Consider the following 72,089-nt stretch of genomic DNA (forward strand, 5'->3'; position numbering starts at 1 on the left):
TGGCTGACCCTGGCTGATGCCTTCGCCTTGGGCTTCAGGGTTCTCAGCCGGTAGTTGAAATGATATGGGCCCAGACAGGTGGCGTCCGGCCCTGCCCCGCTTCCCAGGAGCAGTGGGGCATGGGGTGTAGATGCTTGCCAAGGCAGCCCAGCTGGCTTCCAGACACCAGCTCTGCGGTGGGCTGGGCTTGCGCCACAGGACCCAGGTGCCCCTTGGGGAGGCTGGGCAAGGCCTGAGTCCCAGTCCCGAAAAGGCCCAGGGCTGACAGCTTGGCCAGCAGCCCCACACCATGGGCAGGCAGTGGAACCTGTAAGAGGCACGGCCTAGAGGCGGAAGTGATGTTATTGGGAAAGTGGCCTAGAGACCCCATGCATTTGAGTCGTGGCCTAGAAGGAGGAAGTAAGAGCATTGGGGTCTAGAGAAGAAAGTAAGGCCATAGGGGTGTGGCCTAGGGAAGGAAGGCTAATGGGGGCGTGGTCCACAGGGAGGAAGTGAGGTCATTGAAACTTGGCCGCGCAGGGGCTGTTAGGAGCCTGGCCCTGCTTTTCTTCTGTCTGTCTCCAGTGGGGGTGAAGCCATTTTGCCCCACCTGGTGATCTCCACCACGGTGTTCTACCCCTCCACAACCCAAAGCAACAGGGCCAAGTGGGCCAGAACAAAAAGAAACCTTTCATCCTGTAGGCCAATTGCCTCAGGTGTTATGTTACAGATGGGAGAATGAGGAGCACGTGGGATAGCATTGGATCAGGGTGTGTTTTGGGATACACACACACATACATACAACATGCAAGCACACGCAAACACATGTATGCACACACAAGCATGCACACATGAACATGAGCATATACACATCCATATACACATGTGCACAGACACAAACACACATACAGTTCATGCACACACACATGTACACACACACATGGAGGCTTGTTTCCTCCCGCCCCTCCCCCCATTTCCATGTCTCCCTTCAGCTCCTTGTCGGTTGCATTATCAGGAACTGTTTGATAAAGGAACTCTGTTGGATGATGACAAAAATTGATTTCCAATTCCCTGCAGAATAAGTTCATCATCACAGTGGCACGAGCAATTTAGCTTAGACTCCAGGCCTGCCTGGGATTATAGCTCACACTGACAGCTTCCCTGTCAAGCCCCAGGTGGATTTTGACAGGGAGGGGAAAGAGACATTCTCAGAGGGGTTTGTGTGGGGGTGTGGCCAAAAGGGCATGGCTGCTTCAGGGTCCCTCTGAGGCCACTGGTGGGAAGTAGTCTCCCAGGCTGCCTTCCATTGAGCTGTGGGAAGTTCAGTCCTGCTCAGCTTGATCACTCAAATGTGCAGCTGAGAGAGAAAGGATCAGTTTCTCCGGTTTAGGAAGCCCTCAGATGGTGTCCGTGGAGGGTGAAAGGAGGTATTCAGGAGTTTGGGAAGTGGCCTGCATGGCCTGGGCCACTGACTATGACAGGCCAGCTGATTGGTTGAGACCCCATCTCAAAGATAATTGGAGTGAAGAGAGCTTGGGTGTGGCATGAGGCCCTAAGTACAACCTCAGTATGGCCTGCAAAACATTTCAGACAAGCCCATTTAAATATATATATATATATATATATATATATATATATTTATATATATATATGTGTGTGTGTGTGTGTGTGTGTGTGTGTGATTCTGCTGGCCCTGGTGCCTCCTATGCAGGAGGCTGAGATCTGAGGATCGAAGTTCGAAGCCATCCTGGGCAGGTAAATCCATGAAGTTCTTATCTCCAAATAACCACCTAAAAGCCAGAAGTGGAGCTGTGGCTCAGGTGGTAGAACACTAACCTTGAGCAAAAAAAGTGAAGGGATAGCACCCAGGCTCTGAGTTCAAGCCCAAGGACCAGCCAAAAATAAAAAAGAAAAATGACTAATTCTCATTGTGCATCAAGTGACAGTTGCTTCAAAGCCACTTTTGTTGGGCCCACAAATGAACTAAAAGTGAGGGCAGAGTCTCATACCTCTAACTCATGTTGTATGTGTCTCTGCTCTAAACCATTTTTCCAGCCATTGCTTTGCAATCACTTTAGGGTTCAGGAAGGACCAGACAAATTGATAATTTCTTAATGACAAGGGATGAAGCCACCACTGAGGGCCGGCAGAGCTCCTCAGGACAGATCACCCCACAGGACACAGGATATGCTCATCCTGACCAGCTGAGACAGCCATCATGCCTCTCCAGAATCCACCAGAAACAAGGACCAGAATGATCACCACCTAGGCCACACAGGGACTGGTGGCCATTTTAACTTGGCATACCTTTGTCCTCAAGTCTCCTTATTTTTTATTTTTTGCCAGTCTTGGGGCTTGAACTCAGGGCCTGGGCACTGTCCCGGAGCTTCTTTTGCTAGTGTACTATAACTTGAGCCACAGCACTGCTTTTGTTTTTTTCTGTGTATGTGGTACTGAGGAATCAAGCCCAGGGCTTCATGCATGCTAGGCAAGCACCCTACCACTAAGCCACATTCCCAGCCAAGTCTCCTTATTTAACCGAAGGCAAATGTCTGTACCCCAAAGATAGCTGATGATGTGCCCAAGCTGTTTTCCACCCCATGGCCACCATGGAAGAATTGTCCTTTACATGTCCCTCACCGTGTCCCTTTATTTGGAGTGGAGCTCTTGGGGTTTGGATGGATCTGGGGTGTAAAACACTGGTTTCCAGAGGACAGCTAGCCCAAACCAATCAATGGGTGGGTGGGTGGATTGGTGGTGATAGGCTCCCATCTTAGTAGCCAAGGTAGTGTGGTTGTGCCACCTTATTTGCACTGATTAGATAGATGCATGATTGGAGATTACCACATAAATAGATACTATGATTGTAGCACCCAACATTCAACAGTTGGTACTCCGTGTAACAAACTCCCTGCCCATGATGCAGGGGGTGAACATCTGCTTGGATCCCTCCCATCCTGCCACATGTGCCGAGCTCTGGGGGCAGTGAGCACTGTCAGTGTCTGTCTATGTCTCAGGAGAGCCAAATTCCTAACTCCACCTCCCTAGTGGCTGGAATTGCAAAATTACAGGATATGTGTGTATATATATATATATATATATATATATATATATATATATATATATATATATATCTACATATATATGTATCTGCCATATACATATTTATGTATATATATATATATATATATATACACACACACACACACACACACACACACACACACACACACACACACACACACACACATATATGTGCGTATTTGAGCTTCAGTTTGTGGGAACAGCCAAGACCAGTTACTGGATGATGGAAGAGTTGTGCTGGGGGCAGGGCACCTATGGCACCTTCTTTGTCCTGTGGCCAGATATTCCCAGGGGCTGAGACCCCTACTGGGCTGTCACTTGGAGCCACTGCTGGTCTCCTTCCCATGGGGGATTCTGCAGGATGTTGTGCCCCTGTGTATGTGCGTAGGGATGGCAGTCATGCTGTGGTCTCCTGCCACTCATTTATGCTCCTCTGGAGCCTCCTTTCCCAGTGTGGAGGAGAGCCTGAGAGAACTCTTTGAAGTCAAAGGCACTTGGACTAATGGCATAATTGCTCTCTGAAACCATTTGCAAATTAATTATAGACTATTGTTAGGTTGATCTAGCTTTTTTTTTTTATCCCCACTAAGTAATGAAACATTGCTTGGGGTGATGGGGTGGGGAGCAATCATATACACACACACAGTTAGACAGAACAGAGGTCCACTCTTTGCCACCGTTTTCTTTTCTACCTGCTTTAATGCAATAGCAGAGATGAAACAGCACCCTCCCCCTCCCCCCCCAGCCCCAAGCCAGCGGGTGAGTGAATGGGCCCCTGGAGACCTCTGTGTTCTTAGCCCTGCTAAGGGACATTTTTGGTATTAAGATGCACTTTCAAGAAACAGCAGCTGGAGAATTTGCTGAGACTGGCAGTTCCTGTAAGGACAGGAGGTCCTTGAGGCCCCGCGGTTAGAGTAATGAAACCCAGGAATTTTCCAAGTGGCTCTCTTGAGACTCTCCCTCCCCCACCAGGGGGCTTCCTTCTTCCTCTGCTCCCCATCCTTCTATGCTCTGAAATCCTGTCCTTCATTTGCTCGCTGCTCACAGCAAGCTAATGGAGACACATAGTACAGTATTCACATTTAAAACAAGGTTATTAGTGCTCCATTAGGATAAATGAGGTCTGTGGAAAACCAGCCCATGCATTTCAGTGTCCGCTTAGTGTATCCATTGTGCCCGGATGGGGTCCTCGGAGCCACTGCCCGGGGAGAAGGGGTGAGCTCTGCCCAGAAGAAACTCCATGTGCAGGGGTTGGTGATGGGAACCAGGGTCACACAGGGGGGCTGAGACTGGGGTGAGGTTGGTGGTCAGAGCCCATGGCTGCAAACAGCTATCAAGGAAGATGGTAGCCTTTTGGGGAATCAGAAGTGCTCTGACTGACCCATGGCAGTGGGTCAGGAGTTAGGAGAGTGTGGCCATGGAGTGACAGTGGGTATAGAGTCTGGAGCACCGTGGCCATGGCAGTGGGTAGGGATCATCCTTCACAATGACCAGCAGGTCCCTGGCTCCTCACATCCGAAGAGCCAGGTGCAGCTGCTTATCACCTGACCCCTCTTGAGACCATGGATCACCACCTGACCTCTCCTAAGACCACGAACTGTCAGTCCACTTCTGAAGCCACCTCTGGCCAGTTCTGAACGCACTGGTGACCAGGCCCTGCTTTCCCTCTGCTCACCTCCTCTCCTCCCGCCCTGATTCTTTCTGTTGAACCTAAAGCAAACATCTCTCTCCAAAGATGGCCGAAGACATACAAAAGAGCTGTCATTATCTATTACCTGACACAGACATCCCTTTTCTGCCCTTCGCTACATGTCTTTATTTGGCTCAGAGGAACTAGTGGCCCTATGGAATGTGGGGCTCCTGGTGCTGTGGCTTGGGGCCCCTGGCTCTGGATTAACCACTGTGTGACCTTGGGAGATCCAGGGTCCAAAGAGTCCTTCATACTTTATCCTTTCTCCTCCCTGGGAGCTCACGGAGCCGCTTGCTGATGATGCTAGAATGGGCTCAGCCTGTCTCATTGCTTATGGTGACCCATCCTGAGGGAAGGGGGGGAGGCAGGGCTGTGCTTGATAGCACTCACCAGAAATCCTAGCACTTGCAAGGCTGAGGCAGGAAGATCAAGAGTTCTAGGACAGTCTGGGCTACTTATAATAGTCTGAAACATCCTTCTTATGTCAGGGAGTCCGCTGAGGCTGCCTCTGGTCTGAACTATACAGGATCCCTCAGTCACTGGAGCTTTCCTCCTCCTCCTGCTCCTCCTCACCTCCCTTCTCCTGCTCTTTGTCCTCTTCCTCTTCTTCCTCCTCCTTCTTCGTGCCAGTCCTGGTGCTTGAACACAAGGCCTGGGTGCTGCCCCTTAGTTATTTTTTTTTTCATTTGGTCAAGGATGATGCTCTACCACTTGAGGCACAGTTCTACTTTCAGCTTTTTGGTGGTTAATTAGAGATAAGTGTCTCATGGACTTTCCTGCCTGGGCTGGCTTCAAACCATGATCCTCATTTTAAAGCCTTCGAGTAGCTGGGATTACTGGTGTGATTTACAGGTGCCCTGGCTGTGTTTTGATATCTTAATGGAGTTGGTGGAAGGGTACTACCTACTTTTTGTTCTGATTTCTGAGTTTGACACTTTTAATACTTATTAAAAATGATACGATTTTCTTGTTTCTGCATCTCTCCTGCCTCAGGGGGTCTATTTGCATTTGTAAACTTCCAGAGTCCTTGGCAGGTTTCTTCCATTTGGAAATAAGGTGCCAGGACCGTTGTTGCCCTATGTAAGTTCCACATGTAGCCTCAGCTCTGAGTTATGACTCAACAGCTCCATAAGGAGTAGAAACAATTTATAATGATGAGATTTATCATGGAGATAAATGGCTACCACTTGTTAATGATGAGATTGATTGCTGTAAAATTTATCTGCTCAGTGTCTTTTGTTAGTAAGGCCAGGGAGATTGCACAACTCTTAATCCCTTCTCAAGAAATCAAGCTGTCCCCTATCCTCAGTGAGGAGCCCAGGGGAGATGTCCAGGAAGAACATACATCGATCAAGACTTTCCAAGGGTACCTTAAGTTATTATTATTATATTTTGGTGGTACTAGGATTTGAACAGGGCCTCGCCTGCTCAGCAGATTCTCTACTTGAGCCATGTCCCAGTTCTTACTGCTTAGGTTAAGGAGGGGGTGTTTACTTTTGAAATAGGGTCTCATGTTGCCAGGGCTGGTGTGAACTTCCTATTTGTATGATACTCCCACATGCATAGCTGCCACTACAACCTGCTTATTGATTGCAATTGTGTGTGTGTGTGTGTGTGTGTGTGTGTGTGTGTGTATCTGAGCTAGCTTTAAATTGTGAGCCTCCTGATCCCTGTCTTTCAAGTAGGAGCCAGATCCCACCCAGGTATGACATCCTGGATGGAAGAACCCATTGGTAGAGTCAGAGCCCTCACAATCCAATCACTTATCAAGGTCCCACCTCCTGACAGTTCATTCAGCTATGATGTCTGGTGGATGAGCCCATTGGTGGAGTGAGAACCTCTATGACCCAATCATCTCTCTCATCTCCAGATGGCAGCAAGCTTTCAACCCAGGAGCCTTTGGACCCTATTCATGCTTCCCAGATGAAGAAGATGACATAAAGGGATGGCAGAGATATCTGGTTGCAGTCCTAATGGAAAAGTTGATCAAATCAAGAGGACAGCAGAGATAGGGACTCAGAGCTCTAAACCCAAGGAGTGGAAGGATCTATCCTGGAACCATCCACTAACAGATTTTGGCTGAGTGAGAAGTTAAAGTCTGCAGTGCCTAGCTGCTTTTATTGGAGATAAAATCATGCATTTGGGGCTGTAACGGAAGTGGGGGGACCTATGGAAGATGAGGCATAGAAAACATTCCACCTGCACATTGCAAAGTTCGGGCCAATGGCTCCTCTTTCTCCTCTCACTGAGAGTCAGCCTTTGGATGGTCGGCTGGGGAAGGAATATCCAGTGTCACCAAAAAGCCAGAAAATCCCCAAACCAAATCTCTATCAGGCTGATTATTTTTCTTCCCATAACTAGTAGCAGGTATTTGGCTGTGTCCATTAAAAGCCATTTCATGTTCCCTTGACAAAGGAGATTTTTATTTAGTGCTGTAAGATCAATAATGAAGCATCTCATGTGAACTATTAAAATGGGAAATGTTTGCTGGGCTGACAATTGTGCTATCAATACATACCGAGTAATACATTGAGGACAGCCAAATGGACCAATAGCTCTTATGGAAAAGGCTTAGCAGGGCACCCTAGCTGGGACGCAGCTGCCGTGCTGGCCTTGGGGGCTGAATTTGGAAGAGTCCTCCATAGATCCCCAGCAGGCTTCTATCTCAAGTGGGGTGGGACATGGCTTTGGCTGCCTGAGCTGCTCACCCACATATTTTCCATGTGGTGGAGAGCTGTGTAGAATAAGCTCCTCTCCTTGCCTTCTCAGGGAGGCCTAGAGCAGTTTCACTCTGGACTGCAGTGTCCATCTTGGCCCATGCCCCTAGACAGGATGTCCTGCCTTCCTGCCCCTGTGGTCAGTGCCTGGGACTCCAGACCTGCAGACCCTCTGCCCCCTTACTTCCCACCAGTCTGTCATTGACTTGGCTCTGAATCTATAGGTTTTGTCTCCTAATTCTTAATAGAATGTTCCCAGGACTTTTCCTCCACTTCTGTCTACTGAACACTATTTTTTGTAAACCCTCTTCTCTATCCTCCTCATCACCACTTCCACATCCCCTCCCTCCTCTCCCAGGGATAGGGCTTGAGAAGTCCTAGCCCTGATTGTTTGGTCAACTTGAGTGGATGGAGATACTTGGGGGAGACTGGGGAGGCTCACTTCTGCCCATGTCAATGATGGATTTTAAAATGATCCAATCATATCAGGGTGATGATCGTGAATGGACTCATCAGATCATGATGTGATCAGTGTACATCTGATCATCAGTGGATTCATCGGATCATGATGTGATCAGTGGATCTGATTATTGATGGATTCAGGATTTGATTAGACCCTTGGGAGCTGGTGGAAATGATGGGGTCTGGGTGGAGGAAGTGGGTGGCTGGGAATGTCTCCTTGGAAGCTGTATCTTGCCTGGCCACTTCCTGTTAGTCCCATTGAAAGACAACCTATGAAGAAGCTGAGACAATAGCAAATCAAAACCTGGCAGGGCTTCTGGGATCATTTAACCCCTCATTCCAGAACTGGGATGGGAAGAGCAAGAAACACAGGTGCGAGCTCCTTCACGCCAAGGCGCCAGCATATGCCTTCCTGTCGCTGGAGGTATTTTTTAGACACAATCTCATTGGGAAGGCAGCCTGTGCAATCAGCCACAGAATCTGCCTCCCAACGTGAGTGCAGCCTCTTTTCCACTCTGAAAGCAGCTGACAAGCCAGAGGAAATGGTTTCCACTTGTCACCAAACTTAAGGTCAGGGAGGTGGTACCCTCAGCAAACACCCATTGTCTCTGCTCAGAAAGCTCTCCGTACATCTTCAGTAGGTGCTCCAAAGAGACACCATGCCACAGGCATGACCATGTCTGCATCCTACCTACCCACATCTGCAAACAGCTAGGTACAAAAAAAAATAAAAAACACCTGGAGAGAGACAAGCTGAACAACATGGATGGGAGGGCCAAGAGGAGATAGGAGGTGAGTCATTAAGAATGTGGACCAAACTCTGCAAGTTTTCAAAGGCATGTGGCTCAGGAAGAGTGGGTGAAGACCTGTGGCCTATTTAGATGTGCTTTAAATGTAGCTGTTCCTCCCATTCACTCCAAGCTTCAAATCTTTACCATGAGAAACACAACAGAAAACTACCCAGAATCATTAACATGCAATCAACTGGGAAGCAAAGATATGCTCTTTGCCTTTGCAAACAGGTGAAACATAAGCTGGCATATTCTTTTCCAATCTGAAGAATTTTTCCTTCACACACAAACTAGCCATGAAATATGTATGGGGACAATTCTGTACACACACAAAAATCCTCGATTGAATTTATGGGCAAATTCCAAGGAATAGTAGGTCAAATGATCAAATAAGGGAAATAATGTTAAAAACAAATATCCCCAAACACATACCACCTTTCCTAAAGTTTCACATACTCCTGTCATAGGGATGAGGATGAATGCAAATACTGCAATATTACAAGTGAAATGGATTAAAATCAGCTGTTGTCAGATTGGGGTGTTGTAAATGTGATCTATAAGGAATCGCTAAGAGGAAGTTATACAACATGGATTATTTCCAACTCCAGAAATAAGCAACTTGGGTTTTGATTTTTCCTTTCAGGGCAGACACAGTTCACCCTTTCACATTGTAAATCTCACTAGGGCTGAATAATGCTCTCACAATAACTGACAAAGAAAGAATCATTCATGTCAGACCAAAAGGCTTCCTTCTGTCTGCTCCATGCGGCTTTCTTCCAATAGGCCAACAGGAATGTAAAATCCTGTTCTCAACTATCCATCATGCTCACCCCATCTTTCAATTAATGACACTGCAATCAGGTCGATAGAATGCAATAAGACCTTTGCATTTCTATACCTAGTAATTTGCTGAGTAACTCCAGCCATAAAACGTGACTTGGGGGAAAAAAAACCCTCAAGGAAAATGAATTTTCTCTTGATGTAGCAAGCAATGATTCTGACCACATGCCCAGGTTCTTCCTTCAGGCCAGGCTCATCAGCATGCAATGATGGGATGCACCTGGGGAAGCAGGATACTGTCCATGTGGGAGAGCCCCCCCCGACGCCAACACATGTCTGGTCAACTGGGTCATTTCTCAGGATTGGGGAGCACACTTCCTGGAAATGCGCATTAGAGCATCTGGGAGGAAAGCCATTGTTCTCTTCCTCAGCCATTCCTGAACTAGCTCTTGGTGGTCTGTGGCATTCTGTCTGCACAGAGGAACTGGGGAGCGGTGCTCAGTTTAGCTACACTATCAAGTACTGCTGGAGCTAGGGGTTCTGCAGAGTAACAGACATGCCAGCCCCACCATGTGTGAATTGTCTGTGTTGAACTCCGCCACCGCGCGCACTGGGATGGTAAAGGATGAGTTCTCTGTGGTGGGCCTGATGCACAGGAGGGCTGGTATAAGATGTCCCCTGTCCTCCAGCACTTCTTCATTTTGGTGTTTCTGGAGCTTTCAAACAACAACTTTAATCCTGAGAAGTAAAATCTTTCTACTACATTGATTCGATAATACAGTTTGGCCCACCACTAGATAACAGAATGAATATTGGTTATATTGCCCAATGTACCAGTGTTTAAATATCAATTCAATCATACACTAAATTAGCACTTTCTTTTTGCTGGGTCTGGGGCTTGCAGTCAGGGCCTGGGCACCGTCCCTGAACTCTTTTAGGCTGGTGCTCTACCACTTGAGCCACAGCTCTACTTCTGGAATCTGGATAAGAGTCTCATAGACTTTCCTACCAGAGCTGGCTTCAACCTGTGATCCTTATATCTCAGCCTCCTGAGTAACTAGGATTATAAGTGTGAGCCACCAGCACCAAACATTAATTAGCACCTTTGAAATTCAGATTTGATTGAATGGTTCATTAATCAATTGATAGTTTGGCTAGGCTGGAGATTTAACCCATACTAAGCAAGCACTCTACCACTTGTTTGACATAAGGTCTTCCCTAAGCTTACCTAAGCTAGCCTCAAGCTCACCATTTCCTGCTTCTGCCTCCTAGATTGCTGAGATTACACACATGTACCACCACACTCTTGATGAACCTTGAGTATTTTACTAGTAAGGAAGGAATATGCTTACCTCAAAAGCTACTATGAAGGTTGAAAGAGAGAATGCATATAAAAGTATCATGTAATGGCTAGCCCTTTCCTCTTCCAATTCTTAGATTTCCACATATAAACCAGCAATTTAAAAAAAAGGTAACCAAACCATGCTGCTTAAATGAGATGCTGCATATAGAACACAATGATCAGTCCAGCACTATACAACCAAAGGGTAGCATCACTATTGCCATACACAGCCAGCAATGTTTCAAAGGCTGAGTGCACCAAGGCTCCAGGAGTAACCATGATGTCCTGCATTCAATCCTAAGTTCCACTTAGCTCTGATCACAGCATTTGTAGAAGACATAAAGGATGAAGACTATGGCCCATGACAAATCACATATCTCAGATCCACATAGGAAATAAATATCCATGGGCCCTGGGACAGACAGGCCATGGACAGTCACATCAACATGCCTTCCCATGAATCCCAACAACATTTAGACTGGACAAAACATGAGGACTTAAGTTCTGCCATGGAACTATAAGAAGAAATCGAGAATGTGCCATGTGCTGTGGAGGCCCCGGCCACTTGGGGTTTCCTCCACCAGGGGTGGGGAGCTAAGTGTCCACTTCATAAGCACGTGTCCCTCCATGACACAGCCACCAAGAGCAGGGCAGGTGGGATGTAGAGAAAAGGAATTTTTCTACAGTGAAAAAAGTTAAATCATACAATGAAAACGATTGCACAGCATCACGTGAGGAAAACAATGCTACTCTTGCCATCACGTTTATGGTAATTGGTGTTTGACATCTGTACCACCAGAAGTATTTTTAAAGGACTCTTTTTATTTTTTTGTCATAATGATCATTACCTAATGAAATGAGACAATGCATGAGAGAGCTTAAAATAATCACCACAAAATACCATGCTTTGTGAAGACATCAAGTTCATTACTTATGCGTGGTTGATAGAAAACACGGGGAAGCTTTTAGAAACTGAAAACCTATTAAGTCCGCCCGTGATGTGGAGAGGATGTCTGCCATGCTCTCGGGGAGAGAAGAGTAGCTCCCACTCACGGGCTGTGTGCACCTTGCCAGGTAATCTGTGCCATGCGAAGTTTGTGTCTCACAACCCCTCAGTCTTCACAGCACCCCTCTGCGGTAGGCGCCACTGTCACCATCACTGTTTTTGCAGATGAAGAGATGGACGCCCTGAGAGGTCAGGTGAGTTGTCCAGGATCACAAAGCCAGCATGCAACGGGGCCAATGTCAAGTCCAGACAATGGATGCCCAAACTGGGCATCCATGCCTGAGTGACTGGTCACCCTCATCTCCCTCTCAAGTTCCTTAGATCCTCATCAAACTGAACATCAGTACAGAGTGCTGATGAACTATGCCACATGGCCTGTGAATGGACTGTGGGAAGAAAAGAGAGTCTACAGAGCCAAACCACCAAAGGCAGCCATGTGAGTTCATTCATTCATTTGGGAATTATCACTCTCTCGGAGTGGTCATTTTCCTAGCATCATCCCCACCTGTTTATCATTTCACTACCATAACATGTGGCTGCATCCAACCCTCCCAAGGGCCACATGTTCCATCTAGTGCTCGGGTTTAAATTCTCTGTAGCAAACGGAAGCTTGAAGGAATTTTCAAGTTCATCTCCACGTGGGCTGAAAGACGGACCTACCCAGCTGTCTAATGATTGTGCAGGTTCTCTGCTGGCTTTGGGTATGCTAAGACAGAGTGTAGAATTGCTGGGTCTCAGGGTTGGCCACACCGTCAAAGGGGCTGAAATTGAATTTGAAAGGTTGTGGTTGGGGCATAAGATCCCACCTTGAGACAACCAGGAAAGCTAGGTGGGAGGTCAGGCTGACAAGAGCACCTACAAAATCAAGTGTGACGCGCCCAGAGATAGCTGGGGCTCACCTTCAATGAGCCGGTGAAATGAGAAGCAAAGCACTTGCAAGAGAGAAAGGTGGATTGCTTGGGGGCAGAGGGGCAATGCTGTGCGTGCAGGGACAAGTGGCCAGTTCACGGATGCTCAGCCAGGGTCGTGGTCAAAGCCCACAGATGCACCTGGGCATTTTGTTTGCAGAAATTCAACTGGGGTTTACATTTCCATAATACTATACAAGTTAGCTTATCATAAGTGCCCTTTTTCATGGGCACAAAGGTAGAATTTGGACTGAGCTACACTGAGGACACTTGTCTCCATTCGTCACCCCCTTGGCAGTGCAGACACCAGGTAGGAAGAGTGACAACTAAAGCCCCCCACTTACCAGAAATGGGGAAGGGTGGGTGTGGAAAGCAGGCCAATTGGACCAAACAACACGGTCAAGGCAAGAACATTTCCCCTTATCCAATGACAGAACAACACACCACCAACCACCACTTCCCACAAGGCATCCATGTGCCATGCAGCCTTCCACTGCAGCCCACACCGCACTTTGAATCAGGATATTGACTGGACTGGACTGGGGGGGAGGCCCCACAATGTGGAGTGGCTGGGAAGGTGGACCATATTGCAATCTGATCACATCTTTTTGGGGGGGAGGGAGGGGTCTGGTAGTGGGGCCTGAACTCTGGGCCTGGGCACTGTCCATCAGCTCTTCAGCTCAAGGCTATCGCCTATCACTTGAGCCACAGCGCCATTTCCAGCTTTTTTCTTTTTGCTTATGTGGTGCTGAGGAATCGAACCGAGGGCCTCATGCATGCAAGGCAAGCACTCTACTATTGAGCCACCTTCCCAGCCCCAGCTGATCTTGAACCTATCAAGGCCAATAACTGGTTCTGTGCTCTTCAATAGCTTTCAGTACCTATTGGAGCCTCTGTGCCCAGCCTGTAAAGTGGCATTGAAATGGACTTCACCCCCTGGCTCATTGTAACAACGCAAACAGAGAACACCTCTGGACTCTACACAGCCCTGAGGTGTGTGCAGAATTCACGTACATGTTAGCCTGTGTTAGAGACAACCTAGGGAGTGTAGGCAGCAGGACCAAGCCTGCGCCCCTGCACCAGTCCCATCCTCTCTCCTCTGGAAGATGGCCGTGTTCACGGGGTTGCCCTGCAGAAGGTTGTCATGATGATCAAAGGAAACAATATCCTTGGATACCCAGAGGTGTATGGCTCATTTTAGTGCCCAGAATGTGAAGCTAAACCCTTAGGTCAAAAGTCCACCAAAGAAAAAGAAAAACACAGAATAAGTAGGAGTTTCTTTCCCTTTGGTGTGCGCTATAGTGGGAGTTGGTGTGCTGAGTTCAGTTTCTCCTACTTAATGGTTTAGAAGTCTGTGCTGCCATGCCACAGAGCTGGGACCATGCTGGAGCCATCCGCCGGTAACCCCAGCCCAGGTGCCCCTCTGACGCAGGGGTGTGGCAGCTCCAGGTGCTCTGGGTGCACACAGCGGGCTCAGGACGCCTCCCTCCAGGCATTCTCAATTGTTTTACATTCCGGAAGAACTGCATGAACTCTTCCAACAACAATGATTTGTTCATTCTTAATACCAACAGACTAGGAGCAGAGGGCTCTGCCTGGGCAGACAGCATTCAGAGAAACCACTTCTCCCCCCAGGGTTCCCTGGCTTTTCCATGCAATGATACCACAGTCATTTGCTACTCAAGGACAAAGGCTCCTCACCCCTTTTTAGAAGAATCAAGGACTTAACCTTGCTGAGAAATGTCCTGACACTTGAGTGACACCACCAATTCTTTTGCTTTTAATTTGAAGGTTGTTTTTTTGTCAGTTGTGAGGCCTGAACTCTGGGCCTGGGTGCTGTCCCTCAGCTTTTCAGCTTCAGACTAGAGCTCTACCACTTGAGGCACAGCACCACTTCTGGTTTTCTGGAAAATAAGAGATAAGAGTCTCATGCACTTTCCTGCCTGGGCTGGCTTTGAACCACGATCCTCAGATCTCAGCCTCCTGAATAGCTAGGATTACGGGTGTGAGCCACAGCACCCAGCTTTAATTTGGCTTTTTCAGGTAAATCTCATAGTTTTATCCAAGTGATCTATGGACTGTGACCCTCTCATTACCTCCTCCTAAATAGCTGGGCTCCACCGGCGATACACCAGAACCTTTCCTAGAGCCCTTGTCCATTTAGGTTTCCAATAAAAGTTTTGTGAAAATAACTGAAGCCCATTTCTTTTAGATGTCTTCTTTAGTTCAAATTTCTTACTATTTGCATGAGCCTACCCTCAAATTAGCTATGCCAGCCAAGATCTTTGAAGTGCCACATATAAAGCTTTCAGGCTATAATCTAAAACATATGTTGCACAAAGGAATCTATTTCTTCATTGATGTCCTGAGTACAAGCAGACAGGCAAAGCAAATGCATGTTGATGTGCTTTTCCCTCATCTTGTTCCTGCCTGGGTCAGCATCTGACCTTCAGCACATATAGGCTCCCCACAGTCTGCACAGCAGCATTGCTTCCTGGTCCTGCCTGTGGCCCCTTTGCCATAGCAGAACTAACTTGTAGCTTAAAGTCCAAAACCTGCCCAGGAACTCATAGAGGAGTTACCAGTAGGAGTCAGGGTAGGGTAGACCATGTTTCCTGAGTATATAATGGCTGCTGCTAATATTCTTTCTTGAAGAGGATGCTATAATATTGCTGTGAGAATAGAGACTCTATATCTGAGGAATTAGGATGTAGTTAGAAAAAAAAGGGGAGGAAAAGGACTCATAGGATTTAATTGATAAAAAGTGAATGTAAATGTGGGAAGGTAGCTCAGTGGTAGAGTGCTTGCCTTGCATGCAAGAGGCCGTGGGTTCAATTCCTCAGTACTACATAAGCAGAAAAAGCCAGAAGTGGCTCAAGTGGTATAGCGTTAGTCTTGAGCTGAAGAGCTGAGGAACAGTGCCCAGGCCCAGAGTTCAGGCCCCACAACGAAAAAAAAAAAGTGAATATAGTTTCCCTTTACTGAACTTGTACACTAATGACCTAGGGTAAAACTTAACCGCTCTGCTTTGCTTTCTCTGTTTAGGAATTGGTGACTTTTGACTCACAATGAAACTGCAGAGCTTCAGTGAAATAATGGATGAGAAAGCGGAGTGCACATTCAGAGTGCAGCAGGAAAGCATGCATTCATTCAGAATTCGGGAAGTATACAGAACATAAGAACATTCACCCTTACTTGTGCATACTCAAGGAAATAATCCTCAGTTAAGATTTTTTTTTAAATAAAAAGACATTCTGTGAAAGTGTCAGGAAAATATTGAGGAAATATAGAGACAAGAGGCAGTGGGGGGTGGGGATTTAGCTTAGTGGAAGTGCACTTGCCTAACAGTAAGGTCCTCAGCTCTGAAAAAAAAAAGAAAGTTGTTTGATTGTCTCTGTCCCTGGTGTCAGCTTCCTATTTCCCCTCAGGTGTAAGTAGCTCTATGGGCTTTGTCTTGGTGCCCCAGCCTTGCTTTGCAGAATTTCCACACATAGTGTATGCAGCGTGAACATGTGTTTAGTCAACTTCATCTTAGAATTCCTCTATGCATCAGGACATAGGGTATTATTGTTAGCTATGTGCTTACACACAATGGTCAGCTTTCTTAATCCCAGGTGGGTCAGTGGATCAGAGACTGCTTATGAAAAATGCTCTTGACATATGCGGATTCTAAGATACATGTATTGCTCCTGCCAAAATGTTGTCCCTGCGCAGAAAATGAAAGGGACAGCATTCTGAAGGCACCTGCAAGGTTTCCTATTTGGTTTCTCCCTAGCTCTCAGTGGGCACTCCACAATCTGGTGACAAAAAGACTAGTGGTAATTCATGACAGAATCCCGAGCAAGCAGCCCACTTAAAGAGTCATGCAGCCCATGTTTTCCCTGGGTCTTTCAAGCACCCACTTCCCAGAGAAAAGCTTCTGTCCTCAGTCAAATGAGTGCCCTTTCTGCTTCAAGTATCATCCAAAGCCGCATTAATGAAACTGGTGGTGTTTGAAGACTATTCAATATAGATTTGCATGGCTATGACATGCCAAGCAATGTTCTAGAAAGACTGTGGTGGGAACTGAGTATGCACACCAAACACAGACACACACATGCATGCACATACATACAAATGTGTGTGCAGTAAATCCACAGAAGTGAATATGCAGTAATTGGTCATGAGAAGTGTTAAGGGAAAGGAAGTATAGAGGAATCAAAACAGCGGTTGAAAGAGGTGATATTGATGAAGATATATTGTATTCTTAAACTGCTGTGTTAGATAGCAATTCCTTTGTATAACTCCTTAAAGATAATAAATAAAAGAATACATTGCTTTTAAAAGTAAAAGCAAAGAGTTGCCTGGCACTGTTATCTCAACCCTATACTCCTGACAACTCATGAGGCTGAGATCTAAGGGTCCCGTTCAAAGTCCTTGACAGATAAAGTCAGTGAGACTCAAGGGACTGAGCATCATCCATAAACAGAAGAGCCAAACAAGAAAGAGGCCATAAGTTCAAGACTAAGGTCAAACACAAAAAAGGGAAGAAAAAGAAGGGAGGGAAGGGAAGAAAGGAAGGAGTGAGCACTTATAAAAGTCAAGTTTAGAGAAAAATAAAGAAGATGTTAAGTGTGTATTCATATGGTTCCTCTATGGTGGATATAGTAATTACCATAATTGCTATAAATAATCTTTACAGAAGATAGACCAACTAACTAATGTGACAAATAAGCAGAAGGCAGGCTAATGGTACTAGTTATATATATTGATCATTAGATATTATACCAAACAATTCACCTTTTATCCCCTGGACTATGGGGAGGAGCTAACACTCCACTGAGAACAATGAAACCATACAACAAAGCCATTAGCCTGGAGTTACCAGTCAGTGACAGAGCCCAATACCACTCAAGGTTTCTAAAAGTTGCCCTTGGCTACAAACTCAGGGTCACTATCAGACAGATCTATCCCTCTAAGAAAAGTAAGGAGGTTCTTATTTTCAACTGGACTTGTAAAGAGATTTGCAAAATTTAATCTTACCTCCTTGCTCCAGACTACAGGGATTTGGGGAGCAAGCACCCAGCATTCCATAGCTCTTAACCGTTCCTTGTACCTCTGTTTCTAAGACAAAAGAAGCTATTACAATTTATGAAGACAAGAAAGGCAAGACAAACCTGCGGAGTGATTCAAGTATGAGCTCAGGGGAAAAGACAACCAGGCTCCTTAGACCAAGGTTACTGACAAAGATTCGGGGAGAACCTAAACCAAGCCTGGATGGCAAACCCAGCAGCAAAAACCGCCGAGGTCTATGGGAAGGCCAAGTGAGTGGAAGGCAGGGGAGCAACAGGATGGCTCGGCTCACCCCTCGGCAGCAAAGAAGAGCAAAACAAAGCTCCCAAATTCCACCCTAGTCCCAGGCAATTTAATACATTTTAATTACTTATAACTTGCTGTATTCCAGAACTGCTCTGATAAACTAGGTGTAGGAGAGAATGGGAAAGTAGAAAGATATGTATACCAGCATACAATGGAGACAGGAATGGAGTTAATACAGAAATACACAATGAGTACCACGTAATGACCTCTGTATTCCAAGGGGAGGTGGGGCAGGGTAGGAATTTAGCTTGAGACTGGCTTCCAGCCAATCAAACCATGATACAGATCACAGAGTCCAGAAGAGAAAATAGCTTGCCGTCTTCATACATAAGGCATTGTTACACCACGCCTCCACTCCCCACAAAGCAATCCCTCCCAACTGTGACCACAGCGGAGAAGGATATCCATCCTTTACTCTGAAGGGAAGACTGGATGCAGTGGACAGAACACCAGTCCTTCTCTAGACGGATGACCCTGCTCGTTCCACTTAGAACTTTGCATTGGGATCTTTTCCCAGGCCAGGACTATGCAGGAGGCTTGTCTCTCAAAACTCGGGCAGTGAGCCGCAGTTAGAAGCCCCCAGTCAGCCAGATGACCACAGGGTGGACAGCTGCTGCTAAGCTGTGAGGTTCAGTGAATAACGGGTATCTCATGTATTTATGACTTCCGATGCCTTTAAGTTATAGTGTGTTTATTGTAACAGTAAATCCATTTGTGAGCTAACCGAATATGCCCATTCCCAAACTGCCTTCTCTTTATCTGGAAATAACTCACTCATCTTTTCTCTTCCTCCTCCTCTTCTGTTTCCTCTCCTTTCTACTTCTTCCTCTTCTCATACTCCTCTTCCTTTCCTCCTCTTCTCCCTCCTTTCCCATCTCTTCTTCCTCCTCCCCTCTTTCTCCTCTTCCTCCGTCTTCTGTTGCTGCTTCTGCTCCTCCTCCACCTTCTTCTTCTCCTTTTCTTCCTCCTCTTCCTCCTCCTCCTCCTTCTACTTCTCTTGCAATGTAGGAGATTGAATTCAGGGTCTCATGTTTGCTGGGTAAGACCTCTATCACTTGAGCCACACCCCCAATTCTGTTTGCTTTTAGTTTCTATTTTTAGATAAGATCTCTTCTTTTGCCCAGACTGACCGCAGATCCTAATCCTCCTACCTTCATCTGCCAAGTAGCTTGGATTACAGGTATGTGTAGTGATACATGATGAATAAGTGGTTTTTCTCATCCAGATCTTACCATTGAAGGGCTGAAAGCATGTGTCTTCTTTACCATAATGGCCATGGCATGCAGCTGGTACCAGCAGTAACAAGAACTTAGCAAATATTCATCAGACCATGACAAGACAAAAAGCAGATTCAAAACACAAAAGATAAGGCTGTGATGAGCACCTGCCACGTGGTGGTGGCCAGCTTACCCTGGGTGAGGCTCTGAGGTCAAACCCAAGGCCTGTCCACACAGCTCTCCCTCTGCTCCAAGGGTTCTGACATATTTAGCTGATTGACCTTCCTCCTGAACCTAAAGCATACCATCCACATCCTCAACTGGAACCAACAAGAGCTGGTCTTTTTATTTTTCAAGTAGGTAGCCTGGATCTAGACTTCTTTTCTACCTGAGTATTTTAGAAGAGTTCAATAGATCAGTACAACATTCATTTATCTTGGACTGTCATTTTGATCTATCTTTTATACAGGTTTATACAATTCAAAGGAATTGTAGTCCTCATTATTTCCTCATTGGTTAATAAATTATTAAGAAGTTAGTTTGATGGGGCTTTTTAAGAGGGGGGGGATCAACCTTTGTTGAAGTTGTTAAAAACAGATTTTCCTCTTAAACACTGAGATCAGTTTTTGTTCAGTTTGGTTTTATTTTTTTTAGAGTGAAACCTAAATATACAAACACACCATTGCCTCTTAATTTCTATTGTTTGAAGTCTTTGATTAAATACAATTCCCTGTATAGCTTATCTGAGTTCCCATGGGTATACCTAAGATTGCATTGACCATTCAAAGCCATTCAGCAAGTAAGATATGAAATGCCTGGGACACTTTGCAGCAAATAGTGAAAGTTCATTCAAAGTTTTGGTCCTCCACAGCCACAAAGAGATGTAGGGTGTACAAATAGAATGGCTGAGTCTACTCCCTGCAGGCTGCACCCAACATGGTGGCCTTCCCTCCCATCTTGATAGAGATCTTTCACCTCACAAGTGGTTCCAGAACTCAGGTAATGAATCTTTGAAACAAATCTGTTCGGAGACAATTGCTATTATCTTCTAGGAGTCAACAAACTAGCTGTCAGCCAGCCTTACATTTGGATACTACTGAAAAGACACAGTATGACAGTTCACCAGTTTGTGAGTTTGTGTGAAAAGAGGAAACTATCTTACAGCAAACAGTCCATGCCAGTTAAGAAGTCGCTGGCACTATCAGATAGAGGGAACAGAAGAGCCCAAATCATTGTCAATGATCAGTTTCCTCTGTGCAATTTCTCACCCTCATTTTGCTCATGAGCTATGAACAGGAAAACTCCTGCAAGTGAACCAGTCAGCAACCATCACAAAGCCTCAGGATGGAGGAGAAGAGAACTGATCTAATACATTCCTACAATAAATTCATACATTTGTTACTCCAAACTCCTGCCAAATACATCGTTTCATGAGGGCATAATCTGTAAAAGATTTCCACGGTTGAATGTTTCAACTCAGTACTTTTGCTGCTCTGACACTGAGACTTGTCCCATTGTCACATAAGATGGTGATGTACAGAGAACAATGTCTGGAGCTCAGGCCGCCTGGCCCTCCCCTGTTCACTACTCAGGGTTGAATCTTCTGTACCTCATTCTCTGAATCAGGAAATCAGGAGCCGAACCTCTCTTCTGAAATTGTGTTGAAGCACATATGTGCACGTACGCACACCCCTCCACACACAAACTGCACTACGCACACCCCCCACACACAAACTGCTCTAAAGAGTATGTGCAGTTTGCCCACTTAAGAAACAATTCATAAACACTCTTGAATCCCCCAAAAGAAGTAAAGTATCCCCCAAATGAGAGGTAGAAGGAAAGAAGTTTCTAGAAGCAAAGTAGGAGCCTATTCACAATCAAACTAAAGGGAAGGAACCAAGGATAGTCAGAAGGGAAACTCACAATTCATAGAAAATGAAGAGTGTAAGCCACAGAATCAGAGAAGGGAATGCAGCAAAGGGCAGGGGGGTTGGCTGAGTGGTTGAAACTTCTGTAATGAAAAGTTCTGGACAGGAGTGAAGCCTGCCATGGACTCAAGCCCCAGGCATCCCCCAGGAGGTTGGTGGAGAAACAGATTCCCTAGAGAAGACAATCTGGTCAGATATAACCTGTTGTTCTCTGAGAGAGAGAAGTTCCAGTGTGACCGCTGCTCACCACAGTGACCCAGGGCCCAGTGGCAGGATGCCTGCCCTGTGCCCTGACAAGTCCCACCTGGGAGAGTGTCTGCCCTGCCTCAGGGCCAGTTCAGGCCTGCCATTGTACACAACAGCCCTTGTTTCCTCCTCTAACAAGCAGCTCAATATCCAACCATCATGGGAACCCAGTCCGAGAGGCACAGGCACTATGGAGGGGAAGCTGCCGAGGCAAGCATTTGGAAAGGAGTTGAGATCACAGCAGGCAAAGTGCCATGAGGGTGTGTCTTCAAGGAGTCCTTAGCTGGGTAAGGGAAAGAGGCCAGTGCAGGTGGGCAGGGCACTTCCATAACCAATTTGATCATCTAATAAAGCTGCCTGTGGTGGATATATGGCTTCTGATTTGACATCTGCAACAGAATAAGGGGCTGCAAATTCAATGAATAGTCTCTGGCCAGAGAAATAAGGTCAAAAGCTTAAGTTTCTGTACTTCCAGTGGTTCCTGGTATCTCCAGTAAGTATACTAAATTAAAAGACATCCTAGGGTTTTCCCTCCTTCTCTTCCCTCCCAAAGGCATTTGTGGTCCCTATGGAGTTCGCAACCCCCTGTAAGGCAGTCGCCACTTCTCAAACTCCTTGCATCCGCTGCAATATTTAGGCATCATGCCAGGAATCCATGACTGGTGCCTATAATCCTTGGTACTCAGGGTACTCAGATCTGGAAAATCACCAGTTGAGGCCGTTCTGGGAATAGAAGTCTGTGGATTCAGCTTAGGTACACCTTTACAGACATAGGCATTTTCTCTGTCTTGCCACAGCCACCACGGTATGCCCCCCCCCCAAACAGAAGGTCCTGTCCACACAAATATGTTCATGGTGAAAATGGACACTCAACTGGTGCCCATCAGAGGCAGAGTTCAAGCTCATGGTCCGTGGCTAAGTATGAGAGCCTAGGAAAGAATCCACAGGTGCTCTTAGAGTGACTACATGGCGCAAAGTTCCTAACTCCATGGGGGAGGGGGGGTCTCAGAACTTCAACTCTGTAACACATGATCAAACCATGTCATTCTACACCCCAAATTGAAATTCTGCATTACCCTGAAATGCATTACTACACTGGGGGTTGGGGGGGAAGGGAGATAATCTGAGCCATCAACCAACGATAGGTAGAGTTGAATAAACAAGAGAAGGGGAAAACAATTTCAATGAGTTCCACACTGCAAGTGTCCAAAAGATAGGGACTATGGAACCTTCCTATCTCCACCATTCCCTACGAATATTTTCATCACTTCTTTCAGAGAATTCTGAAAGAATTGATGAGTGAGAAAGAACTTCTCACTCCTATCAGAGGACTGAAGAAGCACAGGTCCTGAGAAGTCAGGTGCCTTGGTCCTTCAAGTTCTATGAAATAGACGTCTAGATTTCTCCACATCTATTCCTGCATTGCCTGGTTTGGCTTTTGTTTGGAGCAAAATGCTAAGCAATAAAGCTTCCTTAAGCAGTCTTCTCTTCTGGGGGGGGGGCGGGGTGAATGTGTGGAGCCCCAGTTGCTAAGAATAGCTCAGAACACCTTGGAAGGAGCTCTGGATCTGAAAGGAAGCCCACTGTGGAGTGTGTCTCCTTCTCCCCAACCCATCTGTCATTATGAATTTCCAAAAGCGCATCAGAGATGGTTCGATGTGTGGAGGCATGTCTTTTCTCCTATTTCCTTTCAAACACTCAGCTACGCCAACTATTTTTCCTTCTCCAGTGAGGTGCATTTTGGTAACTGGATGATGGATAGACCTTACAGAATCCTCTAAGGAAGAAAGAGAGCAGCAAGAGCCAGGAGAACTTGCCGAAAACAGCAAAGAAATGTAGGCAGTTCCCAAATGAAGATTTCTTTAACCATATACAGAAAAGCACAACTTTCACTTCACATGACTTTCCCCAACTTTTGTTTTCTAAACTAGGTAGCAAAGATTAGAGTGCCAAAAATGACTGGAGGAAATTTTTGTGGGAATGCATGGGTATGGAAACACACTGCGCGGGAGGAGTGCAATCATCCTGAAAGTCTCCATTTCCAAGTCTTTGCAAACTCAAACTTAGGGGCTCTGTTGTCTAATACACAGATAAGCTTCCAAGAAGAGTTTTTGTATTTCAAAGAAAACTCTCCAACAATGATTGTTTCTTAAAAACAAAAATAGAAGTAATTATCTATGGGTTATAGAGTGTGGTTGTTTAAAATTATTTTTCTTATTTGTTCATAACAAATAAGAAAACATGACTTTTTTATTAGTATTTTGATGGGGTTGCACCCAGGGTAACAATTCCAGAAGTCAGGTTACAAGTACAATGCTTCCTGGGCGACGCCACCCCTTCCTTCTCGTTCCCCATGCCCCCCTCCAATCCCTTATTTGTGGAGCTGCTGCTCTGTCTGGAGACAATAGGAGGAACTAGTTGTGGCCAGAACAAGTCAAGCCTTGTGCCTTCGTGGAGTTTAATATAGTCTCTACTTGAGAAAATCATAAACTTACGTCATAAGGGCAACTTGTTACCTAGGTGCCAAAGCAAGCTAAGGTATCCCAGGCACATGGGACGGACCAACCAACCTGTCCACAGCTGTGCCTCAAGCTGATTTCCATCCTCACTGCTCAAAAACCTCACAAAATCCAAATGTGTCTATGATAGTCACTGCCTGAAAACAGATAGACTGAAGCTACATAGTCCAGTCCTCCACCCACTCATCAGGAGCTATGCCTGCCCCTAAGCACAGAGTCATTACCAGTCCTGATTCCTGACCAGTTCTGACCTTGCTTGGCCTCACACTGCCATTTGCTGATGACCAGGGTCCCTTCCATTTACAGCAGTCATGAGGATGTGTCTGCCGTGAGCCTCCAGCAGGACTCCAAGGAGTTGGGGGGGGGGGAGGGAGAATGAGTGCCATGGGCAGCTGACATTAATGATCCAAGTATGCATGAGAGGTGCTGATGGGTCAGCCTGGAAGCCGTATTTGAAAAATAAATAAAGCAAAAAGGGCCGGAGGCATTGCTCAGATGATATAACTTCTGTCTAGTAAGGGCATGGCCCTGACTTCAAAGCCTAGCATGCAAAGAAAAACAAAATGATGGCAGTCATGTCCTGACCCTTTCACTGTCTGTTACGCAGTGCTGGGCTGGGTGACCCCAATGGGCTGTGACTCACAGCCTGCCTCTGGGACTGGAAGCCTAGACTTCAATCTGGTGGCCTCATGCTCTTCCTTAGTGTTTTCTTCCAAAGCTGGCATTTTACCACTTGAACCACACTTCTACTTGAGCTGGCATTTTTGCTGCCAGATAGTAAAAAAGAAAAAAGAAAAAGAAAACCCAGAAGTACTTAGTCCTTAACAATGGTAAGGAAATAAAGATAACACTTTATTTAATCCATCATGCCATTTAAATGTAGTTTATCTACCCAGAAAACAAACACAAGTACTTCCCAGGTGAAAAAGGTGAACTATGTCCTTTGTCATGTAAATTTGTGTTCCCCCCCACCACTACCACTGTCAACATAAGAAAAGGAGTGGGCGCTGGAGAATCATTCCATCAAATCAGACCAGGTGAAGACTAAGTTGCTGCTCCAGGCCTAGGACTAGAGAGAGGTGAATGCGGAAGGAACTCCATTTCATATTGCACATTGGCGTGAATGCAGTCTCAGAGAGTGAGCTTGGATGCCCTGCTGTTGAAACTCCAATAAGAAGAGGACAATGCAACTCCATTAGTCACCACCCTGCCTCTGGACATTTCCATCCTTTCATTAAAAATGAAGCTGGCAAAAGCAGAACTCTACCCCATGAACAGTCACGATGTTATTTTCAAGCGCGTTCCTCCCTTGCTTTTCCTTCCGCGGGGCCCTGGACAGCCAGAATAGAGCTCCTCCCCATCAGGCTTCACAGTGGCCCTGTGGAGTGCACAGAGGTGTCCTGAGGAGCAGCGAGCAGGTGTGGGACCAGAACTCTTCTCCCAGCCTCCCTCTCCAGTCCCCTCTCCTTCCCATCTCCAACTGCATTCTAAATCCCAATGTCCTAAATTAGCCCTGGGGTACAGGTCACACCAAGAGCAGAGAGGGGGTACAGGTCACACCAAAAACAGAGAAGGGATACAAGTCACACTACCAAGAGCAGAGAGGGGATAGAGTCATACCAAGAGCAGAGAGGAGGTACAGGTTAAACACTGAGAATAGAGAGGGGTACAGGTCACACCACTGTGAGCAGAGAGCATCCTATGGGGAGGGGAGAAGATGGCACCCACCAAGGCTGATGAGCAGGAAACCAAACCACACTCCCGCAAACAACCACACACACACACCAAACAACCACACACACACACCCCAAACAATCATAAACATCCCAAACAACCACACACATCCCAAACAACTACACACATCCCAAACAACCACACACACCCCAAACAACCACACACATCCCAAACCACACACTTCCCAAACAACTACACACACCCCAAACAACCACACATACCCCAACCACACACACCCCAAACAACCACACACACCAAACTCAGCAGCATTGCTGTTTTGAGACACATCTGCCTGGATAGTCTTCCATCTCCATGGACCAAGAGTGAGGCTAAGGCTTTGGGCCTAGTCAGGGCTTGGACCTCGACTGTCAATAAATAAGCCATATATGCTGCTCATCCGATGATGTCAATTCGCCAACACAATCACTGGGTGCATCTAAGGTTTGGGCTCAGTAGGATCACAGAGGGACAATACATCCTCAGCTACATGCTGGTGGCTGGCACCTATCATCTCAGCTACTTAGCAGGCTGACATTAGAAGGATCAAGGTTCTAGGACAGACCGGGCAGAAAGGTCCACAAGACACTGTTTCTGGGGGAGAAAAACAGTGCGGTGACATGGGCCCGGGAGTCCCACATCACCGGTGAACCTAGAGGAGGTGGATTCAGACACAGTCATACAACATTGGCAGAAAGCAAAGGAACCTAGAGGCAAGGTTCAAGTGGCAAAGCATCTGTATAACAAGTGCAAGGCTCTGAGTTTAAACCCTAGGATCACCAAAATTTTGAACAGCAAAAATGAGCAAAATGTGCTCATTTTAGGGCTTGTCCTGAGTCAAACCCCAGCATACAGGCTTGCATAACCCTCATTGCAACCTTGTGTGTGTTTACTTGACGTCTGAGAAAGAGTGGCTCCGAACCCAGAAACACTTTGCGATTCTACAGATGGAACTCAATCCCAGCTCCCTAAAAAGAGCTGTGGGTGGAGTGTGTCCTTTCTCCTCTGGACCAGGGTTGACATGGTCTCAAGGCCTGGCCCGGCCACATCTGTGACATTCACGGGTCAGGGAGTGTGGCCCTGTGTGTGCTCTCTCTACCTCTGTGGTTCAGACAGTTAACATGTCCTAGAATTCCAGGTTTTGAGCCAGGTGGCCTGATGTCCCCACCTGGCACATCAAGACACTTACATTTCAGTCTCATCACTTGTGGCCTGAAAATAGCAACACAGTCCAATGTATGGAAAAGAAGAAGGAAGAAAAAGATGGGAACGTCTCCCCCAAAGTTTCAAAGGCTCCTCAAGTTGACAACAGAAGGCAATAGGAGACTCAGCATGAGAATGTGGCACCCAAAATAAAGGCCTTTATCAAAAACTTCCCAGTGGATGGGGAAACTGAGTCTCCAAGAGGCAGACGGTGACCCTAGGCTCTTCCTGCCCAGGGGTAGGTAGAGACGTGGGCTGGAGCTTGAAGTATCTGTGCACCTGTTTTAACCCAGTCAGCACGTGGGTCAGGACACTGGTCCTCTTATACAACATCCTCCACTGCCTCCCCCAGTCCAAAAGGTGGGATGTATGCAGGGTGCACAAAGAATCGGCACTGAGAACAGGCAAATCTCTGGGAGCCCACAACACAGATGCTTCAATGTATATTATGTACATCCTGGAAAATCACACATGCTCTTGAAAGTGCAAAGTCAGACTTCCTCTTCCCTCCCTCTCACTTTCCCTCCTCACAGGCTAAGCCTTATGCAGAGGTGATAAAAATCAGCCTCAGGATCCAAACCAATGTCCTCAGTCCTGCAAACCCTTCCAGGAGGCAGGGTGGCAGAGCCAGGCTGCCAGTAGAACACACACACAGACACACACAGACACACACAGACACACACACACACACACAGACACCCACCCACACACACACACACACACACACACACACACACACACACACACACACACACACACACACACACACACACACCGCTCATCCCAGAGATGGCTTATTGATGCAATTACATGGTTCAAAGCCAGTGGCACCTGACGGGGGAAGAAAAAGACAAAACCAGAAAGGGCGGGATGGCCTCAGCACTACTCCCTCGGGCCGGCTGTACAAGTGCCAAGTGCCTTTTCCTTGTGAACCACAGAGGCAGGTGCGGGCCGGCAAGCAGACAGGACCACAGCCCTGGCAACAGGAGGAAGTGGTAGTTGAGGTTTCCCGATAGATCTCCTGATCCTCTCTGGACCTCAGGACCTCTCCTAGGCTCCCCAGTGCTTTCCCTCTCTGGTCTCTGCTTGGCCTGCTCAAGAGGGACAGACAGACAGAAGTTAAAAGAGCAAGATTAGTTTCCTTTCACCCCTAACCCATCTCCTCATCCCTGTCCAGGGGCAGGGAGTACAAAGGTAGACACACAGGGAATCAAGAGCTCCAGGCTGCTGCCATTGGATCAGTGGGAAACTGGGCTGTTTGCATTTCCAAGTGCTGAATGGCCGGCCACTGTGATGTCCATGTTGATAATTCCTGATGCTTTGTATTCCAGCAAATGTTTAATCCCTCACTGATCAATAATCCTCACTCGGCTGTTCTTTTTTCCTTTTTTTAAAGAACCAAATCCCTTTTTACTCTTCAAATCCTTGAATAAAATTAGGCTGCTTTAGCCCTGGATGCGTTATTCCTCAAAGAAGCTGTGTGGTTTCATAACCTCGGTTGGGGTATTTTTAAAGGGACTGCCTAGACACACTTGTTCTTGGTGTCACCTAACTTGTCTCTGCAATTGCTGTGTGTTATAAGCTGGTCTCCTCAGACACTGCTTTCAACACAGATCTACTTTTTTTTTCACTCAAAAGAAGAAAATAATTCAAAGTGAAGTTATTTGCCCTAACTAAACCAGTGAGTCTAATCTTTGCATTCCTGGCTTACACTTAAGTCCTTCTGTACAACTTGATTTCTACCTTCCATCTATAATTTCTTTCCAAAACCATATTGAAAAGAAAACAGCTCCATTCCTAGGCCATCTTAAGAAGCTGTACTTCTTTCTTAGAGGCACGGCTGAATGTTTTGGAAAATGCACATGACACATGGAAAGAGACAACGGCTCTGTGCTCACAGGGGATGGGCTGGCAGGGGGGTCTCACAATCCACTCCAGGTCCACCAAAGTTCCACAAACAACGGCAACAGAAAGAAACTGCCTTTCATCTGTAGCAGCAAACAAAGCAGCAACTTTCACCAAAGCTAACCCAAGCCAGGAGTACATCCCACACACACCAACCACTTCCACAGTTAGCCCATAAGAGCCCAAGCAGCTCACCACAATATTTATTAGAAAAACACATAATTTGTGGTGGAGAAAGAAGAGTATCTCATACAAAAAAGAAAAAAAGGGGGGGGGGAAGCTCCTTCAAATGCAATTAACCAAAAGACATATTTCCCCTGTGTTTGTAAAGATCACTCTATGAGAAGCATAGTTTTTGTGTGAGAGGAGGGGGGGGTGGAGAGAAATGGGTTATCCCCACTAGTTAAGAAAGACAATTAAATTACTGGAGATTACCTTCATCATTAAGGAGAATGGGCTTTATTCATATTTACAGACCTAAGCAGACTTCAGTTTCCAGGTCACAAATGAATCTCTTCTCGTCTCAGATGCACATGTGGACACTGACATGGGCTGCTGTTGAGTTGATTGGATAATAATCTTATTCTCAAGCTCCTGCTGGAAAGAAGAGCTCCAGAGGAGGGCAGCAGGGGGAGGGGGAGATGGGTGAGGGAGGGAGGGAGGGAGGGAAGCGAGGAAGGAAGGAAGGAAGGGATAAAAAGAAGAATCCAATCATGTATTCTTCCTGGTTGGAAAAAAAAAGTAACCCCAGTATCCTGGAAGGATTTCAAACACAGGCGAACAGTGTGCAGGAGGGTGTGTTAACAGCATGCCTTACTGGTGTGGCCTGCCTGAGACACTCTTAATGAATATTACTTCCTTCCCATTGGCTGTTCCCGCTAGAAACCCAGACCCATCCCTCCTTTCAGAAGTCAGGAATTCAGCTCCAGCCAAAGTCCAGAAAACATGCTCACGCAGGGACAAGGCTCCACCACCGATCCATAACCTTTGAGGTTGTGTCCTACAGTCAACCTGACCAACAGTACATAGGAGTGAATTTTTTCTGCCTTGGGTTGTGTTCCCAGCTTTGTGTCTGTTCTAAACTGAAGGTCCATCAAAGAAAAGAAAAATAGACAGCTTTCTTTAGAGAGAACATGCTGTCCTAAATGCTGGGGAGAAAGAACTTTCTCAATCAGGCTTCCAAAACCAGATCTGAAACGTTGTCTATATCTTAAAATCCATCCAGGTGATTTTTTTTTTTAAAACTCTGTGCCAAAATAAAGTAAAATCCCCAATTAATATATGTCCTTTTGTGGACTGAAGCTTCATCTCCCTCTGAAATGTCACATACCAATGCACCCTTTGAATAGCTGTTCAGAATCACTTGGAGCAGCAATATCTAAGCAGTACACAAATATGCATTCAGGTGACAGGATGACTAAGTTTTCTTTTCCAAACAATGCTCTTCTCCCTAACTTCTCCTGTCTGCTTACTGACAGGAGACCTGATGTTCTCAACATTTTAAAGCAGATAAATTTTTGAGAATATGAGCAGATATAATTCTTGCTCATAAGAAAAAAAAGCAACAAAAAATTGAAGGTGGGACAGAAGAAATGGAGAAAAACATTTTATTTTAAAAAATAGTAATAATAAAATATTTTGTGGCCCATTCAGTATTTCCCATATATAATTTATTAAAATTAGATCAAATTACGAATATTAAGTGCTCATTTGAACTAAAGTGCTTCCTCTTTCATACATACACGCACACACAAACAATTTGTGTTGTATCAGTTTCAGAAGGCAACAGAAACTCTAAGGATACAAAGAAATATGGTGTCCCCAGCCTCTAATACAAAGCATGCTGGGCAGCCCTGAGCTCCTGGATTACTGAAAGGTGTTTCTGTGCACATAATTGCAAGGCTTCCACCTCTCCCTCCCTGCCTGTAACTCATTGCACAGCTGCAGGAAGCTGTGGCTCTAGTCCCCTTATCTAAGGTCCTTGGTCCTTGTTCCATAAAGTATTTTCCTTACCACTATTAAATAAATGAGATGTCCTTCCTGTAATTCTAGGTTTCTGTGTTTAGAATGGAGGTGATTTTGTTTTTAATGCTTTGCTGAAGAGGGAAGAATAAAACTGAGCTCTCGCTCCAAGAGTGTTTATTTATGCTATTATAAGAGCAAACTAACTTTTCAGCACTTAGATAAAAAAATCAGTTTGCAAAGGCTAAACAACTTTCCTGTCCCTACACCAAGAGTGGGGGTAAAATAAAAATATTCATTTGACCTAAGACGATCACATGAGAGTTGTAAGAGTCTTCCCCCCACTCTTGAGAAAAGAGGGTAAAACCTGGGCCATAACCAGTGCCTGAGTCTGCCATGACCTCATCTAGGGGCCTTCAGCCTATGTCTGTGTGGGGTGTGTGTGTGTGTGTGTGTGTGTGTGTGTGTGTGTGTGTGTGTGTGTGCTTCAGCCTGTCTGTGTGGTGTGTGTGTGTGTGTGTGTACACCAATGCAGACAAAGTCCCTATGTGCGGCCGATGGCCTAGTGTACTAGGGTGGCATGGTTCCTCAATAAGTGTAAATTACATCCACGTCTCCAGATTTGTTTCCATGAACTATACTAGAAAAATGCATCTTAACCAAAGAAAGATATATATTACCACAGATACAAGATCATATATAGTATGTGATATATCATTGTATGATTCAATTCATACAGAGCTGTAGGCATAAAAATAACTTAAGTGGATATTGTTCAAAGTGGTAGTCATTCTGGAAGGTAGCATCTTGGAGAGACCTTAACTTATGAGGCACTTTTTGGAGTGCTGGAAGCATTCCATTTCCTGATGGGAGTGGTACGTATAGGGGGACTCATGTGTATATTTGCCATTGGATTTTATACTTTCTAGTATGTGAGTCATTCCTCACCAAAAAGAAAAAAAGAATCTACCAAGTAAGTTCAGTGATCATTGATGACTTCTTTAAAATCCATTATTTTTGCCAACTTCAAAAAAAATCTGTGAGAAAAAAACGGATTCTTTGCTCTGTTCATTATGAGAACAAAATCAAATGTGAATAATTTAGTGACGGGTTGAGGTTTGACATCTCAAAGCGTTTGGGGCCTGAATTTTTCAGAAGCTCTTGGTTTCACGGTTCACGTTGGCACTCCAGGGCTTCACATCATCAGAATTCAGATATCTGCACTTGGCAATTTTATATGTGGACATCTACACGTCACATTCTAACAGCACATCAAAACTCATTACATCCAGAAGCAAGTTTGTTATCTCAAAATAGGCACCTTCTTAACCACCCGCCCCCACCAAATTCCTTCACCTTGTTCTATTTTTGTGTCAGAGAGTTTCTCCTTTTCTCATTACCCACTTGGAAATTTGTCTTTGAGTAACTCAGCTGTGCTTTCATACTGACTTTCCACATCTCTCACATCCTACTCTTGGCCACCACTCCTATGAGCGTATTAGCAATGAATGCCTAATTAGTATTATGGTTCCTGTCTCTGCCTCCACAGCACCACCGAGGAAATCTTCCCTCTGTGCTCCTGACAGTCCTCTGCTGCTGCAGCACAAAACCCATCCTCAATGTGACATTCAAGGTCTCCTCTAGCCTCCTCTCCCCACGCCTCCACCGCAACCCTACTGTCCCACTGCACCTCACCAGCACAGGAAGGGACCGGGCATATTCCTCCCCCACCACCCCTGCTCGTGCCTCGAATCCTTCCTTTCTATGACATCCAAATATTGCATACCTCATAAAGACAAAACATTCACTGTCTCCCTGAGATGATTTCTGTGAAATGGCTTTCCCCATTGAAGTGCCTGTGTGGTTCTATCAGTGGTCAGGCAGGTAATTCTCACCTATGCCAATGTCTCCCAGTGTTCGCTGCCCCTTTTATATTGTGGTTTTGTTATCAGTGGTGGCACACATCAGTTTATAAATACAATGCACCTTGATCATGCCACCCCTTCATCATTCTCTCCCAACTCTCCCAAAACCAGCCCTGTTCTCAATTCTTGGTTTCACAGGATACATGTTAAGTATTATGGTTGCCTTCCTCTCTTCATTCATCCACCCTCCCTCCCCTTGACCTACTCATACCTTTAAAGTGCCAGTTTCCTGGTATTCATTTCATTGGACTATGAGTTTGTTTTCCTGAGGAATTTTACCATCCGAATTCTCCCCTGCAAATACCATACTTCAGTTAATACATCTGTGTACACTTGCATACAAACTGTGTCTGTTTAATTGTACACTTACGAATTAGTTTCTCATTTCCATGTGTGTAAGGCCTTGTCTTCACAAAGTAAAATAATAAAATTTCCAAGTTGAAAATTATATTAAGTGAAGTAAGCCAAGCCCAAAGAAACATAGGTCCCATGGTTCCCCTTATTTGCAATATCTAGTATATGTCTGAGTCAAGCAGAAAAAGTCAGATGAGGTAATGTTAGGGAAATAAACCCTAAGATATGTATTCAAATGTTTTCTTTCATGCGATTGTTTCTAACGCATTTATAAGATTATTTCTTTGTTGCTTTCTATGTCCCTCCCCCATTTTATAACCCCTACTTTCACTGTATTTGATGTCGGTATAATTTGTGGAGGGGAAAGGGAAAAACAAGTCATTTAAACGAGGATACAGGTGGACCCATTGTGACAATGAGAAGTACAAGTTGTCATGTCGAAAACGAACTTTACAACTTCGGTGGGGAGGGGGAGGGGAGGATTGGGGGAAAGGGGGATGTGAAGGGATGGGAAGGGGAAACAAAGGAGGAGGCTACAATGCTTGATAATAAATGTACTCATTATCTTGCCCATGTAATTGTAACCCCTCTGTACAGTATTTTCACAATAAAAAAATATAAAAAAAATTTCCAAGTTGATGAACTCCAAAGCCAAGTGTTATTTTTTCTCTATGACTCAAGTGTCTCAATGAAGATCTGCTCAGAAGTCGAACTCACAAATTACTAAGTTAGAAACATCAGCAGGGAATCTGTGTTATGTTTGCATTGCATTTAAAATGTCCTTACTATGATATATATCAACAATAGAATGTTGATCTTTTATGTTTGCACAGGCTTTTATGCCCCACCTAAAGTATCTCCTGATTCCCCAACCTTTCAAGTGAAGACAACAGCTTTATTGGGGTGATTTTTTGGGGGGGGTCCAGTCATGGGGCCTGAACTCTGGGCCTGGGTGCTGTCCCTCAGCCCTTCAGCTCAAGGCTAGCACTCTATCACTTGAGCCACAGCGCCACTTCCGGCTTTTTTCTTTTTGCTTATGTGTTGCTGAGGAATCGAACCCAGGGCCTCAGGCATGCAAGGCAAGCGCTCTACCACTGAGCCACCTTCCCAGTCCTGGGGCCATTTAACAGAGCAAAGCCACATTCTGGAGACAGATAGTCCAATTTCCTTTGGAACAAAGAGACGAAGTTCTCCAACTCTGGCAGACCTGAAGTCAATGCCAGTTCACGTGATTACCTGATGCTGAATTACTTAACTTCTTGTGTAAAAAGATAGGGCTGCAGAGGTGCCCACCTCCTATGTGTTGTGAAGATGATTTGAGGAAATGCCAGGCATCAGGTGCTATGCAGAGAAGAAAGTCATCAGGGGCAGAACTCCCATGCTGCACCCAGAACCTCCCCCTACACCTCGCCCCCACTACACCCCCCACTGCTCCCACCGCACCCTTCCATCCCCACCGTGTGGGCCTCCCCACTCCCGGCTGGCCCGTCACTCCCTGACCTGGGCCGCCCTCCCGCTGGACCAGACACCCCTCCACCACTAATGGGATCCTGGCTGCACAAGGCCTCTGTCGGCTCTGCAGGCTGGGGAGACAGCGCCCTCAAGTGGCCACCTGCGGAGTAGCACCTGCTGCCCTGTCCAGGGGGGCGGCGGGCCCAGAGCCTGGCCAGGCAGCTCCCCCACCAGGCACAGGGCCCCACCCAGCCTCCCTGCTGTGCCAGGTGCCCTCCTCACCAGTCTCTCTGAGATGAGGGTGAAGTTGGTCCAGACTGCCTCCAACTGAGAGCCTCCAACCTCTGCCTCCAGTACCGCGGGGACCACGGAGTGGTGGGCGTTGGGTGCAGTCAGGGTGGGAGCCAAGGCCAGGCTGGGCCTGCCAACCCTCAGCCCGGCTGGCCCCGCTGATCCCCGTGACCCAGCGACCCTACGACCCCGGCCCCGTGCAGAGCAGCAGGTGACCCACAAGCTCTGTGCTCTGCTCCCTGAAGAGCCACGGAAGAGCAGCCGGGAGCATAAGGCAACATTCACACCCAGCACCTAGGACAATGGAATGACTCACACTAACACCACACACACAATCACACACACCACACACGGTCACACTCCACACACCACACACCACACACGCTCATTCAATCACACCACACACACCACACGCTCACAGTCAATTACACCACACACACGCTCACTCACACACCATACACCACTCACACCACACACCACACATGCTAACACTCAATCATACCACCCATTTTACTCACACCACATATGTTCACACTCACAATCACACTACACACGCTCACTCAAATCACACCACCCACACACCACACATGCTCATACACCACACAACACACACCATACATGCTCACTCACATACACCACACATGATCACACCACACCACACCTACAGCACTCACACCACACTCAGTCATACCAAACTCACACCACACAGTCATACCACACCACTCACGCTCACACTCACCACACACCAAAAGTACCACACACTACATGCTCACTCACTTAATCACACCACACACACCACACTCACACTCAATCACACACACCACACATGCTTGCTCACAATCACACCACTCACACCACATACACCACACTCACACCACATGCTCACACTCATACCACACCACACACACACCACACACGCTCAGTCACTCAATCACACCACACACACCACACACACACTCAATCACATCACACACACACCACTCACGCTCACACATACCACCCACCACCCACACTCACACTCGCACACTCACCACACACCACACACACACACACACAACCCCCTGGTCTGTCACCTTGAGCTGAAGAGCGCAGAGACAGCACCCAAGTCCAGAGTTCAAGCCCCACAACTGACCCCTCCAAAAAAATATCCTGAACTGAACATAGCATATATGTATATATGTGAAATAACATGGCAAAATTCCTTTGTGTAATACACACTTAAAAAAATGAATGATAGGAAAGTAATATAGGCTCTTCTGGGTGATCAGGTACTAGCAGGAGGGAAGAGGGCCAAGGAGAGGGCAAATTAAGTACTTTACACATGTATGAAAATAGAATAAAACTTATTTTCAACGATTTGTATGCATGTATGGAAATGTCTGAGAGCTAATATAGTAGAAGCCAGGCACTGGTGGCTCACGCCTGTAATCCTAGCTACTCAAGAGGCTGAGATCTGAGGATCGAGATTCAAAGCCAGCCTGGGCAAGGGAAGTCCCTGACACTCTATCACCAATTAACTACCAGAAAACTGGAAGTGGTGCTGTGGCTCAAGTGGTAGAGCTCTAGCGTTAAGCTGAAGAGCTCAGGGATGGTGCACAGACCCAGAGTTCAAGTCCCACAACTGACAAAAAATAAATAAAGAAAGAAAAAAAAAGACAGTATATATGGCTTTAAATCTAATATATTAAACTTTATTCTTAGGAGTAAATAACCAAGCATTTCTCAGTTTTCTGAGGTCTCATTAGCAGTATAATAATTTCAGTAGTTCATCTAGACATAAAAAGTCAAAGTTTATTCCATAAATAAGAACACAATTTAATCCAAAATTACTAAGAGTCTTAAATGCCATCTTATTTTCCTCTAGCTATGATGGTATTTTTTCCTCCAAGACTGAATAAATAATACTAAACTAAGTGGGTATCCAATGACTCACCTGTACACTTGAAAATTTCACTTTTGGATTGTTATCTATCTCCCATAAGCCTTCATTGAAACCTTTTTATTTATTTGGTTTGCCATACTTTTCCTTATTTTCTGAGTAAGGAAATATATCCTTTGGTCCTAAAAAAGCACTAAAACAGAAGAAGATAATAAGTGCAATGCAACCTCAAATAAATATATACATAGTGCATTACTAAAATAACACTATTATATGATGCATTTCATAAAATACAAATTAAAGGGAAGACAAGGATATAAAGTCTGATGAATTCATTTCAATGAACACAATCTTACCAACACATGAGAAGGCTCTAAGTACTGGCAGAACAAATGTTGGAAAAGTCTTTTTGGGGGAAGTATGTATACAGATATTTGGGCTTGAAGTCAGAGCCTCCCACTATTGCTTAGCTTTTTTACTTAAGGCTACAGTCACTCTACTATAGCCATAGTTCCACTTCCAGCTTGGAACACAAGAGAGCCACACAGACTTTTCTTCCAGGCTGTCTTAGAAATTTGATCCTCATATCTCAGGCTGAATAGCTAGGAGTATAGGTGTGAAACACCAGCCACCTGGCTTCTAAAATATTTTTAGGTTCCATTTCTTTGCAGAACAATAAATGTTTTCTGTTTAGAGGTAGGGATAAAGTAGGCTATATTTTATTCCAAATACTACTGTTTTTTTTTTTCGTTTACAGTACTAAGGATTGCATCCAGGTCTCACAGAAACAAGTCAAGCACTAAACCACAGAACTACATGTCAATCTGATATACTTTATTAATTCAGTAATGAGTTCCTAGATCCATAACACCAACTCATTTACATGAACTTTTTTTTTGGTACAGATCCTGGGCCTTGAACTCAGAGCCTGGGCACTGTCCCTGAACTTTTGTGCCCAATGCTACAGCTTTAGACCACTTGAGGCATAGCTCCACTGTTTACTGAAAATGGGATTCTCATGAACTTTTCTGCCCAGACTGGCTAAGAACCTCAATTCTCAGATCTCAGCCTCATGTGGCTATTAGAGGCAGGAATCACCAGCACCTGGTCTCATTCAGTTTAATTGAACAGGCTTTTCAGGCCCAGAGTTCAAGCCCCACGAACGAAAAAAAAAAAAAAACAAAAAAAACTTCTCCCCCAAACTGGACAAAGCCAGGCTGGGGAGAAAAAAAATCACCAAGTCTGAATAACCAGCAGAGATTATCTGGAAGCATGGTTCAAGTGGTAGAGAACCAGCCAAGCAAACGAACCAGGCTCAATGCCTCAAAGCTCAAGCTCAAACTCTAGTACTGTGAAAAAACAGAAAGTACCTAATTTAAACATCATTATATACTTCTAATTAAATATGAACACATTTTCATGCCAGTAATTATTTAATACATTTTGCTAAATGGACCTATCAATCTATTGTTTGAGCACTTTTTCTGTGCCAATAGTGAGGGCTTGAACTCAAGGCAAGGCTTCATACTCTTGCTGTCTTTTTTCTGCTCACAGCTGGTGTTCCATCACTTGAGTCACACACTCCAATCTGCTTTTCTGATGGTTAATTGGGATTCCCAAGCACTTTTCTTTGGGCTTCAAACCAAGATACTCAGATCTCAGTTCTCCTAAGTAGCCAGGAGGCTGCAATATTTTAAGAGTCTGGGACCAGTGGCTCATGCCTGTAATCTAGCTACTCAGGAGGCTCAGTCTGATGTTGATTTGAAGCCAGCCAGGCAGAAAAGTCCAAGGGACTCTCCGATTAACGAGAAAAATCCTGGAAGTGCAGATGTAGCTCAAGTAGTAGCACACACCAGGCCACTGAAAAAGCCAAGCAAGAGTATAAGACCTTGAATTCAATATTCAGCATCAGCACACACAAAAAAATAAAATAAATATTGTAACAGTAAATATACTGCTCAATGTTTGATCTTCACAATCAATTCGAAGTATAGGTGGGGTAAAGAATATGCTCAAGACTGATAAGTCAAAAACAAAGCTGATGAACAAAATAACTCTCCATGGGGATACAATCCCCTAAGATTCCTGAATAGTACATAAATTAGCCTAGAGACCGCACTGCTAGTTACCAAGGAACACCTTATGGTGGCTGTGGCTATGGTTTTCTTTTAGAAATGTTCCATTTTCAAATGGCCTACAAAAAGTGTTTTATATGCAAAATGGAAATAGGACATAATCTAATTACATTTTGATAGCAAATACAAAAAAATTGTGAAGCCAGGAACCCATGGATCACACCTGTAATTTAGCTATTCAGGAGGCTCAAGCAGAAAAGGCCATGAAACACTTATCTACAATTAACTATCAAAAAGGCAGAAGTGAAACTGTGGCTCAAATATAAGAGCACCAGCCTTGCACCAAAAACAAAAACACTAAAGGAAAATGCCTAGGCCCTGAGTTCAAGTACTGGTACCAGCTCGAGAAAGAGATTAAAGGGAGGAAAGAAGGGAGGAAAGGGAAGAAGGAAAGAAGAGAGGGGAGGGAGAGAGGAAAGGGAGAGAGAAAGGAAGGAATGAAGGAAGGAAAATTGTGAAAGTTCAGAGGAAAAAAAATCAGAACACAACAGGTTTAGAAATTCTAAAATATAAAAATATTATTCTTTCTCTTTAGTGGTTAAATTGTAGAACTTTCCTTTTATTATTTGCTTTTTAAAAGCAATGAGAAAATTAAGCAGTAAATTCCAAATCTAACAGTAAACTTATGTGGATTGAAGTTCTTTTGCAAATATATAGAAAAGCAGTTATGTCTCAGATTTTACCTTTTTACTAAACAGTATGGATGCCCATAAGAAAGCCCACACAAAGTCACCACAAACTTAGAACTTTTTTTTTTTTTTTTGGGTCCAGTCATAGGGCCTGAACTCTGAGCCTGGGTGCTGCACTTGAGCCATAGCGCCACTTCCGGCTTTTTTCTTTTTGCTTATGTGGTACTAGGGAATCGAACCTAGGGCCGCAGGCATGCAAGGCAAGCACTCTACCACTGAGCCATCTTCCCAGCCCAAACTTAGAACTTTTAAGTCAAACCAAAGGGGCCATAATCAAAATATGAAGGCCTATCAGACACAAGGACATCAAGATCAAGTCATTTATCTTTATTAAGTAGTATTTTCTAAACAAAACGTTTCATTTTCAACTTATCAACTCTAACTTGCTGCTTCATTTACCTATTATAAAATCACAAAATATGAAACAAATCTTAAAAAGGATGTTTACTAAAATTTTATAACAAGTCAGGCAGGAGTGATTCATACCTGTAATCCTAACATGTTGGGTAAGAGCTGAGGATCATGAGACTTTTAACTGCCAAAAATTCCAAAGTGGAACTACAGCTCAAACGGTAAAGTACAAGCCATGAGCAAAAAAAAAAAAAGAGAGAGAGAGAGAGAGAGAGAAATCAGAGACAGTGCCCAAGCCCTGAGTGAAGGCCCAGGCTTGGCTCAATAAATAAATAGATGCTATGACAGTAAAAGGTAGAATGATGGGGAAAGACGACCAGCAGAAGGAGAAAGGACAAGCTGGGTGCCAGTGGCTATGCCTGTAATCCTAGATACTCAGGAGGCTGAGATCTGAGGATTACAGTTCAAAGCCAGCCCAGGCCAGAAAGTCTATTGAGACTCTAATCTCCAATAAATCAGCAAAAAATTGGAGTAACACGGTGGGTCCAGTGGCAGATCACTAGCCTTGAGTTGAAGAGCTAAGGGACAGAGCCCAGGCCCAGAGTTCAATTCCCACAACTAACCCTCTCCCAAAAAAAATGAACATAATTTCAACAATGTATATTATATGCATGTATGAAAATACAACTATGAAATCTCTGTAAATTTACAGTAATTAAAAATTATATGCATATGTGTACACCGTTATATGTTATAGACCACGATAGACAATTTGCTCCAGGAAAGTTAGAATGAACTTGTGACTTTAAATGAGCATCATTATTCCACAATACTGTGAAATTTGGGAAATTATGTAATCACTTAATCACAATTAAAAAAAAAAGAACCTCGGGGAAGTTAGGGAGATGAGGGATGCTAGCGGGAAAACAATGGAGGGTGTAGCAATGCTCAATAGGAAGTGTACTCGCTCCCTTGCTCATGTAACTGTAACCCTCTGTATAGTATCTTCACAATAAAAAATTTAAAAAAAATTATATGCATACTATACACTACATATACTATATAGTATTTTTTAAGTTTCTAAAGTTGAACATTAATAAGAGATAAAAGCAGAAAAGTATGACTAAATTTTCAAGAGTTTGGAGAGTTCGAAGACATTCTCTCAATTAGCAAAACTAGTCAGCAAAATTCAAACTGAGCTGATCTAAACTTAGTAACACTACAATAACAGCCTTAGAAAAAAATATATGCAATGTTACTATTAATTTATAAATCCCAGCAAGTATTGCTCCCAAAACAAGCCTTTCAAAGCCATACAGTTCTTACTGGCATTTCATTCAACACATACTTAGCATTAGTCTAATTAATTATTTATGAAAGCACCTTAGCTGTGTCCTAAAGTTCTAAGATAGATGAAATCCCTATTTTACAAATTCAGAAGGACACAAATGTAAGGAATTTGCTGAAAGTCACATAAAATAGGCAAATGTGACTGCTGTAATCGACTTGTATTAAATCCTGTGTCAAGTGTTACAAAGCAAATTCATCATCAACCCATGACTTTACTCTCCAAGCTTTTGGGAGGTACTGACTTTGCAAATGTAAATGGTATACTTAAAAGAACACTGATAATAGCTGGGCACCAGTGGCTCCTGCCTATAATCCTGGTTACTAAGTAAGCTGAGAGGATGAGAGCTGAGGATCACAATTTGAAGCCAGACCAGCAGGCAAGTCTATAAAACTCTGACCTCCAGAAATGAATCTATGGCTCAACTGGTAGAGTGCTGCTAACCTTGAATACAACACCCCGGCCCTCAGTTCAAGCTCTAGGACTAGCAAAAAAAAAAAAAAAAAAAAAAACACTGAAGATCAAAAACATTAAAGTATACTTTGAAATAAAAATGCCACTAAATTTTTATGAAACAGGTAGTTTTATTTTTTTTTTCGGGGGGGGGGAGGTCGTGGGGCTTGAACTCAGGGCTTGGGCGCTGTCCCTCAGCTCTTCAACTCAAGGCTAGAGCTCTACCACTTAAGCTACAGTGCCACTTCCAGTTTTTTGGTGGTTTATTGGAGATAAGATTTTCACAGACTTGGGGCTGGGAAGGTGGCTCAGTGGTAGAGCACTTGCCTTGCAATGCATGAGGCAATGTGTTTGATTCCTGAGCACCACATAAGCAAAAAGAAAAAAAGCCAGAAGTAGCGATGTGGCACTAGCCTTGAGCTGAAGAGCTGAGGAACAGCGCCCAAGCCCAGAGTTCAGGCCCCACGACCTGACCCCCCCTCCTCCCAAAAAAAAAAAGATTTTCACGGATTTGCATGCCTGGGCTGGCTTTGAACCACGAATCTCAGATCTCAGCCTCCTGAGTAGCTAGGATTACAGTTGTGAGCCACCGGCACCCAGCTTAAAGCAGGTTTTTTTTAATTATTATTATTGTAAAGGTACTATACAGAGAGTTACAGTTACATGAGTGAGGTATTGAGTACACTTCTTCTTGAACATTGTTACCCCCTCCATTGTTTTCCCCCTACCATCCTCCCCTCCCTCCCTTCCCCAAGGTTCTTTTTTTTAATTTTGATTAAGTGATTAAATAATTTCTGAAATTCACAGTATTGTGGAATAATGATGTTCATTTAAAGTCACAAGTTCATTCTAACTTTCCTGGAGCAAATTGTCTATCACAGTCTGTAACATATAACGGTGTTCATATGTTATATACCATATATGTGATCAGCAGCATTGGGATATTTAGTAGTGGTTCAACCAGATGAGTGGGAGTTCTTTGTTTCTTAAGCCCTGCTAGTTTTGTCATATCGCCTAACGTTTTGGATTTAGCATCTGCTTATCAGGGAGACCATGTACCATTTGTCTCTTCTTTCTTGGCTTACCTCGCTCAACATGATTCCTTCTAGCTCCATCCATTTCCCTGCAAATGCCATTATTTTGTCATTTCTAATGGCTGCATAATATTCCATTGTGTATAGATACCAGAATTTTTGGATCCATTCATCTGTGGTGGGGCATCTAGGTTGTTTCCATATCCTAGCTATTAAAGCAGGTATTTTTAAATTTGAATATATCTTAATTTGTTTATTTTGGTCAGTCATGGGCCTGAACTCTGGGCCTGGGCGTTGTCCCTCAGCTCTTCAGTTCAAGGGTAGCGTTCTACCGTTTGAACCACAGCGCCACTTCCAGCTTTTTTTGCTTATGTGGTGCTTAAGTGGTGCTGAGGAACCCAGGGCCTCGTGCAGGCAAGGACTCTACCACTGAGCTACCTTCCCAGGCATTAATTTCTTGATTATTAATAGCCTCATTTTCCCCCTTAACCATCTTAATACCTAATTAACCAAGTAATACCTAATAAGTTTAGGTACCCAGTGTAATGCTGTGATTTAAATACAGACTTTGGGCTACATATGCTTCCAAGTGGTAACACTGCTCAGCAAGTTCAAGACCCTAGGTTTAATCTTCAGCATTGAAAATAAAAGTTCTCCATTTTTTAATGTTGGGGAAAGAATAGTCACTTTTAAATTTAAAATAGTAACCTAATGCTGGAGGAGCAGTTGCCTTGTATGAACTAGGATCTCATTGGATCTCCAAGACTGTTAAAAAAAAAAGAAGTAACAATGGTCTACACAAGTGCCCTATAAAACTGTAAGAATGTGTATATATATACATACGTGTATATAAATATTTTACAAAATGTCTTAAAATCAGAGAAATCAGAAGTAATTTTTTTTTGGGGGGGGAGGTCTGGTCATGGGGCCTGAACTCTGAGCCACCTTCCCAGCCCACTCAGAAAGAATTTTTTAAAGTTACAAAAATAAAAAATTGGAGACTGGGAACGTAGCTTAGTGGTAGAGTGCATGCCTAGCATGCATGATGCCTTGGGTTTGATTCCTCAGTACCACATAAACAAAAAAGCAAGAATTAGCGCTGTGGCTCTAGTGACTGTAGGGTGCTAGTCTTAAACAAAAAAGCTAAGGGACAGTGCCCAGGCCCTGAGTTCAAGCCCCAAACTGCCTCCCTTCCCCTCCAAAGAAAATTCAACTAATGCCAGCTACATTTAATACAGTATTTGTAAATTTGGTATGGCTCAGGATCATCCCCAAGGCTTGTTAGATTGTTGAACTCCATAGCATACAGACTGACTCAGAAAGTCTTGGATAAGCCCTAAGAAATGTTTCTTTAGGGGCTGGGAAGGTGGCTCAGTGGTAGAGCGTTTGCCTTGCATGCATGAGGCCCTAGGTTCAATTCCTCAGCACCACATAATCAAAAAGAAAAAAACCGAAGTGGCACTGTGGCTCAAGTGGTAGAGTGCTAGCCTTGAGCTGAAGAGCTGAGGGAGAGCACCCAGGCCCAGAGTTCAGGCGCCCCCCACAAAAAAGATGCATTGTACTTACAAATTTATCAATTTCTTGAATTGAAATCCATTTGTACAACTAAAGACAATTTTTTAAGTTTCAAAAAAATAATAATTTGTGGTATTTTATAATACCACTAACATGAAATGGCCAGAAATGGTGATTCAACCGTGTAGATTAGTGGTTGTTTAGAACTGAAGAGAATGGAATGATCATGAATACAAGAAACTGCTAAAATCTAATGAAATTCCTATTAAAATCAACTTAGTGGTATACATTTTGTGTATATTATCACAGCAAAACATAACTGTTGAAAAAATTATGTGAGAGCTAGGATAATGGTACAGGATTATAATCCTAGTTACTGGAGGGGCAGGTAGGACTGTCGTCCAAGACTAGCCTGAGGCAAAAATACAACCCCCTTTCCAAAAACAACCAGAATTTAAAAGGGCTGAAAGATAATTGATTAGTAAGCATGAGGCTGAGTTCAAACCTCAGTACCACACATACACATTAATAACTGAAAGCTGGTTGCTAAGAAACATTAAATCAGACATTGTCATTGTAGCCATTTCTAGGAATATAATTATAATTAGAAGAGGAATACCAAGCTTTGTTTCTCTTCATCCCAAATAAGCAAGCCTAAGCTACAGAAATTATTTTAAGTTCAAAACCAGTCAAATTATATAGTACTTAGAAGGCTACTAAATTATAGGTATATACAAATATAATCATTGGAAACCCATGAGATAGCTCCCAGAAAATCTTATGCATATAAAAGTAACAGCTCAATTTTCAGCTAATTTTTGAAAAATTAAAATTGTCTCACCAAATCAGTTTGTGCCCATATCCACTAGGGACAGTAGAACAAATCAGAATGGCTCTACTACCCATAAGCCTCTAGTACACTCAAAGGAACTGTCCAGATTTCATCTTCTCGTATTTTGTACAATATAGCCTAAGGCCTAAAGCATAATATAAAATAATCCTTATGGAAATCACTTAGTTGGGCCAGGCACTGGTGGCTCACGCCTGTAATCCTAGCTACTCAGGACACAGAGATCTGAGGATAGAGGTTCAAAGCCAGCCCAGGCAGGAAACTCCGTGAGACTCTTATCTCCAATAAACCACTAGAAAACCGGAAGTGGCACTGTGGCTTAAGCGGTAGAATGCCAGCCTTGAGCTGAAGAGCACAGGGACAGAGTTTAGGCCCAGAGTTCAAGCCCCATATCTGACAAAAAAAAGAAGAAATCACTTAGTTGGGCCAGAGGCATGACTCAATGGTAGAGCACCTGCCTACCAAGTACAGGACACTGAATTCAAATCCCAGAATGGGGGGGGGGGGAGAAGAAAGTCCATGTAATTTTACTGAACAGAAATATTGAATGTCCTGTAAAAACTTCCCATACAAACTTTCCACCATTCTTTTGCTTCCTTCCCTGATTAAGAAAATTAAACTTTCAATCAAAATTAAACCTACAGTGCCTTTACTATCTAAAAGTAAAACATACATAGTGCTTCCTCAACACAAAGAGGTAGCTTGAAAATTTATTCTAAAGTTCAAACATAATTTTAAAGTTTTGTATTTCTTTCCTATTCCTCTTTAAATTAATTTCTACTTTTTCATTTTATGCACAATCCTGAAACTTCTAATTTGCATCGAAAAGCTAACAGGACTTACGTCTCATGAGTTCCAAAAAAGAAAATGGGTAGTTTGTAGGTAGTTTTACAGCTCCATCAGGAACTTCATCTACCTAAAAGAAACATTAAAAAAAAATTACCATCATTCAGTCATATACACTTCAACACATCTGAATAAGTTGATAACACATTCAAGACAGCTGAAGATATAAAATCAGACATTTTACAGGTTCCAAATCTTATTCCCAACTCTGAAACCTAAGAAGTTCCATAAAACAAAGGTGTCTTTTTCAAATTCACTTTGTTGCAAAACCAAAGCTAATTCAGTCATTTCTTTTACGCAGTCATGTTTCTATAATTTCTCTACAGAAAGTTATGTGCCATGCTAGCAGTAGCAAAACACATGGAATATGTACCACCATTAACTTCCTCAAATCCCCAAATTCTCAATTCTTAAACTTATCTTAATCCAAGTATTTCACATAAAGAATGTCAAAATCTACATGAAGAAATGCTCAACCTCTGTAGCCATAGAAGAAATGCAAATCAAAACAACATTGAAATACCACGTCACCCCATTTAGAATGGCTATAATCAAGACCTCTAATACCAACAGATGCTGGAGGGGATGTGGACAGAAGAGAATCCTACTCCATAGTTGGTGGGAGTGTAAACTTGTTCAACCACTTTGGAAAGTACTATGGAGATTCCTCAAAAGACTCCACGAAGAGCTCCACTATGACCCAGCAATCCCACTTTTGGGCATTTACTCAAATGATCACAAACAAGACCATGCTACCAGCCCAACTATGTTTATTACAGCATTATTTACCATAGGTAATATATGGAACCAACCGAGATGCCCCTCAGTAGATGAATGGATCAAAAAAATGTGTTATATATAAAATGGAATTCTATGCTTCTATCAGCAAGAATGACACTGCCCCATTTGTTAGGAAATGGAAAGACTTGGAAAAAAATTATATTAGGGGCTGGGAAGGTGGCTCAGGGGTAGAGCGCTTGCCTTGTATGCATGAGGCCCTGGGTTTGATTCCTCAGTACCACATAAGAAAAAAGCTGGCAGTGGCGCTGTGGCTCAAGTGGTAGAGCAATAGCCTTAAGCTGAAGAGCTGAGGGACAGCGGCCAGGCCCATCCATAGTTGAGGCCCCACGACCGAACCCCAAAAAAAGAAAAAAAAATAAGTGAAGCAAGCCAGGTTCAAAGAAACATATGTCCCATTGGTTTTCCTTATTTGCTATAACTACTATATATCTGAGACAAGCAGAAAAGGTCAAATAAGATGATATTAAGTGAAATGAACACCAAGATAAGGAATCAAGTGGTTTTTTTTTTCTTTCTTGCTATTGTTTGTAACGTATTTATAAGGTACCACATGATTTTTTTTTGTTTTTTTCTATGTCCCTCCCCCAAGGTATAACCCATTTTCACTGAATTTGATGTTGGTATAATTTGGGAAGCAGAAGGGAAAAAATAAATTGTTTAAACAGGGATACAGGTTGACCCATTGCAACAATGACATGTACAAGATGCTATGTCAAAAAACAAACTTTAAGGGCTAGGAAGGTGGCTCAGTGGTAGAGCACTTGCCTTGCATGCATGAGGCCTGGGTTCGATTCCTCAGCACCACATAAGCAAAAAGAAAAAAGCCGGAAGTGGCACTGTGGCTCAAGTGGTAGAGCGCTAGGCTTGAGCTGAAGAGCTGAGGGACAGTGCCCAGGCCCAGAGTTCAGGCCCCATGACCGGACCTCCCCCCCCAAAAAAGAAAAATGAACTTTACAATTTGGGGGGGGGTAAGTTGTATAGGTGGGAGGGAAGGGATGGTAGGGGGAAAACAAAGGAGGAAGCAATAATGCTTGGTAAGAAATGTACTTATTACTTTGCTCATGTGATTGTAACCCCTCTGTACAGTATCTTCACAATAAAAAATTATTTAAAAAAAGAATGTCAATCTACTTCACAATTCTAAATGACATTCTAGAAAGCATAAATAGAGTAATGTAAAAGCTGACATTAACAAAAGTTTAAAGCAACACTTCCCACTCTGAAATGTATAATGAATACATACTTCAATTGTATGGCTGAATCACATGGGGTTACCTGTTCCTTTATTAGTTTTCAATCTTTCAAGTCACCAAGCACTAGTATGTTCCAAGAGTTAAATAACATTTCTATTTGAAATTTCAAAAACATGGGGTTGGAGTTGTGGTTCAGGTGGTAGAGCACCAAGCCAATGAGCAAAAGTATCAGATTACCAGGGCCTTAGTCCTAATCTCAGAGAGGAGGAGGACAAATACAAAACATTTTAATTAGAAAACAAGTTGACTGCAAATACAAGAGCTGACCCTAGTATCTATCTGTATAAGCATTACAGAATAGAAAATCTGGACTCATAATCTATAATAATGAGGGTTTAAGACAATAACAGAATAATCAACCAATAGTTCTAAGAACCTTAATTTCTCTACTTGTCCCCTCCATCCTTATACTATTATGTTGGTTTATATGCTTCTTTCTGCTAGTAAACAGCTTTAAGAGTTTGTTCAAACGCTTACTACGGGTTAGGCAAATATTTTAAGTTATTTTCAAAAGTACTGCTAACAGGAAGAGGTGACAAAGTTCCAAAACAGAAATGTACTCATTACTTAAGAAATGGTAACCCCTGTACAAAACATTTTAATAATAACAAAATCTTATTTTTAAACTACCTCTAGTGCCGGTGCTAGTGGCCTGTAATCCTAGCTACTCAGGAGGCTGAGGATCGAGGTTCAAAGCCAGTCCAGGAAGGAAAGTCGGTGAGACTCTTATCTCAGATAAAACCACTAGAAAACTGGAAGTGGCGCTGGAGCTCAAGTGGCAGAGTGCTCGCCTTGAGCTCAAGAGCACAGGGACAAGAAGCTTGCAATATGTTTCAAAGTCAAATCATATACAAAAGAGTTAAACAGATTTTCGTAAAGGGAACTGTTAGCTTAAAATACCAAAGGATTATTATATTAAGGATTATTCTAGTAAGACTCTACTGAAAAGGTAGACTAGGGGAAAAAAGGAAACAAACTGAAATTGATAAAGACCTGGAAGGAGAAGGGATCAAGGCACATTGTAAAAGTCCATCAAGCCACATACTGCAGATTTGGGCACACTACTGTACACATTGTTTTCATGAAAATATATAAATATAAAACAAAATCAAGGAACAAAGTGATCTTTGGTGTTTTTTTTTTTTTGTGTCCGGTCGTGGGGCCTGAACTCTGGACCTGGGCGCTGTCCCTCACCTCTTCAGCTCAAGGCTAGTGCTCTACCACTTGAGCCACAGCACCACTTCTGGCTTTTTTCTTTGTGCTTATGTGGTGCTGAGGAATCGAACCCAGGGCCTCATGCATGCAAGGCCAGCGCTCTACAACTGAGCCACCTTCCCAGACCCCAAAGTGCTCTTTTAATTCTTGGGAAATACTTAGCTTCTCACTCCATGATTCTCTATCTAATGGGTATTCCCCCACGTCCTCTTCCTAGGTACCATAACTAGAACTGTGATTTATTTTTAAGAACTGTCTTTTTAAAGAAAATTAAGTATCAAATAGTTTGAAAATAAAACAACTTTGGAACATCACAGTTATATTTTGAAAAAAGGGTTTTGACTGTACCTAATTAATAGATCTCAATATTCCTGGGTTCTGAGGACCTGAATCCCACCATAAATTGATAAAAAAAAAAAAAAAGAAAAAGAAAAAGACCTTTCCCTGAACTAAATTCAGAAAGTCTCATGAACTGCAATTTGTAATCCTTTTGTAAGCAAAAAGTGTAAAACAACTTCATCATAGCTGACACTCAAGAATTGATCATCTGCATTAGATTCCATTGGTATTTTGTATCTTACTCAAAAAATTAAAGAAATGGTAATGGTTCACTAAATTTTAAACATACAAACTCCTACTTGGGTCATTTCACCTACAATGGAACCACTCCCTAGCTTGTTTTCCACCAGCAGAGCATTCTGTTTAACTCATTCTGAAATGACTCAGGCCAAAAATCCTATCTGGAAAGGCTCGGCTTCATCTTCCAGTGGCACCTATTTACAATCTTTCTTGGTAGTTGTAAACTACTTAGAAGTAGACATCATCTTATGCATTGCCTATACTTGGCAGATAATCAATTTTTCTAACAAATATTTAAATGGATGAGAAGAAGCAGGTGATGAACACTGATGGAAAGATAAGGCATACAGGGTCAGAGTGCTTGTCTATAATCCCAGCTATCATAGAGGTGGAGGTAGAAGGATCAGGAATTGGAAGCCAGCCTAGGCAACTCAGTGAGACCCTGTATTAAAGAATATAGATGGTTGCCCAGACTCACGCCTGTAATCCTAGCTACTCAGGAGGCTGAGATATGAGGATTGTGGTCCAAAGCCAGCCCAGGCTGGCAAATCCGTGAAACTCTTACCTCAACTAAACCACCAAAAAACTGGAAATGGCACTGCAGCTCAAGTGGTAGAGCTCTAGCCTTGAGCGGAAGAGCTGAGGGACAGTGCCCAGGCCCAGAGTTCAAGTCCCATGACTGACCAAAAAAAAAAAAAAGAGAGAGAATATAGAGGATTAAGAATATAGCTCAGTGATAGAGCTCTACGTTCAATTCTCAGGAACAAAGACACATGCATGAGGATATTTTATCTTTACTTCATGAATTTTTCATGTACTAAGATGTTAACCCTTTCAAAGCACTGATTTTTCTTTTAGGACAAATACATTCATTTTAATGAAAATCTTTTGCATTGTATTGGCTCAAGTGGTAGAACACTGACCTAGTACATGCACTGAGTTCAAACCCCAGTCCTGTACTACTCCAAAATCATCGACAATCCCTTCCTTTATATTTTAATATAATTATTCATCTTAATACACAATAGTACTAACATACCTTACACTTTGTGATTTTATAATTATATAATTATATATTCTATATATAATATATATTCTATATAACACTTACAGACATTTCATGTGACGTTTTAAATCTGATGTAAACATAGTGAGAATTAGCAAAAATATAGGGAAATATAATAAAAATAAAGAACATTAGTGAACAAATGCAACAGTGGTATTCACTATGTTGAAAAGTGAACTCTATAACTTGTGAGTGAGGACAGGATGGAAAAACAGAGAGAGGGAAGAGGTGACATTGTCCAAAACAAATATCCTCTTGGAGGGCTGGGAAGGTGGCTCAGTGGTAGAGTGCTTGCCTCGCATGCATGAGTCCCTGGATTCAATTCCTCAACACCACATAAACAGAAAAAATTGGAAGTGGCACTGTGGCTTAAGTGGTAGAGTGCTAGCCTTGAGCTGAAGAGCTGAGGGACAGATTTCAAGCCCCACAATGAACAACAAAAAAGTACTCTTTTCCTAACTTATTGTAATTGTAATTCCTCTGTACATCACCTTTATAATAATAATAATAAGTTTTTGTAAGAATAGTAATCAAAGATCCAGTTCAGTCAGAGGCGTGATAAAGTCAGTGTAAGTTTTCCACCGTGAATATCAAAAAGCAATCAGAACCTGGGTGCCTATAATGCTAGCTTCTCAGCAGACTGAGTGTTGGAAATCTCCATTGGAAGGTACCCAGAGCAGGAAATCCTGTGAGACTCTTTATCTCCAATTAACCATCGACATGTAGGAAGTGGAGCTGTGGCTAAAGTGGTACAGCACTAGCCTTGAACAAAAATAGTAAAGGGAGATGCCCAGGCCCTAAATTTAAGCCCCAGGACCAGTTAAACCACCAAAAAAAAACAAAAAAACAAAAAAACAATGAGAGCTTTGACCAGTAGGTTAAAAAAATTTTTTTTAAATGGGGCAGGGAGGGATGTAGTTGTGGAGATGGGAGGGAAGGGGTGGCAGGTAAAAAACAAAGAGGCAACAATGCTTGATAAGAAATGTACTCATAAGAAACTGCACCCAAACTGAGAATCCAAGAACCTTAGGAAGAACCCAGTTTTCGCAGCCCCCAAGAAGGTGGATAACATGGCAGGAACTCCCCAATACCTCTCAGTCCTATCTCTTAACGTTAACGGATTGAACTCTCCAATTAAGCGACATAGACTGACTAGTTGGATTAAAAAACAAGACCTTCTATCTGCTGTCTGCAGGAGTCACATCTTGCCCGTAAAAACAAACACATTTTCAATGTTAAAGGCTGGAACAAAATCTACCAAGCAAACGGCCCCCATAAACAGGCGGGAGTTGCAATCCTAATATCAGATAAAATAGACTTCAAATTAAAATTCGTGAGAAGAGATAAAGAAGGTCGCTACATACTAATTAAAGGATCTCTCCTTCAGGAGGATATTACAATTCTAAATATCTATTCACCAAACAATGGAGCACCCAAATTTATCAAAGAAACACTACTTTCCCTCAAATCCCATACAGATCCAAAGACTTTAATTGTTGGGGATTTTAACACACCACTCTCCCCACTAGATAGATCAACTCGGCAAAAACTCAACAGAGAAACCGCAGATCTAAACAGCTGCATAGATCAACTAGACTTAACAGACATTTACCGAACATTTCACCCAGCAGCATCAGAATACACGTTCTTCTCAGCAGCACATGGAACGTTTTCTAAAATAGACCACATTTTAGGCCACACAGCAAACTTGTCTAAATTCAGAAACATTGAAGTTATACCTTGCATTCTCTCTGACCACAAGGGAATAAAATTAGAACTCAACACCAAAAGTCACCAAAGAAAGTCCGGTATCACATGGAGGATGAACAACATACTGCTGAATCATGAGTGGGTCATGGAAGAGATTAGAAAGGAAATTCAAATGTTCATGCCATTCAACAAAAATGAACACACAAATTACCAGCTCCTCTGCGACACAGCAAAGGCAGTACTCAGAGGCAAGTTTATAGCTCTGAGCTCCTACATCAACAAATTGGAGAGATCTGAAACTAACAATTTAATGACACATCTAAACCTCCTTGAATAAGAGGAGCAAGATAAACCCCAATCCAGTAGACGGAAAGAAATAATCAAAATTAAATCAGAATTAAATGAATTAGAATCCAAAAAAACTATAGAAAGAATCAACAAAACAAAGAGTTGGTTCTTCGAAAAACTTAACAAAATTGACAGACCCTTAGCAAACCTTATCAGAAAAAGGAGAGAACACACCCAAATTAATAAACTCAGAGATGAGAATGGAAACATCACCACGGAAACAACCAAGATTCAGAACATTATAAGGGAATACTTCTCAAAACTTTATGCTAATAAGTTTGAGAACTTGACAGAAATGGACCTTTTCCTAGCAAATATTGACATGCCAAAACTAAACCAAGATGAGTTATATCAGCTTAACAGGCCCATATCAAGCATTGAAATAGAAAGAGCAATAAGAGACCTCCCAGCTAAGAAAAGTCCAGGACCAGATGGTTTTACAGCAGAATTTTACAAGGCCTTCAAAGCAGAGCTCACACCAATACTCCTCCAACTCTTCAATGAAATTGAAAGAGAAAGCTCAATACCGAACACATTCTATGAAGCCATCATAACCCTCATCCCAAAACCAGGCAGGGACTCATCAAAGAAAGAGAACTATAGACCCATTTCTTTGATCAACATTGATGCAAAACTTCTCAACAAAATTTTGGCCAATCGACTTCAACAATTCATCCAAAAAATCATACACCATGATCAAACAGGAATCATTTCAGGGATGCAAAGCTGGTTCAATATACGCAAATCAATTAATATTATTCATCACATCAACAGGAGCAAGAATAAGAACCACTTGGTTATCTCAATAGATGCAGAAAAAGCATTTGACAAGTTCCAACCCCCCTTTATGATGAAGGTTCTGGAAAAATTAGGAATCCATGGATCATTCCTCAATACAATAAAGGCTGTATATGACAAACCTACAGCCAGCATTATACTCAATGGTGAAAAACTAAAGCCATTTCCTCTTAACTCAGGAACAAGACAAGGATGCCCACTCTCTCCACTTCTCTTCAATCTAGTATTAGAATGCCTAGCTACAGCAATAAGACAAGATGCAGACATAAAGGGGATCCAAATAGGGAAAGAAGAAATAAACTCTCCCTCTTTGCAGATGACATGATCTTGTATTTAAAGAATCCCATAGACTCCACTCCCAAATTACTCAAGCTGATTCAAAACTTTGGCAAAGTAGCAGGTTATAAAATTAACCCCCCAAAATCAATGGCTTTTCTATATGCCAACAATGAGAAAAGTGTGGCTGAAATTAGGAAAGCAACTCCATTTGTAATAGCCCCACAAAAAATAAAATACCTATGAATTACCTTAACCAAAGAAGTGAAGGACCTCTATGATGAAAACTTTAAAATCTTGAAAAAGGAAATCAACACAGAACTTAAAAAATGGCAAAACCTCCCATGCTCCTGGATTGGCAAGATTAACATCGTGAAAATGGCAATACTTCCCAAGGCTATCTACAAATTCAACGCGATACCTATCAAAATTCCACCCTCATTCTTCAAGGAAATAGAAGAGGCAATCCAAAAATGTATATGGAACAATAAAAGACCCCGAATAGCAAAAACGCTCCTCCACAGAAAGAACACTGCTGGAGGAGTAATAATACCAAATTTCAAACTCTACTATAAAACCATAGTAATCAAAACAGCTTGGTACTGGCATAAGAACAGACCTCAGGACCAATGGAATAGAATTGAAAACCCAGAAATGAACCTACAGACCTATAGCCATCTAATCTTCGATAAGGAAGCTAAAACAATAGAATGGAAGAAAGACAGCCTCTTCAGTAAATGGTGCTGGCAAAATTGGTTAACTACATGTAGAAAACTAAAGCTAGATCCTAATATATCACCCTGCACCAGAATCAACTCCAAATGGATCAAAGACCTTGAACTCAAAGCAGACACTGTGAAAACATTACAGGATGGAATAGGAGAAACCCTAGGTCTCCTTGGCTCAGGCCGAAATTTTCTGAATAGAGACCCAGAAGCACAACAAATCAAAGAAAGGTTGGACAAATGGGATTGCATAAGGTTGCAGAGCTTCTGCAGGGCAAATGACATAGCTAGCAAGATCAATAGAAAGCCCACCGATTGGGAGAAGATCTTTACTAGCCATACAACGGACATGGTCTCATATCTAAAATATACTTGGAACTCAAAAAATTAAACCACCCAAAAACAAATCCTCAAAGAAACAACTGCCCAATAAATAAGTGGGCGAAAGACTTAAAGAGAAGCTTCTCTGAAGAAGAAACAAGGATGGCCAATAGACACATGAAGAAATGTTCAACATCCCTAGCCATAAAAGAAATGCAAATCAAAACAACATTGAGATATCACCTCACTCCAGTTAGAACAGCAAAAATCAAGAACTCTAACAACAACAGATGCTGGAGGGGATGTGGACAGAAAGGAACCTTACTTCATTGTTGGTGGGAATGTAAACTTGTTCAACCACTTTGGAAAGCAGTATGGAGGTTCCTCAAAAGACTTCACATAGATCTCCCCTATGATCCAGCAATCCCACTTTTGGGCATTTACCCAAATGTTTACAAACAAGACCACACTAAAGCTACCAGCACAACTATGTTTATTGCAGCATTATTTACCATAGCTAAGATATGGAACCAACCCAGATGCCCCTCAGTAGAGGAATGGATCAAGAAAATGTGGTATATATACACAATGGAATTCTATGCCTCCATCAGAAAGAATGACATTTCCCCATTTGTTAGGAAATGGAAAGGTTTGGAAAAAATTATATTAAGTGAAGTAAGCCAGGCCCAAAGAAGCATAGGTCCCATGGTTTCCCTTATTTGCAATATCTAGTATAGGTGTGAGTCAAGCAGAATAGGTCAGATAATGTGATGTTAGGAAAATGAACCCTTAAATATATTTTTTAATGTTTTCATTTCTTTCATGGATGTGTTTCTAACGCATTTATAAGATTATTTCTTTGTTGCTTTGTATGTCCCTCCCTCACAGTGTAACCCCCGCTTTCACTATATTTGATGTCAGTATAACATGTGGAGGAGATGGGGACAAACAAGTCGTTTAAGGATTCAGGTGGACCTGTTGCAACAATGAGAAATACAAAATGTCATGTCAAAAGCAACTTTACAATGTCGGTGTGGGGGGGGTATAATTGGGTGGGGGTAGGGGGGAGGCTGGGAAGGGAGGTGAAGGGTAAACAGAGGAGGAGGCTGCAATGCTTGGTAAGAAATGTATGCATTATCCTGTCCATGTAATTGTAGCCTCTCTGTACAGTATGTTCTCAAATAAAATAAAATAAAATTTAAGAAAATCAGAAAAAAAATAGAAATGTACTCATGCCTGGCACTGATGGTTCACTCCTGTAATCTAGCTATTCAGCAGGCTAGATCTGAGGGTTGAGGTTCAAAGCCAGCTGAAGCAGGAAAGTTCGTGAGACTCTTATCTCCAACAAACCACTAGAAAATCAGAAGTGGTGCTGTGGCTCAAGTGGTAGAGCGTTATCCTTGAGCTGAAGAGCTGAGGGATAGTGATGAAGCCCGGACTTCAATCTCCATTACCAAAAAAAAAAAAAAAGCATGCAAATCTTTTGTTATATATGTTGTTATCTCTAGTGTCAGCTGTGCATTTCTCCTATAGAAACTGAGATTTGAGTAAGTTTTTTTGGGGGGTCCGGTCGTGGGGCCTGAACTCTGGGCTTGGGCACTGTCCCTCAGCTCTTCAGCTCAAGGCTAGCACTCTACCACTTGAGTCACAGAGCCACTTCCAGGTTTTTTTCTTTTTTTCTTTTTATCTTTTTTTTTTTGCTTATGTGGTGCTGAGGAATCGAACCCAGGGCCTCAGGCATGCAAAGCAAGTGCTCTACCACTGAGCCAACTTCCTAGCCCTTGAGTAAGTTTTTAATGGCAGCAGTGCAGGTGGATTTTGGAAATACTCATAAGTCAGCTGCTTCTTGTAGTCATGAATAAATCTTTGAGCAGTAGAAGGCTAGTTACTTCAAAGAGGAAGGATGGGTAAAAATTATTTTGGAGATACTTGGGGTTCACAATTTTTAGGTTTACGTAATTCTGAAAGCTCTCAACCAAGGTCCTTTATTTCCTAATTATCTCCAAATTGAAACTTTTTAGGAGAAACTTGGTTATACTCACCATTAAATATAATTCAGTGTTCAGCATAATTAGAGTCTGGTTCTTGAACTTGTATGTTCTAGGGCTACAGGATATAAGAGATTCTTTAAAAGCCACCATGGAAATTCTCTGAGTTTTCTGAGTATCTTCTAGTACTGAGGCTTGAAATTAGAGCTTCTCACTCTTCTTTGGCTTGCTTGCTCATAGCTGGACACTCTACTACTTAAGCCTCACCTTTAATTCTGGCTTTTTGCCGGTTAATTGAAGACTTTTCCTTCAAGGTTCAGCCTCCTGAGTAGCTAGGACTATAGATTTAAGTTACTAGGACCTGACTTTTTGTCTGTCTTGAGCTGTGTTCCTGAATCCCTGAGATTGTTTTTGCAAATTGTTTAGTAATATTTAGTTTTTTGGCAAAGATAATGCAATAATGGTGAGTTGCTTTTCTACTTCATTCTCTAACTTTTTGGTTTCAAATGGCACTTCATCTCAAACAGCTTTGCATGATAATTTAATTATCTGTGGTCCTGCTGTATATTGTGGATTACTAGTGGATTACTTGCTGCAGGATCTTCACTATAGTTAGACTTACCTAAATTAGGCCCCCAATGTCAGAAACCCATCTTGAGACCATTTCTGATTCCAAGATGTGAGTATTATTATTGAAGTTCGATCACAAAAATGGAAGCTGAATCAATGAACTTCATTGAGACATCAGTAGAGCTTATTGATATAAAGATCCAAAGAAACACAGTGGACATTAAAGTAACCTACAAAGCAAGAATTATTTGAAGAGATCAAGGAATTGAGAAGGAGCAACTATTTAGAATTATTTACAACCTGAAAAAAAAGGGAGAATGACTGTGTAGAGAAAATGAAAACGATTTGGATGGATTTCAAGCAAACAAGGAAAAAAACTAATACCAAAGAAGATCCAGTGCTAACTACTTTAGTATTATGAGAGGTGAGCGAATGGACAGGGAGTAATGGAATGAAGCTGGAACAAAATATTAGAGTTACCTTAAATTTATAAATAATGTGATTTTTTTTCTTTTTAAATTTTTGTCTATTGCGGGGCATGAACTCAGGGCCTGGGTGCTCTCCCTGAGCATTTTTTTTTCTCAAGGCTAGCACTCTACCTCTGAGTCACAGCAACACTTCTGTTTTCTTGAGTGGTTAATTGGAGACAAGTGTCTCAGGGACGTTTCTGCCCCTGCTGGCTTTGAACCATGATCCTTAGCTAGGATTACAGGTGTGAGCCACTGGGGCCTGGCTGTTTCTCTTCTTACATGGTAATGGACATTTGTAAATTACTATGTCATATGGTTTTTTCTTTCTCCTTCTCCAGTTTTTGCACTTGTGGTGAATATTGAACTCAGGATCTTGTGTATACTATGCTCTGTCATTTATCCATACCCCCAAACCTCATTATTTATTTGTTTGTTTTTGTTGGTTGTGGGGCCTGAACTGGCACTGTCCCTCAGCTCTTCTGCTCAAGGCTAGTGCTCTACCACTTGAGCCACAGCCCCACTTCCAACTATTTCTGCTTATGTGGTGCTGAGAAATCAAACCCAGGGCCTCATGCATGCAAAGCAAGCACTCTACTACTGAGCCACCTTCCCAGCCCCACTCACTGGTTCTTTATTTGTGAAGAAAGAATGTAGTTTCTGCCACATACATATTAATAGCAGCTAGTAGTAATTTCTGATGTGTCTTTCAGAAGTCCCTTTGTCTTTTCTTTCCTTGTTTGATTTTGACCCTAGGGCTTGAATTTAGGGTTAGGCACTGTCCCTGAGACATTTTGCTCAAGGTTAGTAGTCTACAACTTGAGCCACAACCCCACTACTGGCTTTTTTGGTAGTTAATTGGAAATAAGAAACTCTTGGGCTTTCTTGCCTAGACTGGTTTCAAAAGATGATCTATAGATCTCAGCTTCCTGGGTAGCTAGGATTATAGGCATGAACTACTTTCACACAGCCTTTTGTCTTTTCTTTATTTGATAGATATATAGACCACAGTCTGATATAGTAAGCAGTTTAACTGGATTTTGTGAGGTACTCTTATAAAATTGAACCTATATACCTTCTGTAGAATTTAATTCCTTGACTCAGTAGTTCAGTAACATTTGGTTTGTATCTTTCACAGTGCTTACCACATAAGTATTTAATATGAATCATTGATTAAATCATATGATTTTAGAATTAGAAAAAGGACCTTTTAAATCATCTAGTTCTCTCTGACCTATTTCTATCATAATTGTTAATGGAGGATCATATATTAGTAGGTTGTTATGATTTTTGCAGAGTTGCCACTTTTTTTTGGGGGGGGGTCCAGTCGTGGGGCCTGAACTCTGGGCCTGGGCGTTGTCCCTCAGCTCTTCAGCTCAAAGCTAGCGCTCTACCACTACAGTCATAGTGCCAATTCCAGCTTTTTTCTTTTTGCTTATTTGGTGCTGAGGAATCGATCCCAGGGCCTCATGCATGAAAGGCAAGCACTCTACCACTGAGCCACCTTCCCAGACCCAAGAGTTGCCACTTTTATTACTATATGTTTTGCCACTGATGTCATAATCAACAAAAAATAATATAGACAATGTTTAATAAATTGTACTTTTAGCCAGGTGTTGTCTGTAATCCTAGCTACTCAGGAGGCTGAGATCTAAGGGTTGTGGTTCAAATCCAGCCCAGGCAGGAAAGTCTGTGAGACACTTATCTCCAATGAACTACCAGAAAACCAGAAGTGGCGCTATGGCTCAAATGGTAGAGCACTACCCTTCAGCTGAAGCCTCCTTCATAGTTAAGATTAAAGACATGAGCCACTCGTGCCTTGCCATAATCTCTTTATACACAGACACTGAGACATTTGAAATTGTTGAGTAAGAAACTTTACCACAAGGCACTACTTTTCTTGTAACTTTTCAAACTGCAAATGTATCTTGCTCGATTGATTTTTGTTTGAAACTGATATTTTTTACACATTTCACATTGCTTTTGTCAGGGTGAAATGGGAAATAGGCTTGATTAGATACATAAAAAGTCTTAAAAATCTCATGGTCTTTCCTGCCCAGACTGGCTTTGAACCATGATCCTCAGTTCTCAGCCTCCTGAGTAGCTAGGATTACAGGCATGAGCCACTAGCACCCAGCTGAAAATTACTGCTTTAAAAAAATGGCAAAACTATTCTTGACAAATATAATGAAGAAGCCGCTTTGCCTCCAACCATTGTCCCATTCCTTGTAAGTGGATCCAGCTACAGTATTGAAACCCACCTATGTAGACTAGACTGAAATGCACAATAATTGCTGTTACTTTTAATCAACCATTTTGGGATGCCACAGTCACTCTACTCTGCCCAGTGCCTTTCCTTTCCCTTCGCTCTATGTCCTGGGTTTAGGCCCCAGGTCCAATCTTCTCAAAAAGTCATGGGCTCTTGTTAAATTAGTCATTACAAGGGATTTCATGCTTTGCTGGATTTATACTTCATGCCTGGAAAATACACCAATGGTGTATTTGTGGGTGGTCACCTGAATCAAAATTGGAGTACGGTTTCTGTGAAAGTTAATAGCAAAATCAACAGTTACCAGAACTTTTCTGCACTCCTCTTCTGGTACTTGATGGAGAACCAAGGCTTCCTTTAAACATCTGGTACTCTTTGGTCTTCAAGATGCTTAAGCAGCCCTCCAGTGCTCCTCCTCTGCTTCCCCAATAGATGTAACAACCATTCTTAGGACTGGAAATGTCTAATGATGAGTATGCCACCAGCTAACCCAAGTGGTATATCCCAAAGCTAAAGGTTTTAAGTCTTGATGTAACTTATTTTCATGTATGGAAACAGAACAATTAAAATTGCTGAATTTTTTGGAAGACAAGGGAATTGAATCTCATGGAATGAGAGTTATAGGAGAGACAGAGAGAGAGAGAGAGAGAGAGAGAGAGAGAGAGAGAGAGAGAGAGAGAGAGAGAGAGAGAGAGAGAGAGAGAGAGAGAGAGAGAGAGAGAGAGAGAGAGAGCTTGGCTAGATGAGAAAGCAAAGGCAAGAAAGGGCAAGGCTCTGATTTCAAAAACGTATTTGTGGGGGTGCAAAGAGCTATTTTTGGAGCTGCAAGAATTGTATGCATTGGGTATCATTTCAAATCCAATTAATAATTTAAAAGTTATATTTTATCCAGTATTATGAGCTGTTTTACCTTGTGGGATCAACTTGCAACAAGAAAATGTGATCTATCATCTTCTATTTATTTGACTGTATGCCTGGATGTCATCTACATATTTTGCAACCACTTAAACTAAGAACATGAACTCATGATTTTTAGGATTTATTTGCTTGCTCAAAGCTGACACTCTTCCAACTGAATCAGGCCTCCATTCTGTACTTTGATTAGTTAACTACAGATGGAGTTTTGTGGACTTGTTTTTAGGAGTTTCTTCAAACCATGATTCTCCAGTTCTCATCTTTCCGAGGTAAGATTATAGGAATGGGACAATGGTGGAAAGCAACTGGACTTCCTTCTGATGAGGCCACAATTGTTTATTTGTCAATAATATTTGTTATGTTTAAAAAACCCAGTAATTTCCAGCTGGATGCCAGTGGCTCATGCCTGTAATCCTAGCTATTCAGAAGGCTAAGAACTGAGGATCATGGTTCAAAGCCAGTCTATGCAGGAAAGTCCGTGAAACTCTTATCTCCATTAAACCACCAGAAAACAGATGCTATGGCTCAAGGGACAGAATATTAATTTTTAGCTGAAGAACTGAGGGACGTCAACCCAGAGTTCAAGCCCCATGACAAAAAATCATTAATTTTCAAATGCAAGATTATAGTGATGGAGAACTAGTCTTGAAAAGAAAATTCAGGAGAGCACCTTGGACCTCAGTTCAAACCTCAGGACATACAAACAGGGACACACAGGCATAACTTAAAAGGCATACACACTATGCAACCCATCTCAGGACACAAGGCTCTTTAACATAGCTGCTGACTGTTGCTCTCATATACAAGCATCCAAAGAATTTTTTTTCTTTTAGTATACAGTCTTGGCGATTTCTTTGAATAATCAATTCAAGGTTGGAAACCATACAACATAGAAGATCTCATTGAAATAAACAGATGGATACATACCTGTAATACTTTCATTCATTTGTTGGTAGGAAGTCTTGAGGTATGACTCAACTGTGGCTTGCACAGCAAGACCTATGGCAGAACAACACTGAAACATCAAAAATGAATGAATGAATGAATACATTTATTGTCATAGTCTGAAACCTTATGGCCCTCACAATTGTCCTGATCATGATAAGCATCAAAGAAAGTGTTTTTCTTATGGCACACAATGAAACTAGTATACTGATGGCAAGGAGACTAGCATGGATGACCTGAGGCTGAGCAATCTGAAATAAGCCAGTACTCTTACCCCTGCAGGAACATTCTGGTGACAAACCAAACCAGTCATTGTTCAAAGTACCTTGGCCTATAGATTCTGTAAGCACACTTACCTTGCTGGGCCATTTCCTTCACAGCCTGCAATTGCTGAGAAACTGTCACAAATCTCTAATTTTCTTAGGTTGTTCACTTACCTGAACATGCCCTTTGCAGAATTATTTCTTCCTAGAAATTTATTCCATACCACTATCTCTATCCCCATCCAAACTTGCTTACAAATACCATGTACAAGTCTACATTGGGTGACTAGACTTTAGAGGGGATGCCTCTGTGTAAGAATATTTTACCTTCTGTGGTTCCGGGAAGATGGCGGAGGAGAAGCTGGAATCTGAACAAGCTCTCGCATAGAAAGGAGTTTTAGAGTTCCAGTGAACAGTCCTAAGCCAGAGAATCACACCAAGTGTGTCAGCACAGGACAGAGAGTTAGACAAGAGAGGGGAAGCCAAGGAAACGCAGCAGCTGCCGCTCCGGCGGCGGGGCCTCGGCGGCGGCGACCACCGCCGCGGAGACATACCTGAGACACAGAGAGTCGGGGACGAAGGAGCCAGACGCAGCTGACGAGCGGATTCTACTCAACACCAACAAGAACCGACAAGGAGCGAACATCTTCATCCTGCTGTTTGCAGACCAGAGATGACCCAGGATCCAAGACTCGGCGTGAGTACAAGCCCGACATCCTCACTCCTCAGGGAGCAGAGGAGGGAAGGCCACCCCTCCCCCCCCAGCACCGGTGATCTCCATCTTGGATACCGACAAAGCTCGGAGGAGCTGCTAGCTCCAGCTCAGGCCTTGGAATAAAATGAGTCGTTTAGCAGGTCACAAGAACTTAACGGCGAAGTGACCTGCCAGACTCAGCTCCATCCAGGGAAAAGTCACCCAGCTCAGGCGCCAGCCATCGGAGTGCCTTGCTTCACTGGGTAACCAGAGCCAGAGGCTGCCCCTCCCTCTAGCAGCCTCAACAATCAATTGAAAAACCGAAACCCTGAGAATGGCTCCAGGCTGGGCGCTGTGAGCTTTATCACAAAATAGCCCCAGGGAAAAGCTACTGTTTATTGAAAGGCCTCAACTCTACCCAGAACCTAGCCTCATCACCACATCCCCCTCTTTTGTGACTCTCAAAGCAGACCACCCTCCCAGAAAACTAACCTGGGAGGGGAATCTCAAAATCTTGGGTAAAGCAGAGCATTTTTCTGCCTCTTCCAACCAACCGACTTAAGAAACCAATCAAGCCACAGTTCCTCAAGCTGACCAGAGACTCCAACAAGAGACTGGTTGCAGACAAAAGGGAGATACAGGATTCTTCCCACTCCTCCACCCCCCAAAAAAAAATCAAAAGACTTTTTTTTCTTTTTTTTCTTTTTTTTTTTCTTTTTCTTTTTTTTCTTTTTTTCTTCTTCTTCTTCTTTTCTTTTTTTTGCTTGTTTTTTGTTTTTTGTCACCTTATATATATATATATATATATATATATATATATATATATATATATAAATTTTTTTCCCTTCTAAAACTTTTATTAATCTTTAATTTTTGCCTCTTCTGAAAAAATAATTGTTTTCCAGTAACCTTTTTTTTTTCTCATCTTATAATTTTTATTTTAGGAATACGTGAATAAGAGTTTTCCTTTCTTTTCTTGTCTTCTTTCTCTTTTTCTTTCTTTCTTAATTATCTTTTTGTTTTTTATCTAGCTCTACTGAACTTCTGATCTTTTCTTCTCCCGTTCCCATCCTTAAAGCTTGTCACAACTCCTCTATGTCCCTCCCCTTCTCTGAACATATTCACATTCCTCTCTAAATAGACGGTCTTTTAACCTCTATAATAACATTAATTTTTACGTTTCTATTCTTTTTCTGGTCTCTCTTTATTCCCCTTTCCATCTCTTCTTTTTCTCTATCTCTCTACTTGCATCCTACCAAACTCATTTCCTGCACTGTGATTAGGACATAGTTAACTCTCCCTGTGCCTCCCCACACCAATCTATTCCTATTTTTTACCCACATCTCTCCCTAATCCTAATAATTTCTGGTTTTCCAAATTCTTTTCTGCGGTTCGAAGTCCTTTAACATATAGTCGTTTGATGTTGAATAGATGTATCTGTTGAACTAGATTGTATCTGTAGACTATTGACTGTACAAATGCAAACTTTGGTTGATGGTTGTCTTAAGATAGTGTTCTAGCACAAAACTGGTGCAATCTTTATCTTAAATGGGCCGAGTAAGCCGGAAAAACACAAGAAAAATGGCAAATTCCGGTATCTCAATTCTCAACCTTGATAATCAGGGATTAGAACAGATAAAGAATAATCCAGAGGAGAGTTCCCAAATAGCTCTACAAACACTAATAGCAAACATGATAAATGAGAAGTTTGGCAATGTACAAAGGACTCTGTATGAGCGTGATAGGGAGAGAGAGGAGGCATCCCAGAAGTTTATACAGGAATATCATAAGCGTGAGGAAGCTTCTCAAAAACTGATACAGGATTTGCGTGAACAACTTGAGAATACTCAAAGAGAAAGGGAGGAATGGCGTGAGCAGGCAGAGAACACTCAAAGAGAACTGCAGGAATCCCAAAGAAGGGAGGAAACTAATCAAAGAGTAATTCACGAATTAAGAGACCAGGTAGAGAATACATAAAGATCACTAAAGACATTCATGGAATCCATTAACAAAGAGCTGAAGGAAGTCAGGGAGACCACAAAGGGAATGCTGAATGGAACCCAACAGAAGGAATGGGAGTCCAAAGAAACCATAACCAATCAACTAAGTGATTTGAGAACACACTGAACACCAAATTAAGGAAGTAAAGAAAATCATACAAGACCTAAAACAGAGCTTCAACAAAGAACTTGAAGCCATCAAAGCTGACCAATTAGAAGGAAAAGAGATAAAAAACAAAGTAGAGAGTCTTGACAGCAGGTTAGACCATGCAGAAGATCGAATCTCAGGGATTGAAGACAGCCTAGATATTATAGAGAAAGAACATACAACCATCCAAGACAAGTCCAAGAAATATGATAGGTCTATCCAACACCTGGAAGACACCATCAGAAGGCCCAATCTAAGGATAATGGGTGTAGAGGAGCACCTAGAAACAGAAGTTAATGGTCTAGGAAATTTGTTTAACAGGATCCTAGCAGAGAACTTCCCAAACATACAAAAAGATAGGCCTATTCAGATACAAGAAGCTTTTAGAACCCCAAATAGACCAGACCAGAATAGGACATCCCACCGTCACATTATAATCCACACAGGATCAACCCAGACCAAGGAAAAGATCCTTAAAGCTGTCAAGGAGAAAAGGTTAATCACCTATAAAGGGAAACCAATTAGAATTACCTCAAATTTCTCAGCAGAGACAATCAAAGCAAGAAGAGCCTGGAATGACGTATGCCATGCCCGAAAAACAAACAACTATCAACCAAGAATACTGTACCCAGCTAAACTCTCCTTCATAACTGAAGGCCAAATAAAAACCTTCCAGAGCAAAGAAAAATTGAAACAATACATCTCCACCAAACCAGTCCTACAAAAGATTCTTAAAGATGTCCTACACATAGAAAACCAACAAGAACGCAACAAAGGCCAAGAAACTGCACCCAAACTGAGAATCCAAGAACCTTAGGAAGAACCCAGTTTTCACAGCCCCCAAGAAGGTGGATAACATGGCAGGAACCCCCAAATACCTTTCAGTCCTATCTCTTAACGTTAACGGACTGAACTCTCCAATTAAGCGATATAGACTGTCTAGTTGGATTAAAAAACAAGACCCCTCTATCTGCTGCCTGCAGGAGTCACATCTTGCCCGTAAAAACAAACATATTTTCAAAGTTAAAGGCTGGAACAAAATCTACCAAGCAAACGGCCCTCATAAACAGGCGGGAGTTGCAATCCTAATATCAGATAAAATAGACTTCAAACTAAAATTCGTGAGAAGAGATAAAGAAGGTCGCTACATACTAATTAAAGGATCTCTCCTTCAGGAGGATATTACAATTCTAAATATCTATTCGCCAAAAAATGGAGCACCCAAATTTATCAAAGAAACACTACTTTCCCTCAAATCCCATATAGATCCAAGACATTAATTGTTGGGGATTTTAACACACCACTCTCCCCACTAGATAGATCAACTCGGCAAAAACTCAACAGAAAAACCGCAGATCTAAACAGCTGCATAGATCAACTAGACTTAACAGACATTTACCGAACATTTCACCCAGCAGCAACAGAATACACGTTCTTCTCAGCAGCACATGGAACGTTTTCTAAAATAGACCACATTTTAGGCCACCAAGCAAACTTGTCTAAATTCAGAAACATTGAAGTTATACCTTGCATTCTCTCTGACCACAAGGGAATAAAATTAGATCTCAACACCAAAAGCCACCAAAGAAAGTCTGGTATCACATGGAGGCTGAACAACACACTGCTGAATCATGAGTGGGTCATGGAAGAGATTAGAAAGGAAATTCAAATGTTCATGCTTTTCAACAAAAATGAACACACAAATTACCAGCTCCTCTGGGACACAGCAAAGGCAGTACTCAGAGGCAAGTTTATAGCTCTGAGCTCCTACATCAACAAATTGGAGAGATCTGAAACTAACAATTTAATGACACATCTAAACCTCCTTGAATAAGAGCAGCAAGATAAACCCCAATCCAGTAGACGGAAAGAAATAATCAAAATTAAATCAGAATTAAATGAATTAGAATCCAAAAAACTATAGAAAGAATCAACAAAACAAAGAGTTGGTTCTTCGAAAAACTTAACAAAATTGACAGACCCTTAGCAAACCTTATAAGACAAAGGAGAGAACACACCAAAATTAATAAACTCAGAGATGAGAATGGAAACATCACCACGGAAACAACCAAGATTCAGAACATTATTAGGGAATACTTCTCAAAACTTTATGCTAATAAGTTTGAGAACTTGACAGAAATGGACCTTTTCCTAGCAAATATTGACATGCCAAAACTAAACCAAGATGAGTTAAACCAGCTTAACAGGCCCATATCAAGCAATGAAATAGAAACAGCAATAAGAGACCTCCCAGCTAAGAAAAGTCCAGGACCAGATGGTTTTAGAGCAGAATTTTACAAGGCCTTCAAAGCAGAGCTCACACCAATACTCCTCCAACTCTTCAATGAAATTGAAAGAGAAAGCTCACTACCGAACACATTCTGTGAAGCCATCATAACCCTCATCCCAAAACCAGGCAGGGACTCATCAAAGAAAGAGAACTATAGACCCATTTCTTTGATCAACATTGATGCAAAACTTCTCAACAAAATTTTGGCCAATCGACTTCAACAATTCATCCAAAAAATCATACACCATGATCAAACAGGATTCATTTCAGGGATGCAAAGCTGGTTCAATATACGCAAATCAATTAATATTATTCATCACATCAACAGGAGCAAGAATAAGAACCACGTGGTTATCTCAATAGATGCAGAAAAAGCATTTGACAAGATCCAACACCCCTTTATGATGAAGGTTCTGGAAAAATTAGGAATCCATGGAACATTCCTCAATACAATAAAGGCTGTATATGACAAACCTACAGCCAGCATTATACTCAATGGTGAAAAAATAAAGCCATTTCCTCTTAACTCAGGAACAAGACAAGGATGCCCACTCTCTCCACTTCTCTTCAATCTAGTATTAGAATGCCTAGCTACAGCAATAAGACAAGATGCAGACATAAAGGGGATCCAAATAGGGAAAGAAGAAATAAAACTCTCCCTCTTTGCAGATGACATGATCTTGTATTTAAAGAATCCCATAGACTCCACTCCCAAATTACTCAAGCTGATTCAAAACTTTGGCAAAGTAGCAGGTTATAAAATTAACCCCCCAAAATCAATGGCTTTTCTATATGCCAACAATGAGAAAAGTGTGGCTGAAATTAGGAAAGCAACTCCATTTGTAATAGCCCCACAAAAAATAAAATACCTATGAATTACCTTAACCAAAGAAGTGAAGGACCTCTATGATGAAAACTTTAAAATCTTGAAAAAGGAAATCAACACAGAACTTAAAAAATGGCAAAACCTCCCATGCTCCTGGATTGGCAAGATTAACATCGTGAAAATGGCAATACTTCCCAAGGCTATCTACAAATTCAACGCGATACCTATCAAAATTCCACCCTCATTCTTCAAGGAAATAGAGGAGGCAATCCAAAAATTCATATGGAACAATAAAAGTCCCCGAATAGCAAAAACGCTCCTCAACGGAAAGAATACTGCTGGAGGAATATCAATACCAAATTTCAAACTCTACTATAAAGCCATAGTAATCAAAACAGCTTGGTATTGGCATAAGAACAGACCTCAGGACCAATGGAATAGAATTGAAAACCCAGAAATGAACCTACAGACCTATAGCCATCTAATCTTCGATAAGGAAGCTAAAACAATAGAATGGAAGAAAGACAGCCTCTTCAGTAAATGATGCTGGCAAAATTGGTTAACTACATGTCGAAAACTAAAGCTAGATCCTTATATATCACCCTGCACCAGAATCAACTCCAAATGGATCAAAGACCTTGAACTCAAAGCAGACACTCTGAAAACATTACAGGATGGAATAGGAGAAACCCTAGGTCTCCTTGGCTCAGGTCGAAATTTTCTGAATAGAGACCCAGAAGCACAACAAATCAAAGAAAGGTTGGACAAATGGGATTGCATAAGATTGCCGAGCTTCTGCAGGGCAAATGACATAGCTGGCATGATCAATAGAAAGCCCACCGATTGGGAGAAGATCTTTACTAGCCATACAACGGACAAGGGTCTCATATCCAAAATATACTTGGAACTCAAAAACTTAAACCACCCAACAACAAATCCTCAAAGAATCAACTGCCCAATAAATAAGTGGGCGAAAGACTTAAAGAGAAGCTTCTCTGAAGAAGAAACAAGGATGGCCAATAGACACATGAAGAAATGTTCAACATCCCTAGCCATAAAAGAAATGCAAATCAAAACAACATTGAGATATCACCTCACTCCAGTTAGAACAGCAAAAATCAAGAACTCTAACAACAACAGATGCTGGAGGGGATGTGGACAGAAAGGAACCTTACTTCATTGTTGGTGGGAATGTAAACTCGTTCAACCACTTTGGAAAGCAGTATGGAGGTTCCTCAGAAGACTTCACATAGATCTCCCCTATGATCCAGCAATCCCACTTTTGGGCATTTACCCAAATGTTTACAAACAAGACCACACTAAAGCTACCAGCACAACTATGTTTATTGCAGCATTATTTACCATAGCTAAGATATGGAACCAACCCAGATGCCCCTCAGTAGATGAATGGATCAAGAAAATGTGGTATATATACACAATGGAATTCTATGCCTCCATCAGAAAGAATGACATTTCCCCATTTGTTAGGAAATGGAAAGGTTTGGAAAAAATTATATTAAGTGAAGTAAGCCAGGCCCAAAGAAACATAGGTCCCATGGTTTCCCTTATTTGCAATATCTAGTATAGGTATGAGTCAAGCGGAAAAGGTCAGATAATGTGATGTTAGGAAAATGAACCCTTAAATATGTATTTTAATATTTTCGTTTCTTTCATGCATGTGTTTCTAACGCATTTATAATATTATTTCTTTTTTGCTTTGTATGTCCCTCCCCCACAGTGTAACCCCCGCTTTCACTATATTTGATGTCAGTATAACATGTGGAGGAGATGGGGACAAACAAGTCGTTTAAGGATTCAGGTGGACCTGTTGCAACAATGAGAAGTACAAAATGTCATTTCAAAACCAGCTTTACAATGTCGGTGTGGGGGGGGAGGAGGGTATAATTGGGTGGGGGTAGGGGGGTAAAATTGGGTGGGGGGAGGGGGGAGGCTGGGAAGGGAAGTGAAGGGTAAACAAAGGAGGAGGCTGCAATGCTTGGTAAGAAATGTATGCATTATCCTGCCCATGTAATTGTAGCCCCCCTGTACAGTATGTTCTCAAATAAAATAAAATACAATTAAAAAAAAAGAATATTTTACCTTCAATAGCTATATACACAACTACACATCCACATGTGTCTTTCCTCATGGCTATTTCTACTTCCTGTGCAAACCACATGTTTGGGACCAGCCTAGGCAGAAATGCTTGCAAGACCTCAGCTGAGAATTGAGCACATTTGGAGGAATTACTCAAGTGGAGGAACACTAGGAGCACAAGTCCCTGAGTTCTGTCACCAATATCACACACACAAAAAGGCAGAGGCTTGGTTCTTTTTTTTTTTTTTTAGAAAATCGAGGAAATACAGGCTTAAATGACAATATTAAAGAACTGCTATTAACTTAATAGAAAAGATGAAGAATAGTAAAGTTATACAAGAAAACGTCTTTATTTCTTGGAGACTTATACTGAAGTGAAAATACTGTTAAATTCTTTAATAGCAACAGTAAAGAAAGAAAACAATAAAATTTGCACTATTTTTAAGTGTGCCTGCTGAAAGGTAAAGATTCCTTATATAATTTTTCTCTACTTCTGCTAGGCTAAATTTTTTTTATAATATGTATGCAAACATCTCTAAACATCCAGGAACGCCAGAGAACACACCAAGAATATTCTTGGTGCAGAAGAGGCACAACACCAAGAATGAGTCTCCATATCTGCAGAACTGGTGTCAAGAAGCCACCGATGGCACAGTGCCAGGGGCAGACACCTCAGCTGGAGCTGCCACCCACATCTGCCATGGTAGCCATGATTAGGAACACTGCCCACTGCCACTGCTGATATTTTTGCCAGGCAAGAATCTAAATGATCCCTTCCTGAACTCTGATTCCAAGGAAAACTGAAAAGCACTTACCTGACATTTCAATTGTGTAGAAAATGAAACAGGCACAGGTTTGTTGATGTTAAAATTAAAGTGTATCTTTATCATCAAACACTTTCCAAAGAGCAAAACGCAAAACCATGAATTAAAAGAATGACCATACAACATATCTAACTGGTATTGGTATAAGCAATGAAAACATAGCTCTAGAAATACAAAACAAAGAATTTAAAAATCCATTTTTGAGAGTAGATTCCTTATATAAGTGCTGAGCTTCTTTGAGAGTGTTATACAACTTGATATATAGCATTATTGGTCAATAATTAAATTTCACTATTTGAAACAGAACATAAGGACTAACACATGGATACTATTTTATAGCTTATCAAGTACTTCTTATGGTATTAATATTGACCCTTTAATCTCTTTACAGAAGTTTAAACAAGAGGTGTGAAGCTTCAACAATTTTTGTAAAAGATATAAGAAGGTAGCTAAGTGATTAGATATGCTAATCATTAACATTAATAAAATGGCTTTTATCTTAAATAGGTACTGCTTTAAAATGTTGATCTTCTCTAAGAATAGGGGACTTGAAAAGCAAAAAAAAAATGGCAAATATAAGACATATATGTACAACAAACACAGACAATTTAGTGACATTGGGCCCTCTGTGGTCTAGTTCTTGCTACTAATAGCCAGGACACAGCCTGCTATAGAACCCACACTCCAAAATGTTACCCCAGTAGTTAAACACTGAGCTGAAGAACAAAATGGCTTCTGACATGGAGCCTCA

The 72,089-nt window shown here is 42.4% G+C and overlaps 1 long non-coding RNA gene across 3 annotated transcripts; it reads right to left on the bottom strand.

The window, feature by feature from the left end:
• Window positions 1-24,746: 24,746 nt before the first annotated feature.
• Window positions 24,747-36,851, bottom strand: LOC138818285 (uncharacterized). 3 transcript variants are annotated; one of them, XR_011369051.1, is made up of 5 exons: window positions 36,784-36,851; window positions 32,965-33,047; window positions 29,344-29,460; window positions 28,860-28,949; window positions 24,747-28,052 (listed from the first exon to the last, which is right to left on the bottom strand). It is a non-coding gene; the product is annotated as an uncharacterized lncRNA (long non-coding RNA). The 3 variants fall into 3 exon arrangements; XR_011369050.1 differs by lacking the exon at window positions 36,784-36,851 and having other exon boundaries at window positions 24,747-25,405; window positions 27,772-28,052; window positions 32,965-33,275; XR_011369049.1 differs by lacking the exon at window positions 36,784-36,851 and having other exon boundaries at window positions 32,965-33,275.
• Window positions 36,852-72,089: the final 35,238 nt, after the last annotated feature.

This window comes from Dipodomys merriami, unplaced genomic scaffold, assembly GCF_024711535.1.
Source record: "Dipodomys merriami isolate MVZ:Mamm:240054 unplaced genomic scaffold, mDipMer1.0.p SCAF_73, whole genome shotgun sequence".
NCBI lineage: Eukaryota > Metazoa > Chordata > Mammalia > Rodentia > Heteromyidae > Dipodomys > Dipodomys merriami.